The 60,948-nt window shown below is 52.1% G+C and overlaps 7 protein-coding genes and 1 pseudogene across 7 annotated transcripts in view; all 8 read right to left on the reverse strand.

Annotated features, from left to right (window-relative positions):
• Window positions 1–154, reverse strand: part of LOC141935093 (ubiquitin carboxyl-terminal hydrolase 42-like) — a 3,212-nt gene extending 3,058 nt beyond the window's left edge. The window contains exon 1 of the mRNA XM_074851046.1: window positions 94–154. Coding sequence (XP_074707147.1) covers window positions 94–154 — 61 coding nt within the window. The remainder of the gene's footprint in view (window positions 1–93) is intronic.
• Window positions 155–6,761: 6,607 nt separating this feature from the next.
• LOC141954886 (ran-specific GTPase-activating protein pseudogene) lies at window positions 6,762–7,435 on the reverse strand (annotated as a pseudogene).
• A 4,228-nt stretch (window positions 7,436–11,663) lies between these two features.
• On the reverse strand, window positions 11,664–14,867 carry LOC141935094 (ubiquitin carboxyl-terminal hydrolase 42-like). Its single transcript, XM_074851047.1, has 10 exons — window positions 14,807–14,867; window positions 14,494–14,694; window positions 13,934–14,044; window positions 13,764–13,857; window positions 13,554–13,621; window positions 13,322–13,392; window positions 12,702–12,784; window positions 12,342–12,453; window positions 11,867–12,007; window positions 11,664–11,687 (listed from the first exon to the last, which is right to left on the reverse strand). Exons 1-10 carry the CDS (start codon window positions 14,865–14,867, stop codon window positions 11,664–11,666), a joined length of 966 nt encoding a protein of 321 aa, XP_074707148.1.
• Window positions 14,868–20,570: 5,703 nt separating this feature from the next.
• On the reverse strand, window positions 20,571–23,782 carry LOC141935095 (ubiquitin carboxyl-terminal hydrolase 42-like). The gene is made up of 10 exons (XM_074851048.1): window positions 23,722–23,782; window positions 23,409–23,609; window positions 22,841–22,951; window positions 22,671–22,764; window positions 22,461–22,528; window positions 22,229–22,299; window positions 21,609–21,691; window positions 21,249–21,360; window positions 20,774–20,914; window positions 20,571–20,594 (listed from the first exon to the last, which is right to left on the reverse strand). Exons 1-10 carry the CDS (start codon window positions 23,780–23,782, stop codon window positions 20,571–20,573), a joined length of 966 nt encoding a protein of 321 aa, XP_074707149.1.
• A 6,152-nt stretch (window positions 23,783–29,934) lies between these two features.
• On the reverse strand, window positions 29,935–32,661 carry LOC141935096 (ubiquitin carboxyl-terminal hydrolase 42-like). The gene is made up of 8 exons (XM_074851050.1): window positions 32,601–32,661; window positions 32,288–32,488; window positions 31,728–31,838; window positions 31,558–31,651; window positions 31,348–31,415; window positions 31,116–31,186; window positions 30,496–30,578; window positions 29,935–30,247 (listed from the first exon to the last, which is right to left on the reverse strand). Exons 1-8 carry the CDS (start codon window positions 32,659–32,661, stop codon window positions 29,935–29,937), a joined length of 1,002 nt encoding a protein of 333 aa, XP_074707151.1.
• A 6,165-nt stretch (window positions 32,662–38,826) lies between these two features.
• On the reverse strand, window positions 38,827–41,553 carry LOC141935097 (ubiquitin carboxyl-terminal hydrolase 42-like). The gene is made up of 8 exons (XM_074851051.1): window positions 41,493–41,553; window positions 41,180–41,380; window positions 40,620–40,730; window positions 40,450–40,543; window positions 40,240–40,307; window positions 40,008–40,078; window positions 39,388–39,470; window positions 38,827–39,139 (listed from the first exon to the last, which is right to left on the reverse strand). Exons 1-8 carry the CDS (start codon window positions 41,551–41,553, stop codon window positions 38,827–38,829), a joined length of 1,002 nt encoding a protein of 333 aa, XP_074707152.1.
• A 6,180-nt stretch (window positions 41,554–47,733) lies between these two features.
• Window positions 47,734–50,460, reverse strand: LOC141935098 (ubiquitin carboxyl-terminal hydrolase 42-like). Its single transcript, XM_074851052.1, has 8 exons — window positions 50,400–50,460; window positions 50,087–50,287; window positions 49,527–49,637; window positions 49,357–49,450; window positions 49,147–49,214; window positions 48,915–48,985; window positions 48,295–48,377; window positions 47,734–48,046 (listed from the first exon to the last, which is right to left on the reverse strand). The coding sequence occupies exons 1-8, from the start codon at window positions 50,458–50,460 to the stop codon at window positions 47,734–47,736; spliced, it is 1,002 nt and encodes a 333-aa protein (XP_074707153.1).
• A 6,178-nt stretch (window positions 50,461–56,638) lies between these two features.
• Window positions 56,639–59,365, reverse strand: LOC141935099 (ubiquitin carboxyl-terminal hydrolase 42-like). Its single transcript, XM_074851053.1, has 8 exons — window positions 59,305–59,365; window positions 58,992–59,192; window positions 58,432–58,542; window positions 58,262–58,355; window positions 58,052–58,119; window positions 57,820–57,890; window positions 57,200–57,282; window positions 56,639–56,951 (listed from the first exon to the last, which is right to left on the reverse strand). The coding sequence occupies exons 1-8, from the start codon at window positions 59,363–59,365 to the stop codon at window positions 56,639–56,641; spliced, it is 1,002 nt and encodes a 333-aa protein (XP_074707154.1).
• Window positions 59,366–60,948: the final 1,583 nt, after the last annotated feature.

Consider the following 60,948-nt stretch of genomic DNA (forward strand, 5'->3'; position numbering starts at 1 on the left):
GAAAAGAGATGACACGATATGGTTACATGAAAGCCTATTGATAAAGTCGAGTTCTTTACAGGAGCACCCAGTACAACCAGCTCTACATCCAACCCAGAAGCACCGCCAGAAGCTGCCATGGAAATATACGGGTCAAGAAACAGTTTTGGAACATCGCCTGTTCCCCTGCTGACTTTGCCAGAAGTCCAACAAGCCCACGCCCCGATTTCTGTGCCTTGGGCTACCTTCCTTTCCCTCCGGAGTCTGGAATTGGAGTCCCAGCTCAAGTGTTCCCTCTTCCTGATTGTAACATGGCGAAAACAAGCAAGTCTCTAGCCCAGAAGGTGACCCCACTGATGTCAGATCTTTCTACGAGCAATGACGCCTTTCAAAGGCTCGTACTAGCGGCACAGGAGTGATGAGACACATTTTCCTGTGTTTCATTGAAAACGCCTGGGTCAGTCTGGCTGCGATTAGGAGGCCCCAGAATTCACTCTAGCTTGTCAGCACATGAGCACTCAGGGGTGGAGCACCAGCCACGTCCGTGGCCAAACCTGCTGGGGAAGCCGTTACTCCCAGGAGTCGTGCCCCATTGCGGCCACCGCTCCTCTCAGGAACAGAGCGGGAAGCTTTGGATGGCAAAGGATGTCAGGGTGCTCTCCAGAAAGAGAAGATCAGCGCAAATCCCCGATCCCCCAGAAATGATGGCAGGTCATCCAAATGGTTAAAAACCCCCAAATGCAACGCACGCAACAGCATCCGCCGTCCAAAGTGTTTCAGTGGTGCTTGTAACTGCTGCAGAGCTGCAGGCTGATGGCCCTGCTGTCCCTGTCACAGGACTCCGGCTGACAGCAATTACAAAGGCCCTTTTACCCCCTAGCTACCTACGCTCACGATCTGTCCTGAAAGTCAAATCACAATTACCTTTGAGAGAGGGTGGAAGCCGAGAGAAATGGGAAGTCAACGAGAAATGGCTGGAAGAAAGGAGGCACGCAAGTACCAAAGGAAGGAGCCGAGTTCTCCCGAAGGCCAGCTCAGCCCAACTGGCCTTCCCTGGCCCGCTTTTTGGGTAAAAAGCCCCTGGCCAGGTGACATCACAATTGCTGGGTGGGTGCTGCATCACTGCCCCTTTGTGACACGGGACGCACTGCAGCCACGCAGCTGCCACAGGCCCGGCACCTCCCGTAGCCAGCAGCTGGCAGCCCCTGGGCTTCCCCACGCACCGGGGAGGTGCCTCTTCACAGCTTTGCCTGCCACATTCGGGTTGCTGAGGGGTTTTTTACCACTCTTTGAGGTACAGGACTGTGCCCGTGAGACTCGTGCAGCAAAGCACCTGATCCGTTACCGGTTCACCTCCAACGACTTTCATCTGCCCCCAAGATACAGCCACAGGCTGACTCTGAACGAGCGCTACCAAAGAAACACCTCCAGCACCTGCGCTGGGTCGACCTTGGCTGGCTGCCCGGCCCCCACCCAGCTGCCCGTGAGAGGGCAGCTCCGAAAAACGTTTGCGGGTGGCTTTTTAGCATCGTCACATTTTGTCCTGCCTCCAGGGTTTGTTAGCTTTCTATCAGCCACAGCTTTGCCAGATACCCACTCAGGGTGGCCGGAGGCACTTTTGTTCCTGCCCCGCTCGGCTTAGGTAGCTTTGGGCTGTCCCCACGCGGGACATCTGCTATCACAACATCTCCATGAAACTTGTATACAACTCTAAGACAATACTGCCAAAGAATTGGGAAAAAGAAAACCAAAACCCCAAAACACACCACAGAATCACAGAATCCCAGAATTGTCTAGGTTGGAAAAGACCTTGAAGATCGTCCAGTCCAACCATTGACCTAACACTGACAGTTCCCAACTACAGCATATCCCTAAGCGCTAAGTCAACTTTACTCTTAAACCCCTCCAGGGATGGGGACTCCACCACCTCCCTGGGCAGCCCATTCCAACGCCCAACAACCCGTTCTGTAAAGAAATGTTTCCTAATATCTAGTCTAAACCTTCCCTGGCGCAGCTTGAGGCCATTACCTCTTGTCCTATTACTTGTTACTTGATTAAAGAGACTCATCCCCCCTCTCTGCACCCTCCTTTCAGGGAGTTGTAGAGGGCCATGAGGTCTCCCCTCAGCCTCCTCTTCTCCAGACTAAACCCCCCCAGTTCCCTCAGCCGCTCCCCATCAGACCTGTGCTCCAGACCCTGCACCAGCTCCGTTGCCCTTCTCTGGACACGCTCGAGTCATTCAATGGCCTTTTTGTAGTGAGGGGCCCAAAACTAAACCCAGGAATCGAGGGGCGGCCTCACCAGTGCCGAGTACAGGGGCAAGATCCCTTCCCTGTCCCTGCTGGCCATGCTATTGCTGATACAAGCCAGGATGCCATTGGCCTTCTTGGCCACCTGGGCACACTGCTGGCTCCTGTTCAGCCGGCTGTCAATCAACACCCCCAGGTCCCTCTCTGACTGGCAGCTCTCCAGCCACTCCTCCCCAAGCCTGTAGCGCTGCTGGGGTTGTAGTGGCCCAAGGGCAGCACCCGGCATTTGGCCTTATTAAAACTCATACAGCTGGCCTTAGCCCATCACTCCAGCCTGTCCAAATCCGTCTGCAGAGCCTCCCTACCCTCGAGCAGATCAACACTCCCACCCAACTTGGTGTCGTCTGCAAACTTACGGAGGGTGCATTCGATCCCCTCATCTAGATCATCAATAAAGATGTTAAACAGGAGTGGCCCCAAAACCGAGCCCTGGGGGACACCACTCGTGACCGGCCGCCAACTGGATTTAACTCCGTTCACCACAACTCTTTGGGCCCGGCCATCCAACCAGTTTTTTACCCAGCGAAGCGTGTGCCCATCCAAGCCGCGAATAGTCAGTTTTGCCAGGAGAATGCTGTGGGAAACGGTGTCAAAGGCCTTACTAAAGTCAAGGTAGACAACGTCCACAGCCTTTCCCTCATCCAATAAGCGGGTCGCCCTGTCGTAGAAGGAGATCAGGTTTGTCAGGCAGGACCTGCCTTTCACAAACCCATGCTGACTAGGCCTGATCCCCTGGTTGTCCATTATATGACTTTTAATGGCACCCGAGATGACCTGCTCCATGACCTTCCCTGGCACCGAGGTCAGACTGACAGGTCTACAGTTACCTGGATCCTCCTTCCTGCCTTTCTTGTAGATGGGTGTCACATTTGCCACCCTCCAGTCCAGTGGGACCTCCCCAGTTAGCCATGACTTCAGGTAAATCATGGACAGCGGCTTGGCGAGCACATCTGCCAACTCCCTCAGCACCCTTGGGTGTAACCCATCCGGTCCCACAGACTTGTGTGCATCCAAGTGGTGTAGCAGGTCTCTGACCACCTCCTCTTCAACTGTGCTGACCTCAATCTGCTTCCCCTCCCCATCTCCCAGCTCATGAGGCTGGGTGTCCAGGGAACAGCCAGTTCCAGGGCTAAAGACTGAGGCAAAGTAAGCGTTGAGCACCTCAGCCTTTTCCTCATCCTTAGTTACCATGTTTCCCTCTGCATCCAGTAGGGGAGGGAGATTTTCTCTAATCCTCCTCTTGCTGTTGACGAATTTATAGAAAGATTTTTTGTTATCCTTAACAGCTGCAGCCAAGTTGAGCTCTAGCTGCGCTTTGGCTCTCCTAATGTTCTCCCTGCATAACTTCACTACGACTTCATAGTCTTCATGAGAGGCCTGGCCCCTCTTCCAAAGGCGATAGATTCTTCTTTTGTTCTTGAGATCCAGCCAAAGGTCCCTGTTTAGCCAGGCCGGTCTCCTTCCCCTCCTGCTTGTTTTCCGGCAGACGGGAACAGCCCGCTCCTGTGCCTTTATGACTTCGCTCTTGAAGTATGTCCAGCCTTCCTGGACTCCCATTTCCTTCAAGGCAGCCTCCCAAGGGATTTTGTTAACCGGTCTCTTGAACAGGTCAAAGTTCGCCCTCCGGAAGTCTAAGGTGGCAGTTTTACTAACCCCTCTCTTTGTTTCTCGAGGGATCAAAAATTCGATCATCTCATGATCGCTACACCCTAGACGGCCTCCAGACTTTACCTCCCCCACAAGCTCTTCCCTGTTCACAAGAAGCAGGTCCAGGAGGGCACCTTCCCTGGTCGGTTCACTCACCAGCTGTATGAGGAAGTTATCCTCCACACATTCCAGGAACCTCCTGGATTGTTCCTTCTCCGCTGTGTTGTGATCCCAGCAGATACCCGGGAGGTTAAAGTCCCCCACAAGAACAATGGCAAGTGACCACGAGATTTCTCCAAACTGTAGAAAGCTTCATCCACCTCACTGCTTTGGTTGGGAGGTCTATAGCAGACTCCCACAGCAAGATCTGCTTTATTGGCCCTTAACCTGATCCACACGCTCTCAACCCCGTTATCACTATACTTGATTTCCGAGCTCTCATAGCATTCTCTTACATATAGGGCCACTCCGCCACCTCTCCTTCCCTGTCTGTCCCTCCTGAAGAGCTTGTAGCCATCAATTGCTGCACTCCAGTCGTGTGAGGCATCCCACCACGTTTGTGTTATAGCTACTGTGTCATAGTTCTCGTGCTGCATTATGGCTTCAAGCTCACCCTGTTTGTTGCTCATACTGCGTGCATTGCTGTAGATGCACTTGAGATGAGCTAATGAATCCAACACCCTCTGGTGAGCACGGGCCCCATTCCCTACCAGACCCTTCTCAGGTGCTTCCACGGTTCCTGAACATCTTTCCCTTCTCTCAAATGAAGTGGCAGAGGGAGATCCCTCACCAGTCCACCATCCTTCAAGCTTTGGCACGTTTCCCTTAAGCTTGTTCCTAACACGCCCAGTTATCTCCCCGTCCCCCCTCATATCTAGTTTAAAGCCCTGTCAATAAGCCCTGCTAACTCCTGCCCAAGAATCCTTTTTCCCCTCAGGGACAGCTGCATCCCACCTTTCTCATTTGTCGCCAGCAGACCAGGTGCCCTATAAACCTCGCCATGGTCAAAGAACCCAAAATTCCGACGGTGGCACCAGTCTCTGAGCCATGTGTTAATCATATACGTTTTCCACCCTCTCTCAGTGGCTTTCCCTTCCACTTGAGGGATTGACGAAAACACGACCTGAGCTCCCGAGCCTTCAATTAACCACCCCAGTGCTCTGAAGTCCTTTTTGAGTGACTTAAGACTTCTTTCTACCACCTCATTGATACCTGCCTGGATAACCAATAAGGGGTAGTAATCAGAGGGCCGCACCAGACTAGCGATTTTCCTTTTAATATCTCTGACCCGAGCCCCAGGGAGGCAGCAGACCTCTATGGTATGGGTCTGGTCGACATATGGGCCCTCTGTACCCCTCAGAACAGAGTCACCCACTACAATTACCCTCCTTTTCTTCTTACTTGAAGAAGTCGTAAGTTTTGGGGCTGAGAGATAAGTGGTAGATGACTCACCAGGTGGGTCCTCATTTCCGTCTTCAGTTGGCTGGCCGTCTAGTTCCAACACCTCATACCTATTGTATAATGACAGCTGGGAAGGTGAGGAGGGTGGAGGAGGTTTTCGCTGGCCTTTCCGAGGAAGAACCTGACTCCATTCCCCCCTGCCCTCCACATGCCTTCCTTCTGCCTGGTGAGAGGAGGGGAGGGAGCCATGTATTTCTTGTAGAGCCTCTACCTGTTGTCTTTGACTCAGAGTGTGGCTCCACCAGTCAATCTCATTTTCGCACTCTTTGATCGTTCTTAACCTTTCTACCTCCTCCCTCAATTCAATCACCTGCCTGAGCAGATCGTTTACTTGATCACACCGCACACAGACGGTGTCTCTGACTCCCTCCGATTCTAGTGCCAGGCTCAGGCACTCTCGGCAAGCAGAGACCTGCACAGCCGCCTGTTTGTGCAGGACCTCTGTCTGAGTTCCCACATTCTTCATGACTTTGCCTCTGGGTCGTGTTGTGACCATGGTCCTTGGCCGGGAGAGAACCAACCCCTGTGTGCTGTTTGCCACACACGGCGCTCTCACTTCCCTGCAGAGCTGTTCCTTCCCTCCTCTCTCTCCGGTACTGATCAATTGCTTGCAGGGACCAAATGTACCTTGTCCAGTGGCAGGGTCTCAGCCCTGCCCTACAAGCTGCCTAGATGCACTCCTAGTCAAATACTACCTGATCTCCCTGAGCTCGGTCGCTGCCCTCCCACAGGGTTCTTATCACCGAATTAACGGTGGGTGGTGCTGGTTCCTCCCACGCTAACTCGGTAGCCCTCCCAGCTCGTTGCCGAGGGGTGGAGTGTGAGCTGGTCTCCTCGGGCGAGTGACCGTTGGTGTGTTTACACCTCGTTCAAAACAGGCGCCACCGGCCCTTGGCTCCGCCCACAGCCCACGCCGCCTCAGCTGCCCGCCCACCGGCTTGCCAGTCTCCTTAGAGCCGGCTAGCCACCTTTTGGTCTCCAAAAAGATTCAAAAGCCCCCCAAAAAAGCTCCTTTCCGGTCCCTTTTGCCGCGAATCCCCCCAGTGCGGGCTTACCTGCACTGGAGCTGGTCTCCTCGGCGAGTGACCAAAAATATAAAAAATAACAAATTTCACAAGTTTGTTTTATTCACTCTTTTGGATGACTATAAATAAGTGTTTCCACTATGGAAAAGAAAGTTAGCACAGTACATTTTCATGACTGGGGAATGGATTTTCTGAAGACATCTTCAAAAGGGCAAAAGCTTAGAAAAAACAATCTGAATGTTGAATTCAGTTCCTTATAAAGTCCCTTGTAAAAATTAATAAAAATAAAAAAAAAAAAAAAAAGAAAGAAGAAAGAAAGAAAAAAAGTAAGGGAAAAACTGCAAGGCCCAAGATGATTTATTGCTTTTCTTCAGTTTTTTCCTTGGTCTCTTTCTTCTCAGATTCTCTGCTCTCTTCCTTTACAGAAAGCTCTTCTAGTTTTTCAGCAACTTTATCAGCACTATCATTTTTGTCTGTGCCTGCTTTCTTTGCTCTCTTGTCTACTTCATTCCTGCATTCTTCAAATTTTGCCTTAAATTTCTGTGCATTCTCTGCATTTAAAAACCGGATTGCCGGAAGTTCAGGCTTGGGGCTTTCATCTGCAAAGTCAGCATGTGTGTTCCAGACCCGTGCCCTGTCGCTCCCAGCATTAGGCTTCAGCTCCATTAAGGGTGTGATATAACGGTTTGCACAGATTTTCAGGGTTTTATCCCTCCTCATGAGGAGGCGAATTGTTCCCTTCTCCTTGTGTTTTAGGAGTTTTACGTCACCAGTTCCTCGCTCTTTCCATTCTGGAAGGTCATTCTGAGACGCAAACCGGAATAGCTTTGCTCGCATCTTAAAAAGTTCTTCCTCATCCTCTTCCAGAGTTTTTATTTCTTGCTCAGGAAGGGAAACTATGGGCTCAAACTGAGGATCATGGTTAGAATCATCTGCATTTTCAGTAGAAGTATCATGCTCCTCATGTGTTTCCTTAGTGTCCGCCATGGGGCCGGGCTCGCTCCGCTCCGCTCGCCGTTGCTGCCTGCCCGCCGAGCTTCCTGCCGCGCGCCCCCGCCCCTCCCGCCTTTACCTCATTCCCGCAGCCCGCGCCGCTGCTGCCGCAACCCTCCAAAAACCAGAACGGACAGTCCAGGTATTGACTCCCATTTCAAACAGGAGACTAAACAGAAAGTAACACAAAGCAAGTGGGAATGGGGACAGAAAACAGGAGGAAAAGGCCAGTCTCAGTGCTGGGGGGCTACATTTAAATTACACTGGATTCCTAAAACCTGATAGCTTGGGTAAACCGAAATTTCATCCAGGAAGGATCACAGCTGTGCTTGCCAGCGCTAAAACAATGGGCACGAGCCTCTGCATTTCTGCAGCCTCTAGGGAGAAACACCAACTAGGGACCCTTGAAGTTCCTGAATAGTAACACTAAACCACAAAGGACCAACTTTCTTGCTTCGGCTGTAGTAACAGTAGGACAGCAGCACAGGTCTGGAACTGTAGAGTGACGGCTAACATAAGAGCAAGACAACGAAGAAATATTCAAAGTATAAGCTTTCGGGCATCCTTTCCAAAAAAATCTTAAGTAATTTTAACTTTGCTGCTTTATCGTTCAGCAATAATTGGCAAGCTTTCCAGTGATTTATTCCTACCACACTAAGATCCAGGTTCTGCTTTGGAAAGCATACAGAAATATGTGTCTTTAAAACCAAACCAAACCAAACCAAACCAAACCAAACCAAACCAAACCAAACCCCTACACTTTAGACCAAGACCTGAGTTAGCTTTAAGAACAAAGCTAATTGTGTCTCCAACACCAGAAGCACGGGAGGCTGCGGTGCTTTTACGGTGAGAGAGAGAGAGGACTTGTACAGAGAGCTGCAAGGCTTCCAGCTCCCTATGGCTACTCACAGCCCCAGTCAGGTTCAGTCAGAGCACGCAAGAAGGGAATGGTTTTGCTTTGTCTTGCATTTACTTGAATTGGTTGTAACTAACACTAAGTCTTCCCCCCTACTCCAGGATTTTCCCTTTTTTTTTTATATATTTTTTGAGGCCTCTCTGTTAGCTTATGGTAAGATGCTACTTAGAAATGGAATACAGGCATGCCGGGGAGCACAGGAAGCTAAAAGGATGTTAACCTTCCTTATGAACGTGTGATTTGTTTGCATGCACATGCTAGTAAGCAAAAAGAGCTCTTTCTGAGTAATTAAACCTCATCTGAATGAGATCAACTACTATAAACGTGGTTCATATTAATGCATTACATGAACTGCTAGGCTCCCTGGGCCTGTTAAACTAACTCAACTAACTCACCATGAGAGGCGTTCATGTCCAGAAAGGAATGCGAGCCAACCAGTGATAGAATTACAGGTGTCGGATTTAGACCTCGTGGCTTTAGACCTACGTACAAGAAGTGTTCAACTTAAAGTTGACTGTATACTATTCCTCCTGCTCCGAGGACTGAGGTCTCCTGGACAGAGACACAAGCATCTCAAAAGCCTTGGAAATGAAGCTGTTGATTGTTGATTACCCAGTACTGACCCCTGGACGATACCTCTAGTTACTGGCCTCCAACTACACTTGGTGCCACTGAGCAGCGCCCTCTGGGCCCGGCCGTTCAGACCGTTTCAGTCCCCCTTGCTGTTGGCTCATACAGCCCATTTCTGTTCCAGTGACGTGAACTCCCTATTGAGAAGGAAGAGACTGGAAGACGGGCACCTGCGAGCACACAGCTTTCAAAATCCCACAACATAAACCTCCCACGCTGGGCATTTCCACCAATTGCCCCCAAGCCCCCAGAGAAGAGAACACCCCGTAAATTACACATGCAAGGCCAACAAGTGTTTTTAATTCTGGCTTTGGCTCCCAAAGGAGCAAAGCAGTCCCAAAAGCAAAAAAAGGATTAAGCTTCTTCCTCGAGGGACCTCTGGGCAGGCGGGCCAGCCGGCAGAGCTGTCCGAGTCTCTGGAAGGTCTCCCTGAGCTCTTCCTGGCTAGAGGCAGCACTGGGAGGAGGGACAGGGTGGGCTGCTGGTGCCCTTTGTGCAGCTTGGTCTCTGCTGGGGGCAGTTTTGGTGCTTCCTGGATTTCTTCTCCTCGTCCTTCCCGGATTTCTCCTCCTCCTCCTCCTCCTCCTCCTCCTCCTCCTCCTCTGCGGCACTGCAGAGATCAGATGTTGTGCTCTGCCCTCACGCAGGGCCACGATCTGCCCCTGTCACCACCACACTGCCCCGAGTGGTTGATTCACCTGTGTCTCTGGGGCACTGAAACCCTCCCCCTCCTCCTGCTCCTCCTCCTCCTCCTTGCTGAGGGGTCATATTCTGTGATTTCCACAGAGCGGCTGTGGAGATCATAGCCCCGCTGTGGGGATCTGCTCCGCTCTCTCCCCCTCGGCAGGGTTGATGCGAAGGGTTGGTCCTGATGTGGAGGACTTGCTCTGCTCCTTCTCCTCCTGCTCCTCCTGCTCACAGAGTGGTGGTAGTCCTCGTACTTCACGAACCGTCTCCGGAGATCATAGCCCCGCCGTGGGGATCTGCTCCGCTCTGTCCCCCTCGGCAGGGTTGACGCGGAGGGTTGATCCTGACGTGGAGGACTTGCTCTGCTCCTCCTCCTCCTGCTCCTCCTGCTCACAGAGTGGTGGCAGTCCCCGTACTCCACGAACCGTCTCCGGAGATCATAGCCCCGCCGTGGGGATCTGCTCTGGGCCCTTTCCCTGGCACCATTCCTCTGGCAGTGGGAAGAAGGGCTGGATCCGTGCTCCTCTTTGCTGTTGTCTTCTCGCACGGTGTGCGGCACACGGTCAAATGGCTGACAGCAGCTTTCCTCCTGAAAGGACCAGAACTGTGGGCAACCCCCAGAAGCTGTGGGAGGGGACAGCTAAGGGCCTCCCAAAGGCTCTCTGGGAGGGCTGCAAAGGCAGAGGGACCACAGGTGGAGAAACGGGATAGGTCCAGGTGGGATGCTTTCAGATGGAGCAGCGTTGCAGCTCTGAAGAAAGCTGCACTGTGGCAGGGCAGAGAGAGCAATGCCAAGGTCCCAGAAAGAAATCCACTGTCCATCTGGTGCCCTGACCCACGTCCCCAGACTTACCTGAGTCTGACGAGGCAGACCCTGTGGTCCCACAGAAGCCGCCTGCATGCTGCCAGCCGCCCACTGGCTCAGGAAGGAACGGGCATAGGAGACTGCCCATGAGGAAGAAGCCCTTTCTCCAAGTTCCAAATCCAAGCGCCTCCTCTTGGGTTCAGTCATTGTCTTGGAGCTGTTTCTACAACAGAGAAAAGACGTAACCGCGATTACAAGTCAGGGTCCGCAGTATCGTGTCTGGACTTCAGTGTGTAAACGTACCTCTTCTGTAACTTCTGCTTTGTTCCTGATTCTATTTTAGTTTACACTTACTGGTACAGATCACATGGACAGAATTGCTTTATGCTCCCGTCACTTTTAAATACTAATGCCAACTAAAAATTTTAAAAAGACCACCCTGTATAGCTTCAGCCGTGGTCTTCTCACCAGGTCTGCCTCTGGTGGAACAAGACCCCGCCTTTACACCCCCTACAGCCTCCGTTTCGTAGAACCATGGAATGGCTTGGGCTGGAAGGGTCCTTAAAGATCATCTAGTTCCAACCCTCCTGCCACGGGCAGGGACACCTTCCACTAGACCAGGTTGCCCAAAGCCCCGTCCAACCGGGCCTTCAACACTTCCAGGGAGCGGGCAGCCCCAAGCTCTCTAGACAACCGCTTCCAGTGTCTCACGACCATCACAGTAAAGAATTTCTTCCTTAGATCTGATCTAAATCTACCCTCTTGCAGTTTAAAATTGTTACCCCTCATCCTATCCCTACACCCCCTGACAAAGAGTCCCTCCCGTCTTTCCTGTAGGCCCCCTTTAAGCACGCTTCTCTACATGAGCCAGCTTCAGATAGCAGACAAGTAGCAGTTTACACCAGGGCAGCAACCTAAAGCCCACAAGGAGAGAGCAGGACTGATGGGGGGTAGTTCAGGTTTGACAGCGCTGAAGGACGCAGGAAGTAGTTGTCTCCCATGGCAGAAACACAGAAACAGAAAGAGGAGGAGAAGAAAAACAGCAAAGCCAGGAAAAGGAGATGTATTCCGAACACATGTTAAGACTTGTTTTTACCTGACATAAAACAGTAAATAGGCTTGCTGACTGAGGACTGTGTCGATGTCACAACCACCCACAAAATCATCTTCCATCTCATACCACAGCCCATCGCTGGCCTGTAAAAAAGGCGTCAATATCTGGAGATGAACCGCGTCTTTTCTCAACAAAAACACAGGCAGAAAACGACAGAGCCAAGAGTCCATCAGAACAAATCCAATCCAGCCCCTAAGGAGACCTTCTCCCCCAAAACCTTGGCTGCCAGTAACACTGCCACGAACATTTGTCTTCCCCAGCACACATTCTTCCCTGGTTTGGAAGGAAGCTGCTCTTTACCTTTACGTAGCAGTAGTAGTGTCCTGTGTCGCAGCTGTCACCGCCATGTACCAGGACAGCATATAAGGAGTAGAGGAGCGGTTCTCCGGCTGTCTCAGACATGTACGGGTGAAGATCCAAGTGCTCGGGATACTCCACAACCTACGGAGAGACCAGGAGGGCTCAGGCATGATCCTGAAATACTCCAGGAAATAACCTTCCAAGACCAGCGCCCAGAGGTGTGCAAACACATCTTTGGGGCTCATGAACACTTGCTGTTCCCTAAAGCAACATGTCATGGTCTGGGGGGCAGGAGACTGTTCTCGGCCAAAGCAGCTCTGTCGGAGCAGAGTACGTGCTTGTCTTCCCACGGGAACTCTCCTCTCCCCACAAGGAAACACGAAAAACTCCACATGAACCGCTTGTGAAAGAGCGCACTGCCTTGGCAATTCTCCTGCTCCAGGAACATAAAGTGGCATCCCAACTGCCTACACACCTTGCTGATCTTGCTGCCGGTGAAAAATTCAAATCTCTTCAGACACACCGTGAGAACCTTGGGCGCGCGGTGGACTGTAAACCTCTTGGAGGCGGTAACCATCTTGTCACACCTGGAAAGCAAGCAGAGAGCCAGGTGCTGAGATGCGCCCTGTCTTGCCCCAAGAAGGCCAGACAAGCTTTCACGGCTCACACATCCTCACGCTATTTTAAGGCTGTTCAGTGCCATAAGGCCATATCAGAAAAAAGCTGCGTCTCATTACGGTGCATTAAACCTGTGTGAAAAGATGACTTATGAGAGATGACACGCAGCGCCTGCACGCACGATCTAGCGCCAATATGTCGCTAGTAGCCGTCTTACCTGCTGCATTTAAAGCAGTTTTCGCCGCCCAGCTTCTCCGGTTTCACAAAGTCCTGCAGAGCTGCGGGGACAGATGAGGCTGCCTGGAGGAGCGAGAAAGGAGAGCGCTGAGCTGCGGGAGATACCCTCGCCCAAACACTGACTAGGAGTGCACACAAAACCCCAGCTAGATGACGCTCAAGCAGTGTCCAGGAGGAGGCAGAAAGAGGGTGTTACGCTCGACATTCCCCTCATTTCCCAGGGATTGCCAGGGCTACCAAGAGCTCCATCTCTGCGCCACCGCTCCGTTGAGCTACCGATGGTGTGCAGGGTCATCAGTCACGAAAACAACACAACCCACCAGCCTAGGAGCCAGACGGGTGCTGAGGGAGGGCAAAGGGAAGAAGGAGGAGACTACATCAAGGGTGCAGGGAGGGAAGTGAGGGCTTGCTCAGCTTAAGGCCAGCACCTACAGGGAGACCACTGCCACGGCCTCCCCAGGAGGACACCGTCCATTCCACATCCCACCCACCACCAGGCTCTCTGGTGTTCGCAGGATACACTTCTAAGTCACCTCTGTTGATTCTGGAAAGCTACAAGGGCCTTGGGACATTTTGAAGGACAGCTGCAAAGCCTCTTACTTCTATATCCAAAGGAACATCCAGGAAGGCCTCGTAGGAATCGGAAACCGCGCTGCAGCTCAAGCACGTGACTGGAAGGCAAATGGAAATGCTCAGCGATAGGGGAAGGCAACTGACTGTGCCCGTTTACGTCCTTCAGAGCTACTACGCCAGTCACACCACCAGCTGTTTCTCACAGGCAGACAGAAGGACACAGACAATTCCAAGGAGAGCAATGGTTGTGGAAAAGTACCTCTGGATCTCAGAAAGCCCCCAAATATTTGATGGACAACGGTATCTGATTGCGAAGCAAAGTCCAAGCTGGAAATCAATGGTAAGGCAGAGAGTTAGCTCTTCCCAAGAGTTTTGCTCTGTCTGTAAGCTCGGGGCATAGGGCTTCCTTGATGGGAGTGCATCAAGGTGTCCAAAGGGCTCATTGAAAAGGTGATTTGTTTGTACTTACTTGCTCAGACAATCTCTCTGCATGGCATCGACAGTGCAGCGTAAGAATTCATGGGCATCTTCCTGCATGTCAGCCTCGAAATGTTCTCCTATTCCTACGAAAGAAGAAGTTAGTAGTTCTCTCCTACAAGAATGGAAGAAAAACCTGTAAAAGCACCTGAAATGGCTTACGTCTGAGAACCCTGATGATAGCCCAAGGCTCGATGGCAGTGCCTGAGGAGTGCAGGACCGTGTGAACGTGCTCTTCCATACTGCACATGACGCAGAAGCCTTGCCGACGACCTGAAGAGGGAGGGAGGGAAGGCAGGAGGGAGGGAAGGTTCTCAGGTTAGCAAAACACCCATAGCGAGCGATGGGAAACCTAATGGAGATCTTGACGTTGTAAGAACAGCCTCCACCCTCTTCTCCCAAGGTACCAATGTCCCAACAAACCCGGGAGACTTTAGTGCGTAGAAAACGTTCTTCAGAGGCATGCTGAACTGTCAAAACTTTTCTGTGCCACAAGCAAAGAGCGTTTAACTTGCAGGAGCGGGGACTAAGACCCAGGGCCAGGAAGAGGTGCCTTTCTGAAGGCACGAACAAGCAGCTTCGAGGCTCGAGTGTTCAAAGAACACCCAGTGCGGGGGTTGAGAAAGAAGGGCTGCTTTTTCTCCTAAATCCGATTCCAGATTCTGGGAATCCCTGGGAAGTGCCCCACAGATTTACAGGGAGATGTTCCTAAAAGCACTCACACGACTGGCTGTGCTCCCGAGAGAGCAGGTAGTTGGCCAGAGGGGGCGTGTACGTCAGGCACTGCAGGACGGAGTTGATGAAGCACGTATTGCCCAGGTTGTAGAGTCCCGCTCCAGCTCTCTGCCGCTGCTGCCATTCCATGCAAATCGTCTCTGGGACAAAGGGACGTCTTTGTGGCAGAGCCATCTCCTCGGCAATGACTGCAGGGAAAGGACATTTGAAAAGAGATGACACGATATGGTTACATGAAAGCCTATTGATAAAGTCGAGTTCTTTACAGGAGCACCCAGTACAACCAGCTCTACATCCAACCCAGAAGCACCGCCAGAAGCTGCCATGGAAATATACGGGTCAAGAAACAGTTTTGGAACATCGCCTGTTCCCCTGCTGACTTTGCCAGAAGTCCAACAAGCCCACGCCCCGATTTCTGTGCCTTGGGCTACCTTCCTTTCCCTCCGGAGTCTGGAATTGGAGTCCCAGCTCAAGTGTTCCCTCTTCCTGATTGTAACATGGTGAAAACAAGCAAGTCTCTAGCCCAGAAGGTGACCCCACTGATGTCAGATCTTTCTACGAGCAATGACGCCTTTCAAAGGCTCGTACTAGCGGCACAGGAGTGATGAGACACATTTTCCTGTGTTTCATTGAAAACGCCTGGGTCAGTCTGGCTGCGATTAGGAGGCCCCAGAATTCACTCTAGCTTGTCAGCACATGAGCACTCAGGGGTGGAGCACCAGCCACGTCCGTGGCCAAACCTGCTGGGGAAGCCGTTACTCCCAGGAGTCGTGCCCCATTGCGGCCACCGCTCCTCTCAGGAACAGAGCGGGAAGCTTTGGATGGCAAAGGATGTCAGGGTGCTCTCCAGAAAGAGAAGATCAGCGCAAATCCCCGATCCCCCAGAAATGATGGCAGGTCATCCAAATGGTTAAAAACCCCCAAATGCAACGCACGCAACAGCATCCGCCGTCCAAAGTGTTTCAGTGGTGCTTGTAACTGCTGCAGAGCTGCAGGCTGATGGCCCTGCTGTCCCTGTCACAGGACTCCGGCTGACAGCAATTACAAAGGCCCTTTTACCCCCTAGCTACCTACGCTCACGATCTGTCCTGAAAGTCAAATCACAATTACCTTTGAGAGAGGGTGGAAGCCGAGAGAAATGGGAAGTCAACGAGAAATGGCTGGAAAAAAGGAGGCACGCAAGTACCAAAGGAAGGAGCCGAGTTCTCCCGAAGGCCAGCTCAGCCCAACTGGCCTTCCCTGGCCCGCTTTTTGGGTAAAAAGCCCCTGGCCAGGTGACATCACAATTGCTGGGTGGGTGCTGCATCACTGCCCCTTTGTGACACGGGACGCACTGCAGCCACGCAGCTGCCACAGCCCTGGCACCTCCTGTAGCCAGCAGCTGGCAGCCCCTGGGCTTCCCCACGCACCGGGGAGGTGCCTCTTCACAGCTTTGCCTGCCACATTCGGGTTGCTGAGGGGTTTTTTACCACTCTTTGAGGTACAGGACTGTGCCCGTGAGACTCGTGCAGCAAAGCACCTGATCTGTTACCGGTTCACCTCCAACGACTTTCATCTGCCCCCAAGATACAGCCACAGGCTGACTCTGAACGAGCGCTACCAAAGAAACACCTCCAGCACCTGCGCTGGGTCGACCTTGGCTGGCTGCCCGGCCCCCACCCAGCTGCCCGTTTGCGGGCGGCTTTTTAGCATCCTCACGTTTTCTCCTGCCTCCAGGGTTTGTTAGCTTTCTATCAGCCGCAGCTTTGCCAGATTCCCACTCAGGGTGGCTGGAGGCACTTTTGTTCCTGCCCCGCTCGGCTTAGGTAGCTTTGGGCTGTCCCCACGCGGGACATCTGCTATCACAACATCTCCATGAAATTTGTATACAACTCTAAGACAATACTGCCAAAGAATTGGGAAAAATAAAACCAAAACCCCCAAAACACACCAACCCTCCAAAAACCAGAACGGACAGTCCAGGTATTGACTCCCATTTCAAACAGAAGACTAAACAGAAAGTAACACAAAGCAAGTGGGAATGGGGACAGAAAACAGGAGGAAAAGGCCAGTCTCAGTGCTGGGGGGCTACATTTAAATTACACTGGATTCCTAAAACCTGATAGCTTGGGTAAACCGAAATTTCATCCAGGAAGGATCACAGCTGTGCTTGCCAGCGCTAAAACAATGGGCACGAGCCTCTGCATTTCTGCAGCCTCTAGGGAGAAACACCAACTAGGGACCCTTGAAGTTCCTGAATAGTAACACTAAACCACAAAGGACCAACTTTCTTGCTTCGGCTGTAGTAACAGTAGGACAGCAGCACAGGTCTGGAACTGTAGAGTGACGGCTAACATAAGAGCAAGACAACGAAGAAATATTCAAAGTATAAGCTTTCGGGCATCCTTTCCAAAAAAATCTTAAGTAATTTTAACTTTGCTGCTTTATCGTTCAGCAATAATTGGCAAGCTTTCCAGTGATTTATTCCTACCACACTAAGATCCAGGTTCTGCTTTGGAAAGCATACAGAAATATGTGTCTTAAACCAAACCAAACCAAACCAAACCAAACCAAACCAAACCAAACCAAACCAAACCAAACCCCTACACTTTAGACCAAGACCTGAGTTAGCTTTAAGAACAAAGCTAATTGTGTCTCCAACACCAGAAGCACGGGAGGCTGCGGTGCTTTTACGGTGAGAGAGAGAGAGGACTTGTACAGAGAGCTGCAAGGCTTCCAGCTCCCTATGGCTACTCACAGCCCCAGTCAGGTTCAGTCAGAGCACGCAAGAAGGGAATGGTTTTGCTTTGTCTTGCATTTACTTGAATTAGTTGTAACTAACACTAAGTCTTCCGCCCTACTCCAGGATTTTCCCTTTTTTTTAATATATTTTTTGAGGCATCTCTGTTAGCTTATGGTAAGATGCTACTTAGAAATGGAATACAGGCATGCCGGGGAGCACAGGAAGCTAAAAGGATGTTAACCTTCCTTATGAACGTGTGATTTGTTTGCATGCACATGCTAGTAAGCAAAAAGAGCTCTTTCTGAGTAATTAAACCTCATCTGAATGAGATCAACTACTATAAACGTGGTTCATATTAATGCATTACATGAACTGCTAGGCTCCCTGGGCCTGTTAAACTAACTCAACTAACTCACCATGAGAGGCGTTCATGTCCAGAAAGGAATGCGAGCCAACCAGTGATAGAATTACAGGTGTCGGATTTAGACCTCGTGGCTTTAGACCTACGTATAAGAAGTGTTCAACTTAAAGTTGACTGTATACTATTCCTCCTGCTCCGAGGACTGAGGTCTCCTGGACAGAGACACAAGCATCTCAAAAGCCTTGGAAATGAAGCTGTTGATTGTTGATTACCCAGTACTGACCCCTGGACGATACCTCTAGTTACTGGCCTCCAACTACACTTGGTGCCACTGAGCAGCGCCCTCTGGGCCCGGCCGTTCAGACCGTTTCAGTCCCCCTTGCTGTTGGCTCATACAGCCCATTTCTGTTCCAGTGACGTGAACTCCCTATTGAGAAGGAAGAGACTGGAAGACGGGCACCTGCGAGCACACAGCTTTCAAAATCCCACAACATAAACCTCCCACGCTGGGCATTTCCACCAATTGCCCCCAAGCCCCCAGAGAAGAGAACACCCCGTAAATTACACATGCAAGGCCAACAAGTGTTTTTAATTCTGGCTTTGGCTCCCAAAGGAGCAAAGCAGTCCCAAAAGCAAAAAAAGGATTAAGCTTCTTCCTCGAGGGACCTCTGGGCAGGCGGGCCAGCCGGCAGAGCTGTCCGAGTCTCTGGAAGGTCTCCCTGAGTTCTTCCTGGCTAGAGGCAGCACTGGGAGGAGGGACAGGGTGGGCTGCTGGTGCCCTTTGTGCAGCTTGGTCTCTGCTGGGGGCAGTTTTGGTGCTTCCTGGATTTCTTCTCCTCGTCCTTCCCGGATTTCTCCTCCTCCTCCTCCTCCTCCTCCTCTGCGGCACTGCAGAGATCAGATGTTGTGCTCTGCCCTCACGCAGGGCCACGATCTGCCCCTGTCACCACCATACTGCCCCGAGTGGTTGATTCACCTGTGTCTCTGGGGCACTGAAACCCTCCCCCTCCTCCTGCTCCTCCTCCTCCTCCTTGCTGAGGGGTCATATTCTGTGATTTCCACAGAGCGGCTGTGGAGATCATAGCCCCGCTGTGGGGATCTGCTCCGCTCTCTCCCCCTCGGCAGGGTTGATGCGAAGGGTTGGTCCTGATGTGGAGGACTTGCTCTGCTCCTCCTCCTCCTGCTCCTCCTGCTCACAGAGTGGTGGTAGTCCTCGTACTTCACGAACCGTCTCCGGAGATCATAGCCCCGCCGTGGGGATCTGCTCCGCTCTGTCCCCCTCGGCAGGGTTGACGCAGAGGGTTGATCCTGACGTGGAGGACTTGCTCTGCTCCTCCTCCTCCTGCTCCTCCTGCTCACAGAGTGGTGGCAGTCCCCGTACTCCACGAACCGTCTCCGGAGATCATAGCCCCGCCGTGGGGATCTGCTCTGGGCCCTTTCCCTGGCACCATTCCTCTGGCAGTGGGAAGAAAGGCTGGATCCGTGCTCCTCTTTGCTGTTGTCTTCTCGCACGGTGTGCGGCACACGGTCAAATGGCTGACAGCAGCTTTCCTCCTGAAAGGACCAGAACTGTGGGCAACCCCCAGAAGCTGTGGGAGGGGACAGCTAAGGGCCTCCCAAAGGCTCTCTGGGAGGGCTGCAAAGGCAGAGGGACCACAGGTGGAGAAACGGGATAGGTCCAGGTGGGATGCTTTCAGATGGAGCAGCGTTGCAGCTCTGAAGAAAGCTGCACTGTGGCAGGGCAGAGAGAGCAATGCCAAGGTCCCAGAAAGAAATCCACTGTCCATCTGGTGCCCTGACCCACGTCCCCAGACTTACCTGAGTCTGACGAGGCAGACCCTGTGGTCCCACAGAAGCCGCCTGCATGCTGCCAGCCGCCCACTGGCTCAGGAAGGAACGGGCATAGGAGACTGCCCATGAGGAAGAAGCCCTTTCTCCAAGTTCCAAATCCAAGCGCCTCCTCTTGGGTTCAGTCATTGTCTTGGAGCTGTTTCTACAACAGAGAAAAGACGTAACCGCGATTACAAGTCAGGGTCCGCAGTATCGTGTCTGGACTTCAGTGTGTAAACGTACCTCTTCTGTAACTTCTGCTTTGTTCCTGATTCTATTTTAGTTTACACTTACTGGTACAGATCACATGGACAGAATTGCTTTATGCTCCCGTCACTTTTAAATACTAATGCCAACTAAAAATTTTAAAAAGACCACCCTGTATAGCTTCAGCCGTGGTCTTCTCACCAGGTCTGCCTCTGGTGGAACAAGACCCCGCCTTTACACCCCCTACAGCCTCCGTTTCGTAGAACCATGGAATGGCTTGGGCTGGAAGGGTCCTTAAAGATCATCTAGTTCCAACCCTCCTGCCACGGGCAGGGACACCTTCCACTAGACCAGGTTGCCCAAAGCCCCGTCCAACCGGGCCTTCAACACTTCCAGGGAGCGGGCAGCCCCAAGCTCTCTAGACAACCGCTTCCAGTGTCTCACGACCATCACAGTAAAGAATATCTTCCTTAGATCTGATCTAAATCTACCCTCTTGCAGTTTAAAATTGTTACCCCTCATCCTATCCCTACACCCCCTGACAAAGAGTCCCTCCCGTCTTTCCTGTAGGCCCCCTTTAAGCACGCTTCTCTACATGAGCCAGCTTCAGATAGCAGACAAGTAGCAGTTTACACCAGGGCAGCAACCTAAAGCCCACAAGGAGAGAGCAGGACTGATGGGGGGTAGTTCAGGTTTGACAGCGCTGAAGGACGCAGGAAGTAGTTGTCTCCCATGGCAGAAACACAGAAACAGAAAGAGGAGGAGAAGAAAAAAAGCAAAGCCAGGAAAAGGAGATGTATTCCGAACACATGTTAAGACTTGTTTTTACCTGACATAAAACAGTAAATAGGCTTGCTGACTGAGGACTGTGTCGATGTCACAACCACCCACAAAATCATCTTCCATCTCATACCACAGCCCATCGCTGGCCTGTAAAAAAGGCGTCAATATCTGGAGATGAACCGCGTCTTTTCTCAACAAAAACACAGGCAGAAAACGACAGAGCCAAGAGTCCATCAGAACAAATCCAATCCAGCCCCTAAGGAGACCTTCTCCCCCAAAACCTTGGCTGCCAGTAACACTGCCACGAACATTTGTCTTCCCCAGCACACATTCTTCCCTGGTTTGGAAGGAAGCTGCTCTTTACCTTTACGTAGCAGTAGTAGTGTCCTGTGTCACAGCTGTCACCGCCATGTACCAGGACAGCATATAAGGAGTAGAGGAGCGGTTCTCCGGCTGTCTCAGACATGTACGGGTGAAGATCCAAGTGCTCGGGATACTCCACAACCTACGGAGAGACCAGGAGGGCTCAGGCATGATCCTGAAATACTCCAGGAAATAACCTTCCAAGACCAGCGCCCAGAGGTGTGCAAACACATCTTTGGGGCTCATGAACACTTGCTGTTCCCTAAAGCAACATGTCATGGTCTGGGGGGCAGGAGACTGTTCTCGGCCAAAGCAGCTCTGTCGGAGCAGAGTACGTGCTTGTCTTCCCACGGGAACTCTCCTCTCCCCACAAGGAAACACGAAAAACTCCACATGAACCGCTTGTGAAAGAGCGCACTGCCTTGGCAATTCTCCTGCTCCAGGAACATAAAGTGGCATCCCAACTGCCTACACACCTTGCTGATCTTGCTGCCGGTGAAAAATTCAAATCTCTTCAGACACACCGTGAGAACCTTGGGCGCGCGGTGGACTGTAAACCTCTTGGAGGCGGTAACCATCTTGTCACACCTGGAAAGCAAGCAGAGAGCCACGTGCTGAGATGCGCCCTGTCTTGCCCCAAGAAGGCCAGACAAGCTTTCACGGCTCACACATCCTCACGCTATTTTAAGGCTGTTCAGTGCCATAAGGCCATATCAGAAAAAAGCTGCGTCTCATTACGGTGCATTAAACCTGTGTGAAAAGATGACTTATGAGAGATGACACGCAGCGCCTGCACGCACGATCTAGCGCCAATATGTCGCTAGTAGCCGTCTTACCTGCTGCATTTAAAGCAGTTTTCGCCGCCCAGCTTCTCCGGTTTCACAAAGTCCTGCAGAGCTGCGGGGACAGATGAGGCTGCCTGGAGGAGCGAGAAAGGAGAGCGCTGAGCTGCGGGAGATACCCTCGCCCAAACACTGACTAGGAGTGCACACAAAACCCCAGCTAGATGACGCTCAAGCAGTGTCCAGGAGGAGGCAGAAAGAGGGTGTTACGCTCGACATTCCCCTCATTTCCCAGGGATTGCCAGGGCTACCAAGAGCTCCATCTCTGCGCCACCGCTCCGTTGAGCTACCGATGGTGTGCAGGGTCATCAGTCACGAAAACAACACAACCCACCAGCCTAGGAGCCAGACGGGTGCTGAGGGAGGGCAAAGGGAAGAAGGAGGAGACTACATCAAGGGTGCAGGGAGGGAAGTGAGGGCTTGCTCAGCTTAAGGCCAGCACCTACAGGGAGACCACTGCCACGGCCTCCCCAGGAGGACACCGTCCATTCCACATCCCACCCACCACCAGGCTCTCTGGTGTTCGCAGGATACACTTCTAAGTCACCTCTGTTGATTCTGGAAAGCTACAAGGGCCTTGGGACATCTTGAAGGACAGCTGCAAAGCCTCTTACTTCTATATCCAAAGGAACATCCAGGAAGGCCTCGTAGGAATCGGAAACTGCGCTGCAGCTCAAGCACGTGACTGGAAGGCAAATGGAAATGCTCAGCGATAGGGGAAGGCAACTGACTGTGCCCGTTTACGTCCTTCAGAGCTACTACGCCAGTCACACCACCAGCTGTTTCTCACAGGCAGACAGAAGGACACAGACAATTCCAAGGAGAGCAATGGTTGTGGAAAAGTACCTCTGGATCTCAGAAAGCCCCCAAATATTTGATGGACAACGGTATCTGATTGCGAAGCAAAGTCCAAGCTGGAAATCAATGGTAAGGCAGAGAGTTAGCTCTTCCCAAGAGTTTTGCTCTGTCTGTAAGCTCGGGGCATAGGGCTTCCTTGATGGGAGTGCATCAAGGTGTCCAAAGGGCTCATTGAAAAGGTGATTTGTTTGTACTTACTTGCTCAGACAATCTCTCTGCATGGCATCGACAGTGCAGCGTAAGAATTCATGGGCATCTTCCTGCATGTCAGCCTCGAAATGTTCTCCTATTCCTACGAAAAAAGAAGTTAGTAGTTCTCTCCTACAAGAATGGAAGAAAAACCTGTAAAAGCACCTGAAATGGCTTACGTCTGAGAACCCTGATGATAGCCCAAGGCTCGATGGCAGTGCCTGAGGAATGCAGGACCGTGTGAACATGCTCTTCCATACTGCACATGACGCAGAAGCCTTGCCGACGACCTGAAGAGGGAGGGAGGGAGGGAGGGAAGGCAGGAGGGAGGGAAGGTTCTCAGGTTAGCAAAACACCCATAGCGAGCGATGGGAAACCTAATGGAGATCTTGACGTTGTAAGAACAGCCTCCACCCTCTTCTCCCAAGGTACCAATGTCCCAACAAACCCGGGAGACTTTAGTGCGTAGAAAACGTTCTTCAGAGGCATGCTGAACTGTCAAAACTTTTCTGTGCCACAAGCAAAGAGCGTTTAACTTGCAGGAGCGGGGACTAAGACCCAGGGCCAGGAAGAGGTGCCTTTCTGAAGGCACGAACAAGCAGCTTCGAGGCTCGAGTGTTCAAAGAACACCCAGTGCGGGGGTTGAGAAAGAAGGGCTGCTTTTTCTCCTAAATCCGATTCCAGATTCTGGGAATCCCTGGGAAGTGCCCCACAGATTTACAGGGAGATGTTCCTAAAAGCACTCACACGACTGGCTGTGCTCCCGAGAGAGCAGGTAGTTGGCCAGAGGGGGCGTGTACGTCAGGCACTGCAGGACGGAGTTGATGAAGCAGGTATTGCCCAGGTTGTAGAGTCCCGCTCCAGCTCTCTGCCGCTGCTGCCATTCCATGCAAATCGTCTCTGGGACAAAGGGACGTCTTTGTGGCAGAGCCATCTCCTCGGCAATGACTGCAGGGAAAGGACATTTGAAAAGAGATGACACGATATGGTTACATGAAAGCCTATTGATAAAGTCGAGTTCTTTACAGGAGCACCCAGTACAACCAGCTCTACATCCAACCCAGAAGCACCGCCAGAAGCTGCCATGGAAATATACGGGTCAAGAAACAGTTTTGGAACATCGCCTGTTCCCCTGCTGACTTTGCCAGAAGTCCAACAAGCCCACGCCCCGATTTCTGTGCCTTGGGCTACCTTCCTTTCCCTCCGGAGTCTGGAATTGGAGTCCCAGCTCAAGTGTTCCCTCTTCCTGATTGTAACATGGCGAAAACAAGCAAGTCTCTAGCCCAGAAGGTGACCCCACTGATGTCAGATCTTTCTACGAGCAATGACGCCTTTCAAAGGCTCGTACTAGCGGCACAGGAGTGATGAGACACATTTTCCTGTGTTTCATTGAAAACGCCTGGGTCAGTCTGGCTGCGATTAGGAGGCCCCAGAATTCACTCTAGCTTGTCAGCACATGAGCACTCAGGGGTGGAGCACCAGCCACGTCCGTGGCCAAACCTGCTGGGGAAGCCGTTACTCCCAGGAGTCGTGCCCCATTGCGGCCACCGCTCCTCTCAGGAACAGAGCGGGAAGCTTTGGATGGCAAAGGATGTCAGGGTGCTCTCCAGAAAGAGAAGATCAGCGCAAATCCCCGATCCCCCAGAAATGATGGCAGGTCATCCAAATGGTTAAAAACCCCCAAATGCAACGCACGCAACAGCATCCGCCGTCCAAAGTGTTTCAGTGGTGCTTGTAACTGCTGCAGAGCTGCAGGCTGATGGCCCTGCTGTCCCTGTCACAGGACTCCGGCTGACAGCAATTACAAAGGCCCTTTTACCCCCTAGCTACCTACGCTCACGATCTGTCCTGAAAGTCAAATCACAATTACCTTTGAGAGAGGGTGGAAGCCGAGAGAAATGGGAAGTCAACGAGAAATGGCTGGAAAAAAGGAGGCACGCAAGTACCAAAGGAAGGAGCCGAGTTCTCCCGAAGGCCAGCTCAGCCCAACTGGCCTTCCCTGGCCCGCTTTTTGGGTAAAAAGCCCCTGGCCAGGTGACATCACAATTGCTGGGTGGGTGCTGCATCACTGCCCCTTTGTGACACGGGACGCACTGCAGCCACGCAGCTGCCACAGCCCTGGCACCTCCTGTAGCCAGCAGCTGGCAGCCCCTGGGCTTCCCCACGCACCGGGGAGGTGCCTCTTCACAGCTTTGCCTGCCACATTCGGGTTGCTGAGGGGTTTTTTACCACTCTTTGAGGTACAGGACTGTGCCCGTGAGACTCGTGCAGCAAAGCACCTGATCTGTTACCGGTTCACCTCCAACGACTTTCATCTGCCCCCAAGATACAGCCACAGGCTGACTCTGAACGAGCGCTACCAAAGAAACACCTCCAGCACCTGTGCTGGGTCGACCTTGGCTGGCTGCCCGGCCCCCACCCAGCTGCCCGTTTGCGGGCGGCTTTTTAGCATCCTCACGTTTTCTCCTGCCTCCAGGGTTTGTTAGCTTTCTATCAGCCGCAGCTTTGCCAGATTCCCACTCAGGGTGGCTGGAGGCACTTTTGTTCCTGCCCCGCTCGGCTTAGGTAGCTTTGGGCTGTCCCCACGCGGGACATCTGCTATCACAACATCTCCATGAAATTTGTATACAACTCTAAGACAATACTGCCAAAGAATTGGGAAAAATAAAACCAAAACCCCCAAAACACACCAACCCTCCAAAAACCAGAACGGACAGTCCAGGTATTGACTCCCATTTCAAACAGAAGACTAAACAGAAAGTAACACAAAGCAAGTGGGAATGGGGACAGAAAACAGGAGGAAAAGGCCAGTCTCAGTGCTGGGGGGCTACATTTAAATTACACTGGATTCCTAAAACCTGATAGCTTGGGTAAACCGAAATTTCATCCAGGAAGGATCACAGCTGTGCTTGCCAGCGCTAAAACAATGGGCACGAGCCTCTGCATTTCTGCAGCCTCTAGGGAGAAACACCAACTAGGGACCCTTGAAGTTCCTGAATAGTAACACTAAACCACAAAGGACCAACTTTCTTGCTTCGGCTGTAGTAACAGTAGGACAGCAGCACAGGTCTGGAACTGTAGAGTGACGGCTAACATAAGAGCAAGACAACGAAGAAATATTCAAAGTATAAGCTTTCGGGCATCCTTTCCAAAAAAATCTTAAGTAATTTTAACTTTGCTGCTTTATCGTTCAGCAATAATTGGCAAGCTTTCCAGTGATTTATTCCTACCACACTAAGATCCAGGTTCTGCTTTGGAAAGCATACAGAAATATGTGTCTTTAAAACCAAACCAAACCAAACCAAACCAAACCCCTACACTTTAGACCAAGACCTGAGTTAGCTTTAAGAACAAAGCTAATTGTGTCTCCAACACCAGAAGCACGGGAGGCTGCGGTGCTTTTACGGTGAGAGAGAGAGAGGACTTGTACAGAGAGCTGCAAGGCTTCCAGCTCCCTATGGCTACTCACAGCCCCAGTCAGGTTCAGTCAGAGCACGCAAGAAGGGAATGGTTTTGCTTTGTCTTGCATTTACTTGAATTAGTTGTAACTAACACTAAGTCTTCCGCCCTACTCCAGGATTTTCCCTTTTTTTTAATATATTTTTTGAGGCATCTCTGTTAGCTTATGGTAAGATGCTACTTAGAAATGGAATACAGGCATGCCGGGGAGCACAGGAAGCTAAAAGGATGTTAACCTTCCTTATGAACGTGTGATTTGTTTGCATGCACATGCTAGTAAGCAAAAAGAGCTCTTTCTGAGTAATTAAACCTCATCTGAATGAGATCAACTACTATAAACGTGGTTCATATTAATGCATTACATGAACTGCTAGGCTCCCTGGGCCTGTTAAACTAACTCAACTAACTCACCATGAGAGGCGTTCATGTCCAGAAAGGAATGCGAGCCAACCAGTGATAGAATTACAGGTGTCGGATTTAGACCTCGTGGCTTTAGACCTACGTATAAGAAGTGTTCAACTTAAAGTTGACTGTATACTATTCCTCCTGCTCCGAGGACTGAGGTCTCCTGGACAGAGACACAAGCATCTCAAAAGCCTTGGAAATGAAGCTGTTGATTGTTGATTACCCAGTACTGACCCCTGGACGATACCTCTAGTTACTGGCCTCCAACTACACTTGGTGCCACTGAGCAGCGCCCTCTGGGCCCGGCCGTTCAGACCGTTTCAGTCCCCCTTGCTGTTGGCTCATACAGCCCATTTCTGTTCCAGTGACGTGAACTCCCTATTGAGAAGGAAGAGACTGGAAGACGGGCACCTGCGAGCACACAGCTTTCAAAATCCCACAACATAAACCTCCCACGCTGGGCATTTCCACCAATTGCCCCCAAGCCCCCAGAGAAGAGAACACCCCGTAAATTACACATGCAAGGCCAACAAGTGTTTTTAATTCTGGCTTTGGCTCCCAAAGGAGCAAAGCAGTCCCAAAAGCAAAAAAAGGATTAAGCTTCTTCCTCGAGGGACCTCTGGGCAGGCGGGCCAGCCGGCAGAGCTGTCCGAGTCTCTGGAAGGTCTCCCTGAGTTCTTCCTGGCTAGAGGCAGCACTGGGAGGAGGGACAGGGTGGGCTGCTGGTGCCCTTTGTGCAGCTTGGTCTCTGCTGGGGGCAGTTTTGGTGCTTCCTGGATTTCTTCTCCTCGTCCTTCCCGGATTTCTCCTCCTCCTCCTCCTCCTCCTCCTCTGCGGCACTGCAGAGATCAGATGTTGTGCTCTGCCCTCACGCAGGGCCACGATCTGCCCCTGTCACCACCATACTGCCCCGAGTGGTTGATTCACCTGTGTCTCTGGGGCACTGAAACCCTCCCCCTCCTCCTGCTCCTCCTCCTCCTCCTTGCTGAGGGGTCATATTCTGTGATTTCCACAGAGCGGCTGTGGAGATCATAGCCCCGCTGTGGGGATCTGCTCCGCTCTCTCCCCCTCGGCAGGGTTGATGCGAAGGGTTGGTCCTGATGTGGAGGACTTGCTCTGCTCCTCCTCCTCCTGCTCCTCCTGCTCACAGAGTGGTGGTAGTCCTCGTACTTCACGAACCGTCTCCGGAGATCATAGCCCCGCCGTGGGGATCTGCTCCGCTCTGTCCCCCTCGGCAGGGTTGACGCAGAGGGTTGATCCTGACGTGGAGGACTTGCTCTGCTCCTCCTCCTCCTGCTCCTCCTGCTCACAGAGTGGTGGCAGTCCCCGTACTCCACGAACCGTCTCCGGAGATCATAGCCCCGCCGTGGGGATCTGCTCTGGGCCCTTTCCCTGGCACCATTCCTCTGGCAGTGGGAAGAAAGGCTGGATCCGTGCTCCTCTTTGCTGTTGTCTTCTCGCACGGTGTGCGGCACACGGTCAAATGGCTGACAGCAGCTTTCCTCCTGAAAGGACCAGAACTGTGGGCAACCCCCAGAAGCTGTGGGAGGGGACAGCTAAGGGCCTCCCAAAGGCTCTCTGGGAGGGCTGCAAAGGCAGAGGGACCACAGGTGGAGAAACGGGATAGGTCCAGGTGGGATGCTTTCAGATGGAGCAGCGTTGCAGCTCTGAAGAAAGCTGCACTGTGGCAGGGCAGAGAGAGCAATGCCAAGGTCCCAGAAAGAAATCCACTGTCCATCTGGTGCCCTGACCCACGTCCCCAGACTTACCTGAGTCTGACGAGGCAGACCCTGTGGTCCCACAGAAGCCGCCTGCATGCTGCCAGCCGCCCACTGGCTCAGGAAGGAACGGGCATAGGAGACTGCCCATGAGGAAGAAGCCCTTTCTCCAAGTTCCAAATCCAAGCGCCTCCTCTTGGGTTCAGTCATTGTCTTGGAGCTGTTTCTACAACAGAGAAAAGACGTAACCGCGATTACAAGTCAGGGTCCGCAGTATCGTGTCTGGACTTCAGTGTGTAAACGTACCTCTTCTGTAACTTCTGCTTTGTTCCTGATTCTATTTTCGTTTACACTTACTGGTACAGATCACATGGACAGAATTGCTTTATGCTCCCGTCACTTTTAAATACTAATGCCAACTAAAAATTTTAAAAAGACCACCCTGTATAGCTTCAGTCGTGGTCTTCTCACCAGGTCTGCCTCTGGTGGAACAAGACCCCGCCTTTACACCCCCTACAGCCTCCGTTTCGTAGAACCATAGAATGGCTTGGGCTGGAAGGGTCCTTAAAGATCACCTAGTTCCAACCCTCCTGCCACGGGCAGGGACACCTTCCACTAGACCAGGTTGCCCAAAGCCCCGTCCAACCGGGCCTTCAACACTTCCAGGGAGCGGGCAGCCCCAAGCTCTCTAGACAACCGCTTCCAGTGTCTCACGACCATCACAGTAAAGAATATCTTCCTTAGATCTGATCTAAATCTACCCTCTTGCAGTTTAAAATTGTTACCCCTCATCCTATCCCTACACCCCCTGACAAAGAGTCCCTCCCGTCTTTCCTGTAGGCCCCCTTTAAGCATGCTTCTCTACATGAGCCAGCTTCAGATAGCAGACAAGTAGCAGTTTACACCAGGGCAGCAACCTAAAGCCCACAAGGAGAGAGCAGGACTGATGGGGGGTAGTTCAGGTTTGACAGCGCTGAAGGACGCAGGAAGCAGTTGTCTCCCATGGCAGAAACACAGAAACAGAAAGAGGAGGAGAAGAAAAACAGCAAAGCCAGGAAAAGGAGATGTATTCCGAACACATGTTAAGACTTGTTTTTACCTGACATAAAACAGTAAATAGGCTTGCTGACTGAGGACTGTGTCGATGTCACAACCACCCACAAAATCATCTTCCATCTCATACCACAGCCCATCGCTGGCCTGTAAAAAAGGCGTCAATATCTGGAGATGAACCGCGTCTTTTCTCAACAAAAACACAGGCAGAAAACGACAGAGCCAAGAGTCCATCAGAACAAATCCAATCCAGCCCCTAAGGAGACCTTCTCCCCCAAAACCTTGGCTGCCAGTAACACTGCCACGAACATTTGTCTTCCCCAGCACACATTCTTCCCTGGTTTGGAAGGAAGCTGCTCTTTACCTTTGCGTAGCAGTAGTAGTGTCCTGTGTCACAGCTGTCACCGCCATGTACCAGGACAGCATATAAGGAGTAGAGGAGCGGTTCTCCGGCTGTCTCAGACATGTACGGGTGAAGATCCAAGTGCTCGGGATACTCCACAACCTACGGAGAGACCAGGAGGGCTCAGGCATGATCCTGAAATACTCCAGGAAATAACCTTCCAAGACCAGCGCCCAGAGGTGTGCAAACACATCTTTGGGGCTCATGAACACTTGCTGTTCCCTAAAGCAACATGTCATGGTCTGGGGGGCAGGAGACTGTTCTCGGCCAAAGCAGCTCTGTCGGAGCAGAGTACGTGCTTGTCTTCCCACGGGAACTCTCCTCTCCCCACAAGGAAACATGAAAAACTCCACATGAACCGCTTGTGAAAGAGCGCACTGCCTTGGCAATTCTCCTGCTCCAGGAACATAAAGTGGCATCCCAACTGCCTACACACCTTGCTGATCTTGCTGCCGGTGAAAAATTCAAATCTCTTCAGACACACCGTGAGAACCTTGGGCGCGCGGTGGACTGTAAACCTCTTGGAGGCGGTAACCATCTTGTCACACCTGGAAAGCAAGCAGAGAGCCACGTGCTGAGATGCGCCCTGTCTTGCCCCAAGAAGGCCAGACAAGCTTTCACGGCTCACACATCCTCACGCTATTTTAAGGCTGTTCAGTGCCATAAGGCCATATCAGAAAAAAGCTGCGTCTCATTACGGTGCATTAAACCTGTGTGAAAAGATGACTTATGAGAGATGACACGCAGCGCCTGCACGCACGATCTAGCGCCAATATGTCGCTAGTAGCTGTCTTACCTGCTGCATTTAAAGCAGTTTTCGCCGCCCAGCTTCTCCGGTTTCACAAAGTCCTTCAGAGCTGCGGGGACAGATGAGGCTGCCTGGAGGAGCGAGAAAGGAGAGCGCTGAGCTGCGGGAGATACCCTCGCCCAAACACTGACTAGGAGTGCACACAAAACCCCAGCTAGATGACGCTCAAGCAGTGTCCAGGAGGAGGCAGAAAGAGGGTGTTACGCTCGACATTCCCCTCATTTCCCAGGGATTGCCAGGGCTACCAAGAGCTCCATCTCTGCGCCACCGCTCCGTTGAGCTACCGATGGTGTGCAGGGTCATCAGTCACGAAAACAACACAACCCACCAGCCTAGGAGCCAGACGGGTGCTGAGGGAGGGCAAAGGGAAGAAGGAGGAGACTACATCAAGGGTGCAGGGAGGGAAGTGAGGGCTTGCTCAGCTTAAGGCCAGCACCTACAGGGAGACCACTGCCACGGCCTCCCCAGGAGGACACCGTCCATTCCACATCCCACCCACCACCAGGCTCTCTGGTGTTCGCAGGATACACTTCTAAGTCACCTCTGTTGATTCTGGAAAGCTACAAGGGCCTTGGGACATCTTGAAGCACAGCTGCAAAGCCTCTTACTTCTATATCCAAAGGAACATCCAGGAAGGCCTCGTAGGAATCGGAAACCGCGCTGCAGCTCAAGCACGTGACTGGAAGGCAAATGGAAATGCTCAGCGATAGGGGAAGGCAACTGACTGTGCCCGTTTACGTCCTTCAGAGCTACTACGCCAGTCACACCACCAGCTGTTTCTCACAGGCAGACAGAAGGACACAGACAATTCCAAGGAGAGCAATGGTTGTGGAAAAGTACCTCTGGATCTCAGAAAGCCCCCAAATATTTGATGGACAACGGTATCTGATTGCGAAGCAAAGTCCAAGCTGGAAATCAATGGTAAGGCAGAGAGTTAGCTCTTCCCAAGAGTTTTGCTCTGTCTGTAAGCTCGGGGCATAGGGCTTCCTTGATGGGAGTGCATCAAGGTGTCCAAAGGGCTCATTGAAAAGGTGATTTGTTTGTACTTACTTGCTCAGACAATCTCTCTGCATGGCATCGACAGTGCAGCGTAAGAATTCATGGGCATCTTCCTGCATGTCAGCCTCGAAATGTTCTCCTATTCCTACGAAAGAAGAAGTTAGTAGTTCTCTCCTACAAGAATGGAAGAAAAACCTGTAAAAGCACCTGAAATGGCTTACGTCTGAGAACCCTGATGATAGCCCAAGGCTCGATGGCAGTGCCTGAGGAGTGCAGGACCGTGTGAACGTGCTCTTCCATACTGCACATGACGCAGAAGCCTTGCCGACGACCTGAAGAGGGAGGGAGGGAAGGCAGGAGGGAGGGAAGGTTCTCAGGTTAGCAAAACACCCATAGCGAGCGATGGGAAACCTAATGGAGATCTTGACGTTGTAAGAACAGCCTCCACCCTCTTCTCCCAAGGTACCAATGTCCCAACAAACCCGGGAGACTTTAGTGCGTAGAAAACGTTCTTCAGAGGCATGCTGAACTGTCAAAACTTTTCTGTGCCACAAGCAAAGAGCGTTTAACTTGCAGGAGCGGGGACTAAGACCCAGGGCCAGGAAGAGGTGCCTTTCTGAAGGCACGAACAAGCAGCTTCGAGGCTCGAGTGTTCAAAGAACACCCAGTGCGGGGGTTGAGAAAGAAGGGCTGCTTTTCCTCGTAAATCCGATTCCAGATTCTGGGAATCCCTGGGAAGTGCCCCACAGATTTACAGGGAGATGTTCCTAAAAGCACTCACACGACTGGCTGTGCTCCCGAGAGAGCAGGTAGTTGGCCAGAGGGGGCGTGTATGTCAGGCACTGCAGGACGGAGTTGATGAAGCAGGTATTGCCCAGGTTGTAGAGTCCCGCTCCAGCTCTCTGCCGCTGCTGCCATTCCATGCAAATCGTCTCTGGGACAAAGGGACGTCTTTGTGGCAGAGCCATCTCCTCGGCAATGACTGCAGGGAAAGGACATTTGAAAAGAGATGACACGATATGGTTACATGAAAGCCTATTGATAAAGTCGAGTTCTTTACAGGAGCACCCAGTACAACCAGCTCTACATCCAACCCAGAAGCACCGCCAGAAGCTGCCATGGAAATATACGGGTCAAGAAACAGTTTTGGAACATCGCCTGTTCCCCTGCTGACTTTGCCAGAAGTCCAACAAGCCCACGCCCCGATTTCTGTGCCTTGGGCTACCTTCCTTTCCCTCCGGAGTCTGGAATTGGAGTCCCAGCTCAAGTGTTCCCTCTTCCTGATTGTAACATGGCGAAAACAAGCAAGTCTCTAGCCCAGAAGGTGACCCCACTGATGTCAGATCTTTCTACGAGCAATGACGCCTTTCAAAGGCTCGTACTAGCGGCACAGGAGTGATGAGACACATTTTCCTGTGTTTCATTGAAAACGCCTGGGTCAGTCTGGCTGCGATTAGGAGGCCCCAGAATTCACTCTAGCTTGTCAGCACATGAGCACTCAGGGGTGGAGCACCAGCCACGTCCGTGGCCAAACCTGCTGGGGAAGCCGTTACTCCCAGGAGTCGTGCCCCATTGCGGCCACCGCTCCTCTCAGGAACAGAGCGGGAAGCTTTGGATGGCAAAGGATGTCAGGGTGCTCTCCAGAAAGAGAAGATCAGCGCAAATCCCCGATCCCCCAGAAATGATGGCAGGTCATCCAAATGGTTAAAAACCCCCAAATGCAACGCACGCAACAGCATCCGCCGTCCAAAGTGTTTCAGTGGTGCTTGTAACTGCTGCAGAGCTGCAGGCTGATGGCCCTGCTGTCCCTGTCACAGGACTCCGGCTGACAGCAATTACAAAGGCCCTTTTACCCCCTAGCTACCTACGCTCACGATCTGTCCTGAAAGTCAAATCACAATTACCTTTGAGAGAGGGTGGAAGCCGAGAGAAATGGGAAGTCAACGAGAAATGGCTGGAAAAAAGGAGGCACGCAAGTACCAAAGGAAGGAGCCGAGTTCTCCCGAAGGCCAGCTCAGCCCAACTGGCCTTCCCTGGCCCGCTTTTTGGGTAAAAAGCCCCTGGCCAGGTGACATCACAATTGCTGGGTGGGTGCTGCATCACTGCCCCTTTGTGACACGGGACGCACTGCAGCCACGCAGCTGCCACAGCCCTGGCACCTCCTGTAGCCAGCAGCTGGCAGCCCCTGGGCTTCCCCACGCACCGGGGAGGTGCCTCTTCACAGCTTTGCCTGCCACATTCGGGTTGCTGAGGGGTTTTTTACCACTCTTTGAGGTACAGGACTGTGCCCGTGAGACTCGTGCAGCAAAGCACCTGATCTGTTACCGGTTCACCTCCAACGACTTTCATCTGCCCCCAAGATACAGCCACAGGCTGACTCTGAACGAGCGCTACCAAAGAAACACCTCCAGCACCTGCGCTGGGTCGACCTTGGCTGGCTGCCCGGCCCCCACCCAGCTGCCCGTTTGCGGGCGGCTTTTTAGCATCCTCACGTTTTCTCCTGCCTCCAGGGTTTGTTAGCTTTCTATCAGCCGCAGCTTTGCCAGATTCCCACTCAGGGTGGCTGGAGGCACTTTTGTTCCTGCCCCGCTCGGCTTAGGTAGCTTTGGGCTGTCCCCACGCGGGACATCTGCTATCACAACATCTCCATGAAATTTGTATACAACTCTAAGACAATACTGCCAAAGAATTGGGAAAAATAAAACCAAAACCCCCAAAACACACCAACCCTCCAAAAACCAGAACGGACAGTCCAGGTATTGACTCCCATTTCAAACAGAAGACTAAACAGAAAGTAACACAAAGCAAGTGGGAATGGGGACAGAAAACAGGAGGAAAAGGCCAGTCTCAGTGCTGGGGGGCTACATTTAAATTACACTGGATTCCTAAAACCTGATAGCTTGGGTAAACCGAAATTTCATCCAGGAAGGATCACAGCTGTGCTTGCCAGCGCTAAAACAATGGGCACGAGCCTCTGCATTTCTGCAGCCTCTAGGGAGAAACACCAACTAGGGACCCTTGAAGTTCCTGAATAGTAACACTAAACCACAAAGGACCAACTTTCTTGCTTCGGCTGTAGTAACAGTAGGACAGCAGCACAGGTCTGGAACTGTAGAGTGACGGCTAACATAAGAGCAAGACAACGAAGAAATATTCAAAGTATAAGCTTTCGGGCATCCTTTCCAAAAAAATCTTAAGTAATTTTAACTTTGCTGCTTTATCGTTCAGCAATAATTGGCAAGCTTTCCAGTGATTTATTCCTACCACACTAAGATCCAGGTTCTGCTTTGGAAAGCATACAGAAATATGTGTCTTAAACCAAACCAAACCAAACCAAACCAAACCAAACCAAACCAAACCCCTACACTTTAGACCAAGACCTGAGTTAGCTTTAAGAACAAAGCTAATTGTGTCTCCAACACCAGAAGCACGGGAGGCTGCGGTGCTTTTACGGTGAGAGAGAGAGAGGACTTGTACAGAGAGCTGCAAGGCTTCCAGCTCCCTATGGCTACTCACAGCCCCAGTCAGGTTCAGTCAGAGCACGCAAGAAGGGAATGGTTTTGCTTTGTCTTGCATTTACTTGAATTAGTTGTAACTAACACTAAGTCTTCCGCCCTACTCCAGGATTTTCCCTTTTTTTTAATATATTTTTTGAGGCATCTCTGTTAGCTTATGGTAAGATGCTACTTAGAAATGGAATACAGGCATGCCGGGGAGCACAGGAAGCTAAAAGGATGTTAACCTTCCTTATGAACGTGTGATTTGTTTGCATGCACATGCTAGTAAGCAAAAAGAGCTCTTTCTGAGTAATTAAACCTCATCTGAATGAGATCAACTACTATAAACGTGGTTCATATTAATGCATTACATGAACTGCTAGGCTCCCTGGGCCTGTTAAACTAACTCAACTAACTCACCATGAGAGGCGTTCATGTCCAGAAAGGAATGCGAGCCAACCAGTGATAGAATTACAGGTGTCGGATTTAGACCTCGTGGCTTTAGACCTACGTATAAGAAGTGTTCAACTTAAAGTTGACTGTATACTATTCCTCCTGCTCCGAGGACTGAGGTCTCCTGGACAGAGACACAAGCATCTCAAAAGCCTTGGAAATGAAGCTGTTGATTGTTGATTACCCAGTACTGACCCCTGGACGATACCTCTAGTTACTGGCCTCCAACTACACTTGGTGCCACTGAGCAGCGCCCTCTGGGCCCGGCCGTTCAGACCGTTTCAGTCCCCCTTGCTGTTGGCTCATACAGCCCATTTCTGTTCCAGTGACGTGAACTCCCTATTGAGAAGGAAGAGACTGGAAGACGGGCACCTGCGAGCACACAGCTTTCAAAATCCCACAACATAAACCTCCCACGCTGGGCATTTCCACCAATTGCCCCCAAGCCCCCAGAGAAGAGAACACCCCGTAAATTACACATGCAAGGCCAACAAGTGTTTTTAATTCTGGCTTTGGCTCCCAAAGGAGCAAAGCAGTCCCAAAAGCAAAAAAAGGATTAAGCTTCTTCCTCGAGGGACCTCTGGGCAGGCGGGCCAGCCGGCAGAGCTGTCCGAGTCTCTGGAAGGTCTCCCTGAGTTCTTCCTGGCTAGAGGCAGCACTGGGAGGAGGGACAGGGTGGGCTGCTGGTGCCCTTTGTGCAGCTTGGTCTCTGCTGGGGGCAGTTTTGGTGCTTCCTGGATTTCTTCTCCTCGTCCTTCCCGGATTTCTCCTCCTCCTCCTCCTCCTCCTCCTCTGCGGCACTGCAGAGATCAGATGTTGTGCTCTGCCCTCACGCAGGGCCACGATCTGCCCCTGTCACCACCATACTGCCCCGAGTGGTTGATTCACCTGTGTCTCTGGGGCACTGAAACCCTCCCCCTCCTCCTGCTCCTCCTCCTCCTCCTTGCTGAGGGGTCATATTCTGTGATTTCCACAGAGCGGCTGTGGAGATCATAGCCCCGCTGTGGGGATCTGCTCCGCTCTCTCCCCCTCGGCAGGGTTGATGCGAAGGGTTGGTCCTGATGTGGAGGACTTGCTCTGCTCCTCCTCCTCCTGCTCCTCCTGCTCACAGAGTGGTGGTAGTCCTCGTACTTCACGAACCGTCTCCGGAGATCATAGCCCCGCCGTGGGGATCTGCTCCGCTCTGTCCCCCTCGGCAGGGTTGACGCAGAGGGTTGATCCTGACGTGGAGGACTTGCTCTGCTCCTCCTCCTCCTGCTCCTCCTGCTCACAGAGTGGTGGCAGTCCCCGTACTCCACGAACCGTCTCCGGAGATCATAGCCCCGCCGTGGGGATCTGCTCTGGGCCCTTTCCCTGGCACCATTCCTCTGGCAGTGGGAAGAAAGGCTGGATCCGTGCTCCTCTTTGCTGTTGTCTTCTCGCACGGTGTGCGGCACACGGTCAAATGGCTGACAGCAGCTTTCCTCCTGAAAGGACCAGAACTGTGGGCAACCCCCAGAAGCTGTGGGAGGGGACAGCTAAGGGCCTCCCAAAGGCTCTCTGGGAGGGCTGCAAAGGCAGAGGGACCACAGGTGGAGAAACGGGATAGGTCCAGGTGGGATGCTTTCAGATGGAGCAGCGTTGCAGCTCTGAAGAAAGCTGCACTGTGGCAGGGCAGAGAGAGCAATGCCAAGGTCCCAGAAAGAAATCCACTGTCCATCTGGTGCCCTGACCCACGTCCCCAGACTTACCTGAGTCTGACGAGGCAGACCCTGTGGTCCCACAGAAGCCGCCTGCATGCTGCCAGCCGCCCACTGGCTCAGGAAGGAACGGGCATAGGAGACTGCCCATGAGGAAGAAGCCCTTTCTCCAAGTTCCAAATCCAAGCGCCTCCTCTTGGGTTCAGTCATTGTCTTGGAGCTGTTTCTACAACAGAGAAAAGACGTAACCGCGATTACAAGTCAGGGTCCACAATATCGTGTCTGGACTTCAGTGTGTAAACGTACCTCTTCTGTAACTTCTGCTTTGTTCCTGATTCTATTTTCGTTTACACTTACTGGTACAGATCACATGGACAGAATTGCTTTATGCTCCCGTCACTTTTAAATACTAATGCCAACTAAAAATTTTAAAAAGACCACCCTGTATAGCTTCAGTCGTGGTCTTCTCACCAGGTCTGCCTCTGGTGGAACAAGACCCCGCCTTTACACCCCCTACAGCCTCCGTTTCGTAGAACCATAGAATGGCTTGGGCTGGAAGGGTCCTTAAAGATCACCTAGTTCCAACCCTCCTGCCACGGGCAGGGACACCTTCCACTAGACCAGGTTGCCCAAAGCCCCGTCCAACCGGGCCTTCAACACTTCCAGGGAGCGGGCAGCCCCAAGCTCTCTAGACAACCGCTTCCAGTGTCTCACGACCATCACAGTAAAGAATATCTTCCTTAGATCTGATCTAAATCTACCCTCTTGCAGTTTAAAATTGTTACCCCTCATCCTATCCCTACACCCCCTGACAAAGAGTCCCTCCCGTCTTTCCTGTAGGCCCCCTTTAAGCATGCTTCTCTACATGAGCCAGCTTCAGATAGCAGACAAGTAGCAGTTTACACCAGGGCAGCAACCTAAAGCCCACAAGGAGAGAGCAGGACTGATGGGGGGTAGTTCAGGTTTGACAGCGCTGAAGGACGCAGGAAGCAGTTGTCTCCCATGGCAGAAACACAGAAACAGAAAGAGGAGGAGAAGAAAAACAGCAAAGCCAGGAAAAGGAGATGTATTCCGAACACATGTTAAGACTTGTTTTTACCTGACATAAAACAGTAAATAGGCTTGCTGACTGAGGACTGTGTCGATGTCACAACCACCCACAAAATCATCTTCCATCTCATACCACAGCCCATCGCTGGCCTGTAAAAAAGGCGTCAATATCTGGAGATGAACCGCGTCTTTTCTCAACAAAAACACAGGCAGAAAACGACAGAGCCAAGAGTCCATCAGAACAAATCCAATCCAGCCCCTAAGGAGACCTTCTCCCCCAAAACCTTGGCTGCCAGTAACACTGCCACGAACATTTGTCTTCCCCAGCACACATTCTTCCCTGGTTTGGAAGGAAGCTGCTCTTTACCTTTGCGTAGCAGTAGTAGTGTCCTGTGTCACAGCTGTCACCGCCATGTACCAGGACAGCATATAAGGAGTAGAGGAGCGGTTCTCCGGCTGTCTCAGACATGTACGGGTGAAGATCCAAGTGCTCGGGATACTCCACAACCTACGGAGAGACCAGGAGGGCTCAGGCATGATCCTGAAATACTCCAGGAAATAACCTTCCAAGACCAGCGCCCAGAGGTGTGCAAACACATCTTTGGGGCTCATGAACACTTGCTGTTCCCTAAAGCAACATGTCATGGTCTGGGGGGCAGGAGACTGTTCTCGGCCAAAGCAGCTCTGTCGGAGCAGAGTACGTGCTTGTCTTCCCACGGGAACTCTCCTCTCCCCACAAGGAAACATGAAAAACTCCACATGAACCGCTTGTGAAAGAGCGCACTGCCTTGGCAATTCTCCTGCTCCAGGAACATAAAGTGGCATCCCAACTGCCTACACACCTTGCTGATCTTGCTGCCGGTGAAAAATTCAAATCTCTTCAGACACACCGTGAGAACCTTGGGCGCGCGGTGGACTGTAAACCTCTTGGAGGCGGTAACCATCTTGTCACACCTGGAAAGCAAGCAGAGAGCCACGTGCTGAGATGCGCCCTGTCTTGCCCCAAGAAGGCCAGACAAGCTTTCACGGCTCACACATCCTCACGCTATTTTAAGGCTGTTCAGTGCCATAAGGCCATATCAGAAAAAAGCTGCGTCTCATTACGGTGCATTAAACCTGTGTGAAAAGATGACTTATGAGAGATGACACGCAGCGCCTGCACGCACGATCTAGCGCCAATATGTCGCTAGTAGCTGTCTTACCTGCTGCATTTAAAGCAGTTTTCGCCGCCCAGCTTCTCCGGTTTCACAAAGTCCTTCAGAGCTGCGGGGACAGATGAGGCTGCCTGGAGGAGCGAGAAAGGAGAGCGCTGAGCTGCGGGAGATACCCTCGCCCAAACACTGACTAGGAGTGCACACAAAACCCCAGCTAGATGACGCTCAAGCAGTGTCCAGGAGGAGGCAGAAAGAGGGTGTTACGCTCGACATTCCCCTCATTTCCCAGGGATTGCCAGGGCTACCAAGAGCTCCATCTCTGCGCCACCGCTCCGTTGAGCTACCGATGGTGTGCAGGGTCATCAGTCACGAAAACAACACAACCCACCAGCCTAGGAGCCAGACGGGTGCTGAGGGAGGGCAAAGGGAAGAAGGAGGAGACTACATCAAGGGTGCAGGGAGGGAAGTGAGGGCTTGCTCAGCTTAAGGCCAGCACCTACAGGGAGACCACTGCCACGGCCTCCCCAGGAGGACACCGTCCATTCCACATCCCACCCACCACCAGGCTCTCTGGTGTTCGCAGGATACACTTCTAAGTCACCTCTGTTGATTCTGGAAAGCTACAAGGGCCTTGGGACATCTTGAAGCACAGCTGCAAAGCCTCTTACTTCTATATCCAAAGGAACATCCAGGAAGGCCTCGTAGGAATCGGAAACCGCGCTGCAGCTCAAGCACGTGACTGGAAGGCAAATGGAAATGCTCAGCGATAGGGGAAGGCAACTGACTGTGCCCGTTTACGTCCTTCAGAGCTACTACGCCAGTCACACCACCAGCTGTTTCTCACAGGCAGACAGAAGGACACAGACAATTCCAAGGAGAGCAATGGTTGTGGAAAAGTACCTCTGGATCTCAGAAAGCCCCCAAATATTTGATGGACAACGGTATCTGATTGCGAAGCAAAGTCCAAGCTGGAAATCAATGGTAAGGCAGAGAGTTAGCTCTTCCCAAGAGTTTTGCTCTGTCTGTAAGCTCGGGGCATAGGGCTTCCTTGATGGGAGTGCATCAAGGTGTCCAAAGGGCTCATTGAAAAGGTGATTTGTTTGTACTTACTTGCTCAGACAATCTCTCTGCATGGCATCGACAGTGCAGCGTAAGAATTCATGGGCATCTTCCTGCATGTCAGCCTCGAAATGTTCTCCTATTCCTACGAAAGAAGAAGTTAGTAGTTCTCTCCTACAAGAATGGAAGAAAAACCTGTAAAAGCACCTGAAATGGCTTACGTCTGAGAACCCTGATGATAGCCCAAGGCTCGATGGCAGTGCCTGAGGAGTGCAGGACCGTGTGAACGTGCTCTTCCATACTGCACATGACGCAGAAGCCTTGCCGACGACCTGAAGAGGGAGGGAGGGAAGGCAGGAGGGAGGGAAGGTTCTCAGGTTAGCAAAACACCCATAGCGAGCGATGGGAAACCTAATGGAGATCTTGACGTTGTAAGAACAGCCTCCACCCTCTTCTCCCAAGGTACCAATGTCCCAACAAACCCGGGAGACTTTAGTGCGTAGAAAACGTTCTTCAGAGGCATGCTGAACTGTCAAAACTTTTCTGTGCCACAAGCAAAGAGCGTTTAACTTGCAGGAGCGGGGACTAAGACCCAGGGCCAGGAAGAGGTGCCTTTCTGAAGGCACGAACAAGCAGCTTCGAGGCTCGAGTGTTCAAAGAACACCCAGTGCGGGGGTTGAGAAAGAAGGGCTGCTTTTCCTCGTAAATCCGATTCCAGATTCTGGGAATCCCTGGGAAGTGCCCCACAGATTTACAGGGAGATGTTCCTAAAAGCACTCACACGACTGGCTGTGCTCCCGAGAGAGCAGGTAGTTGGCCAGAGGGGGCGTGTACGTCAGGCACTGCAGGACGGAGTTGATGAAGCAGGTATTGCCCAGGTTGTAGAGTCCCGCTCCAGCTCTCTGCCGCTGCTGCCATTCCATGCAAATCGTCTCTGGGACAAAGGGACGTCTTTGTGGCAGAGCCATCTCCTCGGCAATGACTGCAGGGAAAGGACATTTGAAAAGAGATGACACGATATGGTTACATGAAAGCCTATTGATAAAGTCGAGTTCTTTACAGGAGCACCCAGTACAACCAGCTCTACATCCAACCCAGAAGCACCGCCAGAAGCTGCCATGGAAATATACGGGTCAAGAAACAGTTTTGGAACATCGCCTGTTCCCCTGCTGACTTTGCCAGAAGTCCAACAAGCCCACGCCCCGATTTCTGTGCCTTGGGCTACCTTCCTTTCCCTCCGGAGTCTGGAATTGGAGTCCCAGCTCAAGTGTTCCCTCTTCCTGATTGTAACATGGCGAAAACAAGCAAGTCTCTAGCCCAGAAGGTGACCCCACTGATGTCAGATCTTTCTACGAGCAATGACGCCTTTCAAAGGCTCGTACTAGCGGCACAGGAGTGATGAGACACATTTTCCTGTGTTTCATTGAAAACGCCTGGGTCAGTCTGGCTGCGATTAGGAGGCCCCAGAATTCACTCTAGCTTGTCAGCACATGAGCACTCAGGGGTGGAGCACCAGCCACGTCCGTGGCCAAACCTGCTGGGGAAGCCGTTACTCCCAGGAGTCGTGCCCCATTGCGGCCACCGCTCCTCTCAGGAACAGAGCGGGAAGCTTTGGATGGCAAAGGATGTCAGGGTGCTCTCCAGAAAGAGAAGATCAGCGCAAATCCCCGATCCCCCAGAAATGATGGCAGGTCATCCAAATGGTTAAAAACCCCCAAATGCAACGCACGCAACAGCATCCGCCGTCCAAAGTGTTTCAGTGGTGCTTGTAACTGCTGCAGAGCTGCAGGCTGATGGCCCTGCTGTCCCTGTCACAGGACTCCGGCTGACAGCAATTACAAAGGCCCTTTTACCCCCTAGCTACCTACGCTCACGATCTGTCCTGAAAGTCAAATCACAATTACCTTTGAGAGAGGGTGGAAGCCGAGAGAAATGGGAAGTCAACGAGAAATGGCTGGAAAAAAGGAGGCACGCAAGTACCAAAGGAAGGAGCCGAGTTCTCCCGAAGGCCAGCTCAGCCCAACTGGCCTTCCCTGGCCCGCTTTTTGGGTAAAAAGCCCCTGGCCAGGTGACATCACAATTGCTGGGTGGGTGCTGCATCACTGCCCCTTTGTGACACGGGACGCACTGCAGCCACGCAGCTGCCACAGCCCCGGCACCTCCCGTAGCCAGCAGCTGGCAGCCCCTGGGCTTCCCCACGCACCGGGGAGGTGCCTCTTCACAGCTTTGCCTGCCACATTCGGGTTGCTGAGGGGTTTTTTACCACTCTTTGAGGTACAGGACTGTGCCCGTGAGACTCGTGCAGCAAAGCACCTGATCTGTTACCGGTTCACCTCCAACGACTTTCATCTGCCCCCAAGATACAGCCACAGGCTGACTCTGAACGAGCGCTACCAAAGAAACACCTCCAGCACCTGCGCTGGGTCGACCTTGGCTGGCTGCCCGGCCCCCACCCAGCTGCCCGTTTGCGGGCGGCTTTTTAGCATCCTCACGTTTTCTCCTGCCTCCAGGGTTTGTTAGCTTTCTATCAGCCGCAGCTTTGCCAGATTCCCACTCAGGGTGGCTGGAGGCACTTTTGTTCCTGCCCCGCTCGGCTTAGGTAGCTTTGGGCTGTCCCCACGCGGGACATCTGCTATCACAACATCTCCATGAAATTTGTATACAACTCTAAGACAATACTGCCAAAGAATTGGGAAAAATAAAACCAAAACCCCCAAAACACACCAACCCTCCAAAAACCAGAACGGACAGTCCAGGTATTGACTCCCATTTCAAACAGAAGACTAAACAGAAAGTAACACAAAGCAAGTGGGAATGGGGACAGAAAACAGGAGGAAAAGGCCAGTCTCAGTGCTGGGGGGCTACATTTAAATTACACTGGATTCCTAAAACCTGATAGCTTGGGTAAACCGAAATTTCATCCAGGAAGGATCACAGCTGTGCTTGCCAGCGCTAAAACAATGGGCACGAGCCTCTGCATTTCTGCAGCCTCTAGGGAGAAACACCAACTAGGGACCCTTGAAGTTCCTGAATAGTAACACTAAACCACAAAGGACCAACTTTCTTGCTTCGGCTGTAGTAACAGTAGGACAGCAGCACAGGTCTGGAACTGTAGAGTGACGGCTAACATAAGAGCAAGACAACGAAGAAATATTCAAAGTATAAGCTTTCGGGCATCCTTTCCAAAAAAATCTTAAGTAATTTTAACTTTGCTGCTTTATCGTTCAGCAATAATTGGCAAGCTTTCCAGTGATTTATTCCTACCACACTAAGATCCAGGTTCTGCTTTGGAAAGCATACAGAAATATGTGTCTTAAACCAAACCAAACCAAACCAAACCAAACCAAACCAAACCAAACCAAACCAAACCAAACCCCTACACTTTAGACCAAGACCTGAGTTAGCTTTAAGAACAAAGCTAATTGTGTCTCCAACACCAGAAGCACGGGAGGCTGCGGTGCTTTTACGGTGAGAGAGAGAGAGGACTTGTACAGAGAGCTGCAAGGCTTCCAGCTCCCTATGGCTACTCACAGCCCCAGTCAGGTTCAGTCAGAGCACGCAAGAAGGGAATGGTTTTGCTTTGTCTTGCATTTACTTGAATTAGTTGTAACTAACACTAAGTCTTCCGCCCTACTCCAGGATTTTCCCTTTTTTTTAATATATTTTTTGAGGCATCTCTGTTAGCTTATGGTAAGATGCTACTTAGAAATGGAATACAGGCATGCCGGGGAGCACAGGAAGCTAAAAGGATGTTAACCTTCCTTATGAACGTGTGATTTGTTTGCATGCACATGCTAGTAAGCAAAAAGAGCTCTTTCTGAGTAATTAAACCTCATCTGAATGAGATCAACTACTATAAACGTGGTTCATATTAATGCATTACATGAACTGCTAGGCTCCCTGGGCCTGTTAAACTAACTCAACTAACTCACCATGAGAGGCGTTCATGTCCAGAAAGGAATGCGAGCCAACCAGTGATAGAATTACAGGTGTCGGATTTAGACCTCGTGGCTTTAGACCTACGTATAAGAAGTGTTCAACTTAAAGTTGACTGTATACTATTCCTCCTGCTCCGAGGACTGAGGTCTCCTGGACAGAGACACAAGCATCTCAAAAGCCTTGGAAATGAAGCTGTTGATTGTTGATTACCCAGTACTGACCCCTGGACGATACCTCTAGTTACTGGCCTCCAACTACACTTGGTGCCACTGAGCAGCGCCCTCTGGGCCCGGCCGTTCAGACCGTTTCAGTCCCCCTTGCTGTTGGCTCATACAGCCCATTTCTGTTCCAGTGACGTGAACTCCCTATTGAGAAGGAAGAGACTGGAAGACGGGCACCTGCGAGCACACAGCTTTCAAAATCCCACAACATAAACCTCCCACGCTGGGCATTTCCACCAATTGCCCCCAAGCCCCCAGAGAAGAGAACACCCCGTAAATTACACATGCAAGGCCAACAAGTGTTTTTAATTCTGGCTTTGGCTCCCAAAGGAGCAAAGCAGTCCCAAAAGCAAAAAAAGGATTAAGCTTCTTCCTCGAGGGACCTCTGGGCAGGCGGGCCAGCCGGCAGAGCTGTCCGAGTCTCTGGAAGGTCTCCCTGAGTTCTTCCTGGCTAGAGGCAGCACTGGGAGGAGGGACAGGGTGGGCTGCTGGTGCCCTTTGTGCAGCTTGGTCTCTGCTGGGGGCAGTTTTGGTGCTTCCTGGATTTCTTCTCCTCGTCCTTCCCGGATTTCTCCTCCTCCTCCTCCTCCTCCTCCTCTGCGGCACTGCAGAGATCAGATGTTGTGCTCTGCCCTCACGCAGGGCCACGATCTGCCCCTGTCACCACCATACTGCCCCGAGTGGTTGATTCACCTGTGTCTCTGGGGCACTGAAACCCTCCCCCTCCTCCTGCTCCTCCTCCTCCTCCTTGCTGAGGGGTCATATTCTGTGATTTCCACAGAGCGGCTGTGGAGATCATAGCCCCGCTGTGGGGATCTGCTCCGCTCTCTCCCCCTCGGCAGGGTTGATGCGAAGGGTTGGTCCTGATGTGGAGGACTTGCTCTGCTCCTCCTCCTCCTGCTCCTCCTGCTCACAGAGTGGTGGTAGTCCTCGTACTTCACGAACCGTCTCCGGAGATCATAGCCCCGCCGTGGGGATCTGCTCCGCTCTGTCCCCCTCGGCAGGGTTGACGCAGAGGGTTGATCCTGACGTGGAGGACTTGCTCTGCTCCTCCTCCTCCTGCTCCTCCTGCTCACAGAGTGGTGGCAGTCCCCGTACTCCACGAACCGTCTCCGGAGATCATAGCCCCGCCGTGGGGATCTGCTCTGGGCCCTTTCCCTGGCACCATTCCTCTGGCAGTGGGAAGAAAGGCTGGATCCGTGCTCCTCTTTGCTGTTGTCTTCTCGCACGGTGTGCGGCACACGGTCAAATGGCTGACAGCAGCTTTCCTCCTGAAAGGACCAGAACTGTGGGCAACCCCCAGAAGCTGTGGGAGGGGACAGCTAAGGGCCTCCCAAAGGCTCTCTGGGAGGGCTGCAAAGGCAGAGGGACCACAGGTGGAGAAACGGGATAGGTCCAGGTGGGATGCTTTCAGATGGAGCAGCGTTGCAGCTCTGAAGAAAGCTGCACTGTGGCAGGGCAGAGAGAGCAATGCCAAGGTCCCAGAAAGAAATCCACTGTCCATCTGGTGCCCTGACCCACGTCCCCAGACTTACCTGAGTCTGACGAGGCAGACCCTGTGGTCCCACAGAAGCCGCCTGCATGCTGCCAGCCGCCCACTGGCTCAGGAAGGAACGGGCATAGGAGACTGCCCATGAGGAAGAAGCCCTTTCTCCAAGTTCCAAATCCAAGCGCCTCCTCTTGGGTTCAGTCATTGTCTTGGAGCTGTTTCTACAACAGAGAAAAGACGTAACCGCGATTACAAGTCAGGGTCCACAATATCGTGTCTGGACTTCAGTGTGTAAACGTACCTCTTCTGTAACTTCTGCTTTGTTCCTGATTCTATTTTCGTTTACACTTACTGGTACAGATCACATGGACAGAATTGCTTTATGCTCCCGTCACTTTTAAATACTAATGCCAACTAAAAATTTTAAAAAGACCACCCTGTATAGCTTCAGTCGTGGTCTTCTCACCAGGTCTGCCTCTGGTGGAACAAGACCCCGCCTTTACACCCCCTACAGCCTCCGTTTCGTAGAACCATAGAATGGCTTGGGCTGGAAGGGTCCTTAAAGATCACCTAGTTCCAACCCTCCTGCCACGGGCAGGGACACCTTCCACTAGACCAGGTTGCCCAAAGCCCCGTCCAACCGGGCCTTCAACACTTCCAGGGAGCGGGCAGCCCCAAGCTCTCTAGACAACCGCTTCCAGTGTCTCACGACCATCACAGTAAAGAATATCTTCCTTAGATCTGATCTAAATCTACCCTCTTGCAGTTTAAAATTGTTACCCCTCATCCTATCCCTACACCCCCTGACAAAGAGTCCCTCCCGTCTTTCCTGTAGGCCCCCTTTAAGCATGCTTCTCTACATGAGCCAGCTTCAGATAGCAGACAAGTAGCAGTTTACACCAGGGCAGCAACCTAAAGCCCACAAGGAGAGAGCAGGACTGATGGGGGGTAGTTCAGGTTTGACAGCGCTGAAGGACGCAGGAAGCAGTTGTCTCCCATGGCAGAAACACAGAAACAGAAAGAGGAGGAGAAGAAAAACAGCAAAGCCAGGAAAAGGAGATGTATTCCGAACACATGTTAAGACTTGTTTTTACCTGACATAAAACAGTAAATAGGCTTGCTGACTGAGGACTGTGTCGATGTCACAACCACCCACAAAATCATCTTCCATCTCATACCACAGCCCATCGCTGGCCTGTAAAAAAGGCGTCAATATCTGGAGATGAACCGCGTCTTTTCTCAACAAAAACACAGGCAGAAAACGACAGAGCCAAGAGTCCATCAGAACAAATCCAATCCAGCCCCTAAGGAGACCTTCTCCCCCAAAACCTTGGCTGCCAGTAACACTGCCACGAACATTTGTCTTCCCCAGCACACATTCTTCCCTGGTTTGGAAGGAAGCTGCTCTTTACCTTTGCGTAGCAGTAGTAGTGTCCTGTGTCACAGCTGTCACCGCCATGTACCAGGACAGCATATAAGGAGTAGAGGAGCGGTTCTCCGGCTGTCTCAGACATGTACGGGTGAAGATCCAAGTGCTCGGGATACTCCACAACCTACGGAGAGACCAGGAGGGCTCAGGCATGATCCTGAAATACTCCAGGAAATAACCTTCCAAGACCAGCGCCCAGAGGTGTGCAAACACATCTTTGGGGCTCATGAACACTTGCTGTTCCCTAAAGCAACATGTCATGGTCTGGGGGGCAGGAGACTGTTCTCGGCCAAAGCAGCTCTGTCGGAGCAGAGTACGTGCTTGTCTTCCCACGGGAACTCTCCTCTCCCCACAAGGAAACATGAAAAACTCCACATGAACCGCTTGTGAAAGAGCGCACTGCCTTGGCAATTCTCCTGCTCCAGGAACATAAAGTGGCATCCCAACTGCCTACACACCTTGCTGATCTTGCTGCCGGTGAAAAATTCAAATCTCTTCAGACACACCGTGAGAACCTTGGGCGCGCGGTGGACTGTAAACCTCTTGGAGGCGGTAACCATCTTGTCACACCTGGAAAGCAAGCAGAGAGCCACGTGCTGAGATGCGCCCTGTCTTGCCCCAAGAAGGCCAGACAAGCTTTCACGGCTCACACATCCTCACGCTATTTTAAGGCTGTTCAGTGCCATAAGGCCATATCAGAAAAAAGCTGCGTCTCATTACGGTGCATTAAACCTGTGTGAAAAGATGACTTATGAGAGATGACACGCAGCGCCTGCACGCACGATCTAGCGCCAATATGTCGCTAGTAGCTGTCTTACCTGCTGCATTTAAAGCAGTTTTCGCCGCCCAGCTTCTCCGGTTTCACAAAGTCCTTCAGAGCTGCGGGGACAGATGAGGCTGCCTGGAGGAGCGAGAAAGGAGAGCGCTGAGCTGCGGGAGATACCCTCGCCCAAACACTGACTAGGAGTGCACACAAAACCCCAGCTAGATGACGCTCAAGCAGTGTCCAGGAGGAGGCAGAAAGAGGGTGTTACGCTCGACATTCCCCTCATTTCCCAGGGATTGCCAGGGCTACCAAGAGCTCCATCTCTGCGCCACCGCTCCGTTGAGCTACCGATGGTGTGCAGGGTCATCAGTCACGAAAACAACACAACCCACCAGCCTAGGAGCCAGACGGGTGCTGAGGGAGGGCAAAGGGAAGAAGGAGGAGACTACATCAAGGGTGCAGGGAGGGAAGTGAGGGCTTGCTCAGCTTAAGGCCAGCACCTACAGGGAGACCACTGCCACGGCCTCCCCAGGAGGACACCGTCCATTCCACATCCCACCCACCACCAGGCTCTCTGGTGTTCGCAGGATACACTTCTAAGTCACCTCTGTTGATTCTGGAAAGCTACAAGGGCCTTGGGACATCTTGAAGCACAGCTGCAAAGCCTCTTACTTCTATATCCAAAGGAACATCCAGGAAGGCCTCGTAGGAATCGGAAACCGCGCTGCAGCTCAAGCACGTGACTGGAAGGCAAATGGAAATGCTCAGCGATAGGGGAAGGCAACTGACTGTGCCCGTTTACGTCCTTCAGAGCTACTACGCCAGTCACACCACCAGCTGTTTCTCACAGGCAGACAGAAGGACACAGACAATTCCAAGGAGAGCAATGGTTGTGGAAAAGTACCTCTGGATCTCAGAAAGCCCCCAAATATTTGATGGACAACGGTATCTGATTGCGAAGCAAAGTCCAAGCTGGAAATCAATGGTAAGGCAGAGAGTTAGCTCTTCCCAAGAGTTTTGCTCTGTCTGTAAGCTCGGGGCATAGGGCTTCCTTGATGGGAGTGCATCAAGGTGTCCAAAGGGCTCATTGAAAAGGTGATTTGTTTGTACTTACTTGCTCAGACAATCTCTCTGCATGGCATCGACAGTGCAGCGTAAGAATTCATGGGCATCTTCCTGCATGTCAGCCTCGAAATGTTCTCCTATTCCTACGAAAGAAGAAGTTAGTAGTTCTCTCCTACAAGAATGGAAGAAAAACCTGTAAAAGCACCTGAAATGGCTTACGTCTGAGAACCCTGATGATAGCCCAAGGCTCGATGGCAGTGCCTGAGGAGTGCAGGACCGTGTGAACGTGCTCTTCCATACTGCACATGACGCAGAAGCCTTGCCGACGACCTGAAGAGGGAGGGAGGGAAGGCAGGAGGGAGGGAAGGTTCTCAGGTTAGCAAAACACCCATAGCGAGCGATGGGAAACCTAATGGAGATCTTGACGTTGTAAGAACAGCCTCCACCCTCTTCTCCCAAGGTACCAATGTCCCAACAAACCCGGGAGACTTTAGTGCGTAGAAAACGTTCTTCAGAGGCATGCTGAACTGTCAAAACTTTTCTGTGCCACAAGCAAAGAGCGTTTAACTTGCAGGAGCGGGGACTAAGACCCAGGGCCAGGAAGAGGTGCCTTTCTGAAGGCACGAACAAGCAGCTTCGAGGCTCGAGTGTTCAAAGAACACCCAGTGCGGGGGTTGAGAAAGAAGGGCTGCTTTTCCTCGTAAATCCGATTCCAGATTCTGGGAATCCCTGGGAAGTGCCCCACAGATTTACAGGGAGATGTTCCTAAAAGCACTCACACGACTGGCTGTGCTCCCGAGAGAGCAGGTAGTTGGCCAGAGGGGGCGTGTACGTCAGGCACTGCAGGACGGAGTTGATGAAGCAGGTATTGCCCAGGTTGTAGAGTCCCGCTCCAGCTCTCTGCCGCTGCTGCCATTCCATGCAAATCGTCTCTGGGACAAAGGGACGTCTTTGTGGCAGAGCCATCTCCTCGGCAATGACTGCAGGGAAAGGACATTTGAAAAGAGATGACACGATATGGTTACATGAAAGCCTATTGATAAAGTCGAGTTCTTTACAGGAGCACCCAGTACAACCAGCTCTACATCCAACCCAGAAGCACCGCCAGAAGCTGCCATGGAAATATACGGGTCAAGAAACAGTTTTGGAACATCGCCTGTTCCCCTGCTGACTTTGCCAGAAGTCCAACAAGCCCACGCCCCGATTTCTGTGCCTTGGGCTACCTTCCTTTCCCTCCGGAGTCTGGAATTGGAGTCCCAGCTCAAGTGTTCCCTCTTCCTGATTGTAACATGGCGAAAACAAGCAAGTCTCTAGCCCAGAAGGTGACCCCACTGATGTCAGATCTTTCTACGAGCAATGACGCCTTTCAAAGGCTCGTACTAGCGGCACAGGAGTGATGAGACACATTTTCCTGTGTTTCATTGAAAACGCCTGGGTCAGTCTGGCTGCGATTAGGAGGCCCCAGAATTCACTCTAGCTTGTCAGCACATGAGCACTCAGGGGTGGAGCACCAGCCACGTCCGTGGCCAAACCTGCTGGGGAAGCCGTTACTCCCAGGAGTCGTGCCCCATTGCGGCCACCGCTCCTCTCAGGAACAGAGCGGGAAGCTTTGGATGGCAAAGGATGTCAGGGTGCTCTCCAGAAAGAGAAGATCAGCGCAAATCCCCGATCCCCCAGAAATGATGGCAGGTCATCCAAATGGTTAAAAACCCCCAAATGCAACGCACGCAACAGCATCCGCCGTCCAAAGTGTTTCAGTGGTGCTTGTAACTGCTGCAGAGCTGCAGGCTGATGGCCCTGCTGTCCCTGTCACAGGACTCCGGCTGACAGCAATTACAAAGGCCCTTTTACCCCCTAGCTACCTACGCTCACGATCTGTCCTGAAAGTCAAATCACAATTACCTTTGAGAGAGGGTGGAAGCCGAGAGAAATGGGAAGTCAACGAGAAATGGCTGGAAAAAAGGAGGCACGCAAGTACCAAAGGAAGGAGCCGAGTTCTCCCGAAGGCCAGCTCAGCCCAACTGGCCTTCCCTGGCCCGCTTTTTGGGTAAAAAGCCCCTGGCCAGGTGACATCACAATTGCTGGGTGGGTGCTGCATCACTGCCCCTTTGTGACACGGGACGCACTGCAGCCACGCAGCTGCCACAGCCCCGGCACCTCCCGTAGCCAGCAGCTGGCAGCCCCTGGGCTTCCCCACGCACCGGGGAGGTGCCTCTTCACAGCTTTGCCTGCCACATTCGGGTTGCTGAGGGGTTTTTTACCACTCTTTGAGGTACAGGACTGTGCCCGTGAGACTCGTGCAGCAAAGCACCTGATCTGTTACCGGTTCACCTCCAACGACTTTCATCTGCCCCCAAGATACAGCCACAGGCTGACTCTGAACGAGCGCTACCAAAGAAACACCTCCAGCACCTGCGCTGGGTCGACCTTGGCTGGCTGCCCGGCCCCCACCCAGCTGCCCGTTTGCGGGCGGCTTTTTAGCATCCTCACGTTTTCTCCTGCCTCCAGGGTTTGTTAGCTTTCTATCAGCCGCAGCTTTGCCAGATTCCCACTCAGGGTGGCTGGAGGCACTTTTGTTCCTGCCCCGCTCGGCTTAGGTAGCTTTGGGCTGTCCCCACGCGGGACATCTGCTATCACAACATCTCCATGAAATTTGTATACAACTCTAAGACAATACTGCCAAAGAATTGGGAAAAATAAAACCAAAACCCCCAAAACACACCAACCCTCCAAAAACCAGAACGGACAGTCCAGGTATTGACTCCCATTTCAAACAGAAGACTAAACAGAAAGTAACACAAAGCAAGTGGGAATGGGGACAGAAAACAGGAGGAAAAGGCCAGTCTCAGTGCTGGGGGGCTACATTTAAATTACACTGGATTCCTAAAACCTGATAGCTTGGGTAAACCGAAATTTCATCCAGGAAGGATCACAGCTGTGCTTGCCAGCGCTAAAACAATGGGCACGAGCCTCTGCATTTCTGCAGCCTCTAGGGAGAAACACCAACTAGGGACCCTTGAAGTTCCTGAATAGTAACACTAAACCACAAAGGACCAACTTTCTTGCTTCGGCTGTAGTAACAGTAGGACAGCAGCACAGGTCTGGAACTGTAGAGTGACGGCTAACATAAGAGCAAGACAACGAAGAAATATTCAAAGTATAAGCTTTCGGGCATCCTTTCCAAAAAAATCTTAAGTAATTTTAACTTTGCTGCTTTATCGTTCAGCAATAATTGGCAAGCTTTCCAGTGATTTATTCCTACCACACTAAGATCCAGGTTCTGCTTTGGAAAGCATACAGAAATATGTGTCTTAAACCAAACCAAACCAAACCAAACCAAACCAAACCAAACCAAACCAAACCAAACCAAACCCCTACACTTTAGACCAAGACCTGAGTTAGCTTTAAGAACAAAGCTAATTGTGTCTCCAACACCAGAAGCACGGGAGGCTGCGGTGCTTTTACGGTGAGAGAGAGAGAGGACTTGTACAGAGAGCTGCAAGGCTTCCAGCTCCCTATGGCTACTCACAGCCCCAGTCAGGTTCAGTCAGAGCACGCAAGAAGGGAATGGTTTTGCTTTGTCTTGCATTTACTTGAATTAGTTGTAACTAACACTAAGTCTTCCGCCCTACTCCAGGATTTTCCCTTTTTTTTAATATATTTTTTGAGGCATCTCTGTTAGCTTATGGTAAGATGCTACTTAGAAATGGAATACAGGCATGCCGGGGAGCACAGGAAGCTAAAAGGATGTTAACCTTCCTTATGAACGTGTGATTTGTTTGCATGCACATGCTAGTAAGCAAAAAGAGCTCTTTCTGAGTAATTAAACCTCATCTGAATGAGATCAACTACTATAAACGTGGTTCATATTAATGCATTACATGAACTGCTAGGCTCCCTGGGCCTGTTAAACTAACTCAACTAACTCACCATGAGAGGCGTTCATGTCCAGAAAGGAATGCGAGCCAACCAGTGATAGAATTACAGGTGTCGGATTTAGACCTCGTGGCTTTAGACCTACGTATAAGAAGTGTTCAACTTAAAGTTGACTGTATACTATTCCTCCTGCTCCGAGGACTGAGGTCTCCTGGACAGAGACACAAGCATCTCAAAAGCCTTGGAAATGAAGCTGTTGATTGTTGATTACCCAGTACTGACCCCTGGACGATACCTCTAGTTACTGGCCTCCAACTACACTTGGTGCCACTGAGCAGCGCCCTCTGGGCCCGGCCGTTCAGACCGTTTCAGTCCCCCTTGCTGTTGGCTCATACAGCCCATTTCTGTTCCAGTGACGTGAACTCCCTATTGAGAAGGAAGAGACTGGAAGACGGGCACCTGCGAGCACACAGCTTTCAAAATCCCACAACATAAACCTCCCACGCTGGGCATTTCCACCAATTGCCCCCAAGCCCCCAGAGAAGAGAACACCCCGTAAATTACACATGCAAGGCCAACAAGTGTTTTTAATTCTGGCTTTGGCTCCCAAAGGAGCAAAGCAGTCCCAAAAGCAAAAAAAGGATTAAGCTTCTTCCTCGAGGGACCTCTGGGCAGGCGGGCCAGCCGGCAGAGCTGTCCGAGTCTCTGGAAGGTCTCCCTGAGTTCTTCCTGGCTAGAGGCAGCACTGGGAGGAGGGACAGGGTGGGCTGCTGGTGCCCTTTGTGCAGCTTGGTCTCTGCTGGGGGCAGTTTTGGTGCTTCCTGGATTTCTTCTCCTCGTCCTTCCCGGATTTCTCCTCCTCCTCCTCCTCCTCCTCCTCTGCGGCACTGCAGAGATCAGATGTTGTGCTCTGCCCTCACGCAGGGCCACGATCTGCCCCTGTCACCACCATACTGCCCCGAGTGGTTGATTCACCTGTGTCTCTGGGGCACTGAAACCCTCCCCCTCCTCCTGCTCCTCCTCCTCCTCCTTGCTGAGGGGTCATATTCTGTGATTTCCACAGAGCGGCTGTGGAGATCATAGCCCCGCTGTGGGGATCTGCTCCGCTCTCTCCCCCTCGGCAGGGTTGATGCGAAGGGTTGGTCCTGATGTGGAGGACTTGCTCTGCTCCTCCTCCTCCTGCTCCTCCTGCTCACAGAGTGGTGGTAGTCCTCGTACTTCACGAACCGTCTCCGGAGATCATAGCCCCGCCGTGGGGATCTGCTCCGCTCTGTCCCCCTCGGCAGGGTTGACGCAGAGGGTTGATCCTGACGTGGAGGACTTGCTCTGCTCCTCCTCCTCCTGCTCCTCCTGCTCACAGAGTGGTGGCAGTCCCCGTACTCCACGAACCGTCTCCGGAGATCATAGCCCCGCCGTGGGGATCTGCTCTGGGCCCTTTCCCTGGCACCATTCCTCTGGCAGTGGGAAGAAAGGCTGGATCCGTGCTCCTCTTTGCTGTTGTCTTCTCGCACGGTGTGCGGCACACGGTCAAATGGCTGACAGCAGCTTTCCTCCTGAAAGGACCAGAACTGTGGGCAACCCCCAGAAGCTGTGGGAGGGGACAGCTAAGGGCCTCCCAAAGGCTCTCTGGGAGGGCTGCAAAGGCAGAGGGACCACAGGTGGAGAAACGGGATAGGTCCAGGTGGGATGCTTTCAGATGGAGCAGCGTTGCAGCTCTGAAGAAAGCTGCACTGTGGCAGGGCAGAGAGAGCAATGCCAAGGTCCCAGAAAGAAATCCACTGTCCATCTGGTGCCCTGACCCACGTCCCCAGACTTACCTGAGTCTGACGAGGCAGACCCTGTGGTCCCACAGAAGCCGCCTGCATGCTGCCAGCCGCCCACTGGCTCAGGAAGGAACGGGCGTAGGAGACTGCCCATGAGGAAGAAGCCCTTTCTCCAAGTTCCAAATCCAAGCGCCTCCTCTTGGGTTCAGTCATTGTCTTGGAGCTGTTTCTACAACAGAGAAAAGACGTAACCGCGATTACAAGTCAGGGTCCACAATATCGTGTCTGGACTTCAGTGTGTAAACGTACCTCTTCTGTAACTTCTGCTTTGTTCCTGATTCTATTTTCGTTTACACTTACTGGTACAGATCACATGGACAGAATTGCTTTATGCTCCCGTCACTTTTAAATACTAATGCCAACTAAAAATTTTAAAAAGACCACCCTGTATAGCTTCAGTCGTGGTCTTCTCACCAGGTCTGCCTCTGGTGGAACAAGACCCCGCCTTTACACCCCCTACAGCCTCCGTTTCGTAGAACCATAGAATGGCTTGGGCTGGAAGGGTCCTTAAAGATCACCTAGTTCCAACCCTCCTGCCACGGGCAGGGACACCTTCCACTAGACCAGGTTGCCCAAAGCCCCGTCCAACCGGGCCTTCAACACTTCCAGGGAGCGGGCAGCCCCAAGCTCTCTAGACAACCGCTTCCAGTGTCTCACGACCATCACAGTAAAGAATATCTTCCTTAGATCTGATCTAAATCTACCCTCTTGCAGTTTAAAATTGTTACCCCTCATCCTATCCCTACACCCCCTGACAAAGAGTCCCTCCCGTCTTTCCTGTAGGCCCCCTTTAAGCATGCTTCTCTACATGAGCCAGCTTCAGATAGCAGACAAGTAGCAGTTTACACCAGGGCAGCAACCTAAAGCCCACAAGGAGAGAGCAGGACTGATGGGGGGTAGTTCAGGTTTGACAGCGCTGAAGGACGCAGGAAGCAGTTGTCTCCCATGGCAGAAACACAGAAACAAAGAGGAGGAGAAGAAAAACAGCAAAGCCAGGAAAAGGAGATGTATTCCGAACACATGTTAAGACTTGTTTTTACCTGACATAAAACAGTAAATAGGCTTGCTGACTGAGGACTGTGTCGATGTCACAACCACCCACAAAATCATCTTCCATCTCATACCACAGCCCATCGCTGGCCTGTAAAAAAGGCGTCAATATCTGGAGATGAACCGCGTCTTTTCTCAACAAAAACACAGGCAGAAAACGACAGAGCCAAGAGTCCATCAGAACAAATCCAATCCAGCCCCTAAGGAGACCTTCTCCCCCAAAACCTTGGCTGCCAGTAACACTGCCACGAACATTTGTCTTCCCCAGCACACATTCTTCCCTGGTTTGGAAGGAAGCTGCTCTTTACCTTTGCGTAGCAGTAGTAGTGTCCTGTGTCACAGCTGTCACCGCCATGTACCAGGACAGCATATAAGGAGTAGAGGAGCGGTTCTCCGGCTGTCTCAGACATGTACGGGTGAAGATCCAAGTGCTCGGGATACTCCACAACCTACGGAGAGACCAGGAGGGCTCAGGCATGATCCTGAAATACTCCAGGAAATAACCTTCCAAGACCAGCGCCCAGAGGTGTGCAAACACATCTTTGGGGCTCATGAACACTTGCTGTTCCCTAAAGCAACATGTCATGGTCTGGGGGGCAGGAGACTGTTCTCGGCCAAAGCAGCTCTGTCGGAGCAGAGTACGTGCTTGTCTTCCCACGGGAACTCTCCTCTCCCCACAAGGAAACATGAAAAACTCCACATGAACCGCTTGTGAAAGAGCGCACTGCCTTGGCAATTCTCCTGCTCCAGGAACATAAAGTGGCATCCCAACTGCCTACACACCTTGCTGATCTTGCTGCCGGTGAAAAATTCAAATCTCTTCAGACACACCGTGAGAACCTTGGGCGCGCGGTGGACTGTAAACCTCTTGGAGGCGGTAACCATCTTGTCACACCTGGAAAGCAAGCAGAGAGCCAGGTGCTGAGATGCGCCCTGTCTTGCCCCAAGAAGGCCAGACAAGCTTTCACGGCTCACACATCCTCACGCTATTTTAAGGCTGTTCAGTGCCATAAGGCCATATCAGAAAAAAGCTGCGTCTCATTACGGTGCATTAAACCTGTGTGAAAAGATGACTTATGAGAGATGACACGCAGCGCCTGCACGCACGATCTAGCGCCAATATGTCGCTAGTAGCTGTCTTACCTGCTGCATTTAAAGCAGTTTTCGCCGCCCAGCTTCTCCGGTTTCACAAAGTCCTTCAGAGCTGCGGGGACAGATGAGGCTGCCTGGAGGAGCGAGAAAGGAGAGCGCTGAGCTGCGGGAGATACCCTCGCCCAAACACTGACTAGGAGTGCACACAAAACCCCAGCTAGATGACGCTCAAGCAGTGTCCAGGAGGAGGCAGAAAGAGGGTGTTACGCTCGACATTCCCCTCATTTCCCAGGGATTGCCAGGGCTACCAAGAGCTCCATCTCTGCGCCACCGCTCCGTTGAGCTACCGATGGTGTGCAGGGTCATCAGTCACGAAAACAACACAACCCACCAGCCTAGGAGCCAGACGGGTGCTGAGGGAGGGCAAAGGGAAGAAGGAGGAGACTACATCAAGGGTGCAGGGAGGGAAGTGAGGGCTTGCTCAGCTTAAGGCCAGCACCTACAGGGAGACCACTGCCACGGCCTCCCCAGGAGGACACCGTCCATTCCACATCCCACCCACCACCAGGCTCTCTGGTGTTCGCAGGATACACTTCTAAGTCACCTCTGTTGATTCTGGAAAGCTACAAGGGCCTTGGGACATCTTGAAGCACAGCTGCAAAGCCTCTTACTTCTATATCCAAAGGAACATCCAGGAAGGCCTCGTAGGAATCGGAAACCGCGCTGCAGCTCAAGCACGTGACTGGAAGGCAAATGGAAATGCTCAGCGATAGGGGAAGGCAACTGACTGTGCCCGTTTACGTCCTTCAGAGCTACTACGCCAGTCACACCACCAGCTGTTTCTCACAGGCAGACAGAAGGACACAGACAATTCCAAGGAGAGCAATGGTTGTGGAAAAGTACCTCTGGATCTCAGAAAGCCCCCAAATATTTGATGGACAACGGTATCTGATTGCGAAGCAAAGTCCAAGCTGGAAATCAATGGTAAGGCAGAGAGTTAGCTCTTCCCAAGAGTTTTGCTCTGTCTGTAAGCTCGGGGCATAGGGCTTCCTTGATGGGAGTGCATCAAGGTGTCCAAAGGGCTCATTGAAAAGGTGATTTGTTTGTACTTACTTGCTCAGACAATCTCTCTGCATGGCATCGACAGTGCAGCGTAAGAATTCATGGGCATCTTCCTGCATGTCAGCCTCGAAATGTTCTCCTATTCCTACGAAAGAAGAAGTTAGTAGTTCTCTCCTACAAGAATGGAAGAAAAACCTGTAAAAGCACCTGAAATGGCTTACGTCTGAGAACCCTGATGATAGCCCAAGGCTCGATGGCAGTGCCTGAGGAATGCAGGACCGTGTGAACGTGCTCTTCCATACTGCACATGACGCAGAAGCCTTGCCGACGACCTGAAGAGGGAGGGAGGGAAGGAAGGAGGGAGGAAGGTTCTCAGGTTAGCAAAACACCCATAGCGAGCGATGGGAAACCTAATGGGAGATCTTGACGTTGTAAGAACAGCCTCCACCCTCTTCTCCCAAGGTACCAATGTCCCAACAAACCCGGGAGACTTTAGTGCGTAGAAAACGTTCTTCAGAGGCATGCTGAACTGTCAAAACTTTTCTGTGCCACAAGCAAAGAGCGTTTAACTTGCAGGAGCGGGGACTAAGACCCAGGGCCAGGAAGAGGTGCCTTTCTGAAGGCACGAACAAGCAGCTTCGAGGCTCGAGTGTTCAAAGAACACCCAGTGCGGGGGTTGAGAAAGAAGGGCTGCTTTTCCTCGTAAATCCGATTCCAGATTCTGGGAATCCCTGGGAAGTGCCCCACAGATTTACAGGGAGATGTTCCTAAAAGCACTCACACGACTGGCTGTGCTCCCGAGAGAGCAGGTAGTTGGCCAGAGGGGGCGTGTACGTCAGGCACTGCAGGACGGAGTTGATGAAGCAGGTATTGCCCAGGTTGTAGAGTCCCGCTCCAGCTCTCTGCCGCTGCTGCCATTCCATGCAAATCGTCTCTGGGACAAAGGGACGTCTTTGTGGCAGAGCCATCTCCTCGGCAATGACTGCAGGGAAAGGACATTTGAAAAGAGATGACACGATATGGTTACATGAAAGCCTATTGATAAAGTCGAGTTCTTTACAGGAGCACCCAGTACAACCAGCTCTACATCCAACCCAGAAGCACCGCCAGAAGCTGCCATGGAAATATACGGGTCAAGAAACAGTTTTGGAACATCGCCTGTTCCCCTGCTGACTTTGCCAGAAGTCCAACAAGCCCACGCCCCGATTTCTGTGCCTTGGGCTACCTTCCTTTCCCTCCGGAGTCTGGAATTGGAGTCCCAGCTCAAGTGTTCCCTCTTCCTGATTGTAACATGGCGAAAACAAGCAAGTCTCTAGCCCAGAAGGTGACCCCACTGATGTCAGATCTTTCTACGAGCAATGACGCCTTTCAAAGGCTCGTACTAGCGGCACAGGAGTGATGAGACACATTTTCCTGTGTTTCATTGAAAACGCCTGGGTCAGTCTGGCTGCGATTAGGAGGCCCCAGAATTCACTCTAGCTTGTCAGCACATGAGCACTCAGGGGTGGAGCACCAGCCACGTCCGTGGCCAAACCTGCTGGGGAAGCCGTTACTCCCAGGAGTCGTGCCCCATTGCGGCCACCGCTCCTCTCAGGAACAGAGCGGGAAGCTTTGGATGGCAAAGGATGTCAGGGTGCTCTCCAGAAAGAGAAGATCAGCGCAAATCCCCGATCCCCCAGAAATGATGGCAGGTCATCCAAATGGTTGAAAACCCCCAAATGCAACGCACGCAACAGCATCCGCCGTCCAAAGTGTTTCAGTGGTGCTTGTAACTGCTGCAGAGCTGCAGGCTGATGGCCCTGCTGTCCCTGTCACAGGACTCCGGCTGACAGCAATTACAAAGGCCCTTTTACCCCCTAGCTACCTACGCTCACGATCTGTCCTGAAAGTCAAATCACAATTACCTTTGAGAGAGGGTGGAAGCCGAGAGAAATGGGAAGTCAACGAGAAATGGCTGGAAAAAAGGAGGCACGCAAGTACCAAAGGAAGGAGCCGAGTTCTCCCGAAGGCCAGCTCAGCCCAACTGGCCTTCCCTGGCCCGCTTTTTGGGTAAAAAGCCCCTGGCCAGGTGACATCACAATTGCTGGGTGGGTGCTGCATCACTGCCCCTTTGTGACACGGGACGCACTGCAGCCACGCAGCTGCCACAGCCCCGGCACCTCCCGTAGCCAGCAGCTGGCAGCCCCTGGGCTTCCCCACGCACCGGGGAGGTGCCTCTTCACAGCTTTGCCTGCCACATTCGGGTTGCTGAGGGGTTTTTTACCACTCTTTGAGGTACAGGACTGTGCCCGTGAGACTCGTGCAGCAAAGCACCTGATCTGTTACCGGTTCACCTCCAACGACTTTCATCTGCCCCCAAGATACAGCCACAGGCTGACTCTGAACGAGCGCTACCAAAGAAACACCTCCAGCACCTGCGCTGGGTCGACCTTGGCTGGCTGCCCGGCCCCCACCCAGCTGCCCGTTTGCGGGCGGCTTTTTAGCATCCTCACGTTTTCTCCTGCCTCCAGGGTTTGTTAGCTTTCTATCAGCCGCAGCTTTGCCAGATTCCCACTCAGGGTGGCTGGAGGCACTTTTGTTCCTGCCCCGCTCGGCTTAGGTAGCTTTGGGCTGTCCCCACGCGGGACATCTGCTATCACAACATCTCCATGAAATTTGTATACAACTCTAAGACAATACTGCCAAAGAATTGGGAAAAATAAAACCAAAACCCCCAAAACACACCAACCCTCCAAAAA

This window comes from Strix uralensis, chromosome 26 (assembly GCF_047716275.1).
Source record: "Strix uralensis isolate ZFMK-TIS-50842 chromosome 26, bStrUra1, whole genome shotgun sequence".
Lineage (NCBI taxonomy): Eukaryota > Metazoa > Chordata > Aves > Strigiformes > Strigidae > Strix > Strix uralensis.

Excerpts from the sequence above, each read along its gene's own strand:
- LOC141935099 (XM_074851053.1), bottom strand. The coding sequence starts at position 59,365 with ATGTTCCAAAACTGTTTCTTGACCCGTATATTTCCATGGCAGCTTCTG. Across the intron at positions 58,356-58,431 it reads TATCATCAGGGTTCTCAGAC|GAATAGGAGAACATTTCGAG; the intron begins GTAAGCCATTTC and ends CTTCTTTCGTAG. Across the intron at positions 57,283-57,819 it reads ATGTTCCTTTGGATATAGAA|GCAGCCTCATCTGTCCCCGC; the intron begins GTAAGAGGCTTT and ends TCGCTCCTCCAG.
- LOC141935096 (XM_074851050.1), bottom strand. The coding sequence starts at position 32,661 with ATGTTCCAAAACTGTTTCTTGACCCGTATATTTCCATGGCAGCTTCTG. Across the intron at positions 31,839-32,287 it reads TCGGGAGCACAGCCAGTCGT|GTCGTCGGCAAGGCTTCTGC; the intron begins GTGAGTGCTTTT and ends CTCCCTCTTCAG. Across the intron at positions 30,248-30,495 it reads AACTGCTTTAAATGCAGCAG|GTGTGACAAGATGGTTACCG; the intron begins GTAAGACAGCTA and ends CTTGCTTTCCAG.
- LOC141935094 (XM_074851047.1), bottom strand. The coding sequence starts at position 14,867 with ATGTTCCAAAACTGTTTCTTGACCCGTATATTTCCATGGCAGCTTCTG. Across the intron at positions 14,045-14,493 it reads TCGGGAGCACAGCCAGTCGT|GTCGTCGGCAAGGCTTCTGC; the intron begins GTGAGTGCTTTT and ends CTCCCTCTTCAG. Across the intron at positions 13,622-13,763 it reads CAGAGAGATTGTCTGAGCAA|CTTGGACTTTGCTTCGCAAT; the intron begins GTAAGTACAAAC and ends ATTGATTTCCAG.
- LOC141935095 (XM_074851048.1), bottom strand. The coding sequence starts at position 23,782 with ATGTTCCAAAACTGTTTCTTGACCCGTATATTTCCATGGCAGCTTCTG. Across the intron at positions 22,952-23,408 it reads TCGGGAGCACAGCCAGTCGT|GTCGTCGGCAAGGCTTCTGC; the intron begins GTGAGTGCTTTT and ends CTCCCTCTTCAG. Across the intron at positions 20,595-20,773 it reads ACTACTACTGCTACGTAAAG|ACGCGGTTCATCTCCAGATA; the intron begins GTAAAGAGCAGC and ends TGTTGAGAAAAG.
- LOC141935098 (XM_074851052.1), bottom strand. The coding sequence starts at position 50,460 with ATGTTCCAAAACTGTTTCTTGACCCGTATATTTCCATGGCAGCTTCTG. Across the intron at positions 50,288-50,399 it reads GCTTCTGGCGGTGCTTCTGG|TCATTGCCGAGGAGATGGCT; the intron begins GTTGGATGTAGA and ends CTTTCCCTGCAG. Across the intron at positions 48,378-48,914 it reads ATGTTCCTTTGGATATAGAA|GCAGCCTCATCTGTCCCCGC; the intron begins GTAAGAGGCTTT and ends TCGCTCCTCCAG.
- LOC141935097 (XM_074851051.1), bottom strand. The coding sequence starts at position 41,553 with ATGTTCCAAAACTGTTTCTTGACCCGTATATTTCCATGGCAGCTTCTG. Across the intron at positions 41,381-41,492 it reads GCTTCTGGCGGTGCTTCTGG|TCATTGCCGAGGAGATGGCT; the intron begins GTTGGATGTAGA and ends CTTTCCCTGCAG. Across the intron at positions 39,140-39,387 it reads AACTGCTTTAAATGCAGCAG|GTGTGACAAGATGGTTACCG; the intron begins GTAAGACAGCTA and ends CTTGCTTTCCAG.